This window comes from Salmo trutta, chromosome 15 (genome assembly GCF_901001165.1).
Source record: "Salmo trutta chromosome 15, fSalTru1.1, whole genome shotgun sequence".
NCBI classification, from domain to species: Eukaryota; Metazoa; Chordata; class Actinopteri; order Salmoniformes; family Salmonidae; genus Salmo; species Salmo trutta.
Window position 1 is genome coordinate 32,717,008 of NC_042971.1, and position 51,381 is coordinate 32,768,388.

Here is a 51,381-nt window from a genome sequence, read left to right on the forward strand (position 1 = left end):
ATTTTCTAATGTGTTATTGATGGTACGTTTGTTTATGTGTAACTCTGTGTTGTTGTTTTTGTCGCACTGCTTTGCTTTATCTTGGCTAGGTCGCAGTTGTTAATGAGAACTTGTTCTCCACTGGCCTATCTGGTTAAATAAAGGTGTAATTATAAAAATAAAAAAAAGAGAAACAGCAGTGGGTGCACACTCCTATCCACATCGAAGGGACAGCCGTGGAGAAGGTGGAAAGTTTTAAGTTCCTCAGCGTACACATCACAGACAAACTGAAATGGTCCACCCACACAGACAGTATGGTGAAGAAGGCGCAAAAGCGCCTCTTCAACCTCAGGAGGCTGAAGAAATTTGTCTTGTCACCCAAAACCCTGACAAATCTTTACAGATGCACAATCGAGAGCATCCTGTCGGGCTTTATCACAGCCTGGAAAGGCAACTGCACCGCCCTCAAATACAAGGCTCTCCAGAGGGTGGTGCAATCTGCACAATACATCATCGGGGGCAAACTACCTGCCCTCCATGACACCTACTGCACCCGATATCACAGGAAGGCCAAAAAGATCATTAAGGACGTCAACCAAACGAGCCACTGCCTGTTCACACTGCTACCATCCAGAAGGCGAGGTCAGTACAGGTGCATCAAAGCTGGGACCAAGAGACTGAAAAACAGCTTCTATCTCAAGACCATCACACTACTAAACAGCAATCATTAACTCAGAGAGGCTGCTGCCTACATTGAGACCCAATCACTGGCCACTTTAATAAATGGACCACTAGAACTTTATACAATGCCACTCTAAATAATGTCATTTTTATGTTTACATATCTTACATTACTCATATCACATGAACAGTTGAAGTCGGAAGTTTACATACATTTAGGTTGGGGTAATTAAAACTCATTTTTCAACCACTCCAAGAATTTCTTGTTAAAACAAACTATAGTTTTGGCAAGATGGTTAGGACATCTACTTTGTGCATTACACAAGTAATTTTTCCAACAATTGGTTACAGACAGATTATTTTACTTATAGTTCACTGTATCAATTCCAGTGGGTCAGAAGTTTACATATACTAAGTTGACAGTGCCTTTAAACAGCTTGGAAAATTCCAGAAAATGATGCATGGCTTTAGAAGCTTCTGACATCATTTGAGTCAATTGGAGGTGCACCTGTGGATGTATTTCAAGGCCTACCTTCAATCTCAGTGCCTCTTTGCTTGACATCATGGGAAAATCAAACGAAATCAGCCAAGACCTCAGAAAAAACATTGTAGACCTCCATAAGTCTGGTTCATCCTTGGCAGCAATTTCCAAACGCCTGAAGGTACCACGTTCATCTGTACAAACAATAGTACGCAAGTATAAACACCATGGTACCACACAGCCATCATACCACTCAAGAAGGAGACGTGTTCTGTCTCCTAGAGATGAACGTACTTTGGTGCGAAAAGTGCAAATCAATCCCAGAACAACAGCAAAGGCCCTTGTGAAGATGCTGAAGGAAACAGGTACAAAAGTATCTATATCCACAGTAAAACGAGTCCTATCTCGACATAACCTGAAAGGCCGCTCAGCAAGGAAGAAGCCACTGCTCCAAAACCACCATAAAAAAGCCAGACTACTGTTTGCAACTGCACATGGGGACAAAGATCGTACTTTTTGGAGAAATATCCTCTGGTCTGATGAAACTAAATTTAACTGTTTGGCCATAATGACCATCGTTATGTTTGGAGGAAAAAGGAACACCATCCCAACCGTGAAGCACGGGGGTGGCAGCATCATGTTGTGGGGGTGCTTTGGTGCAGGAGGGACTGGTGCAATTCACAAAATAGATGGCATCATGAGGCAGGAAAATTATGTGGATATATTGAAGCAACATCTCAAGACATCAGTCAGGAAGTTAAAGCTTGGTCGCAAATGGGTCTTCAAAATGGACCATGACCCCAAGCATACTTCCAAAGTTGTGGCAAAATGGCTTAAGGACCACAAAGTCAAGGGATTGGAGTGGCCACCACAAAGCCCTGACCTCAATCCTATAGAAAATTTGTGGGCAGAACTGAAAAAGCGTGTGCGAGCAAGAGTGCCTACAAACCTGACTCAGTTACACCAGCTCTGTCAGGAGGAATGGTCCCAAAAAAATTTGGGCCCATTCCATAAGCAAGAGTGCCCACTTATTGTGGGAAGCTTGTGGAAGGCTACCCGAAACATTTGTTTCCCAAGTTAAACAATTTAAAGGCAATGCTACCAAATACTAATTGAGTGTATGTAAACTTCTGACCAACTGGAAATGTGATGAAAGAAATAAAAGCTGAAATACATCATTCTCTCTATTATTATTCTGATATTTCACATTCTTAAAATAAAGTGATGCTAACTGACCTAAGACAGGAAATGTTTACTAGGATTAAATGTCAGGAATTGTGAAAAACTGAGTTTAAATGTATTTGGCTAAGGTATATGTAAACTTTCGACTTCAACTGTATATACTGTATTTTATACCATCTATTGCACCTTGCCTATGCTGAGCTGGTCCCCCTTTTACTGGGAAGGCTTTCCACTAGATGTTGGAACATTGCTGCGGGGACTTGCTTCAGTTCAGTCATATGAGCATTAGTGAGGTCAGGCACTGATGTTGGGCGATTAGGCCTGGCACGCAGTCGGTGTTCCAATTCATCCCAAAGGTGTTCAATGGGATTGAGGTCAGGGCTCTGTGCAGGCCAGTCATGTTCGTCCACACCGATCTCGACAAGCCATTTCAGTATGGACCTCGCATTGTGCATGGGGGCATTGTCATGCTGAGTTAGGAAACGGCCTTCCCCAAACTGTTGCCACAAAGTTGGAAGCACAGAAATGTCTAGAATGTCATTGTATGCTGTACGATTAATATTTTCCTTCACTGGAACTAAAGGGCCTAGCCCAAACCATGAAAAACAGCCCCAGACCATTATTCCTTCTCCACCAAACTTTACAGTTGGCACTGTGATTTGGGGCAGGTAGTGTACTCCTGGCACCCACCAAACCCAGATTTGTCTGTTGGACTGCCAGATGGTGAAGCGTGATTCATCACTCCAGGGAACGCATTTCCACTGCTCCAGAGTCCAATGGCGGCGCTAAAACCTCTCCAACCGAACCTTGGCATTGTGCATGGTTATCTTACACTTGAGTGCGGCTGCTTGGCCATGGAAACTTATTTCGTTAAGCTCCAGATGAACAGTTCTTGTGCTGACGTTGCTTCCAGAGGCAGTTTGGAAATCATAGTTAGTGTTTCATTCAGCACTCGGCGATCCTGTTCTGTGAGCTTGTGTGGCCTACCACTTTGACAATAACAGCACTTATAGTTGACTGGGGCAGCTCTAGCATTGCAGAAATTTTACGAACTGACTTGTTGGAAAGGTGGCATCCTATGACAGTGCCACATTGAAAGTCACTGAGCTCTTCAGTAAGGCCATTCTACTGCCGTTGTTTGTCTATAGAGATTGCATGGATGTTTGCTAAACTTTATTCACTCATTTCGAATTCACTCATTTCAAGGGGTGTTGTTATACTTTTGTATATATAGTTTATATTGTTTATTGGGTTATAATTGAAATACACTGTAACCTCTTCATTACGTTGTGTATTGCTACCTGACCAAAAAAGCGATCCCAAAAAAGTTAAAAACTGAACAACCCGACAAGACATGGAAAATGCAATGGGACAGAATTCTGCAGACCACAGATAAAGTGAATATGTTCGAAGAGTGATTGTCATACTGAATCCAGATTTCATATATACTATCTAATCGGACGCGTCCGGTATGGAACTTTACATTAGGATTTGGCCTATCATTTAAAAAAATAACCATTCTAGAATTATTTGTAACCAGATCATTTTTTTAGACTTGTGTGACAGATATGGTACAAAAATTACAAGATTCTGTTAAAATACTGTTTATGCATCGAATAGCTTTGATGAGTACTTTCTCATCTTTGTGAGTATGACTGAGTTGGGCCTCTGAGGCTTGGCGCTAGCAACTGATTTGTGATGGCTTGGTGATAAAACCTATAGCCTGCATTCCATAGAATGAGTTGGCCTGTGTGTGACCCGAGATAGAGATAGCCTGGAGGAACCCCTCTTTGTCTTTAATCATCTTTACATCTGAGAAACTAAGCCGGGGGTAAAACAACAACCAGTGCACATAACTCACAAGATGAACCCAAGATGATGCCCCGAGCTGCCGCGGAAGGGTGGAACCAGCCATGACTAAGCATTTTAGTGTTGGCAATATAAGACCCATGATTCCTCTGTAATGCTGGGCTCTCAAAGATCACCAATGGGTGGTCGTTGACCAGCTTCATCATTGCAATTTTTATCAATAATAAAGATTGATTGTTTGAAAAAATAAAAAAATAAAGAATTAATAATGAAGAATTTTCCATGACAAAGACCTATAAAAAAAGCTATCAGGGCAAGGGAGACATCTATTTTGGACACAGATAATCATGAGAAAAAAATGCTTCCACTAAAAAAATAAGTAATGGTAAAGAAGGCAGACAGACAGTGAAAGTAAGCACAAATGTTGGCTGTTTCTTGATATATACTGAATCACACCTGTTTTGTTCAATTGTGGTGGGGTCATTGAAAAAACAATACATGTTTTATTCTCACTTTTACTTAAATGTACAGTACCAGTCAAGAGTTTGGACACACCTACTCATTCCTGGGTTTTTCTTTATTTTTACTATTTCCAAAAAAGTGTTAGACACATCAAACTATATTTTATATTTGAGATTCTTCAACGTAGCCAACTTTTGCCTTGATGACAGCTTTGCACACTCTTGGCATTCTCACAAATACCTTATTGACATCTCGCGTCTTGTGACGGCCGGCCGCCCAACAACCTGCCCGCTTGACCCTATCCCCTCCTCTCTTCTCCAGACCATTTCCGGAGACCTTCTCCCTTACCTCACCTCGCTCATCAACTCATCCTTGACCGCTGGCTACGTCCCTTCCGTCTTCAAGAGAGCGAGAGTTGCACCCTTTTTGAAAAAACCTACACTCGATCCCTCCGATGTCAACAACTACAGACCAGTATCCCTTCTTTCTTTTCTCTCCAAAACTCTTGAACGTGCCGTCCTTGGCCAGCTCTCCTGCTATCTCTCTCAGAATGACCTTCTTGATCCAAATCAGTCAGGTTTCAAGACTGGTCATTCAACTGAGACTGCTCTTCTCTGTGTCACGGAGGCTCTCCGCACTGCTAAAGCTAACTCTCTCTCCTCTGCTCTCATCCTTCTAGACCTATCTGCTGCCTTTGATACTGTGAACCATCAGATCCTCCTCTCCACCCTCTCCGAGTTGGGCATCTCCGGTGCGGCCCACGCTTGGATTGCGTCCTACCTGACAGGTCGCTCCTACCAGGTGGCGTGGCGAGAATCTGTCTCCGCACCACGTGCTCTCACCACTGGTGTCCCCCAGGACTCTGTTCTAGGCCCTCTCCTATTCTCGCTATACACCAAGTCACTTGGCTCTGTCATATCCTCACATGGTCTCTCCTATCATTGCTATGCAGACAACACACAATTAATCTTCTCCTTTCCCCCTTCTGATAACCAGGTGGCGAATCACATCTCTGCATGTCTGGCAGACATATCAGTGTGGATGACGGATCACCACCTCAAGCTGAACCTCAGCAAGACGGAGCTGCTCTTCCTCCCGGGGAAGGACTGCCCGTTCCATGATCTCGCCATCACGGTTGACAACTCCATTGTGTTCTCCTCCCAGAGTGCTAAGAACCTTGGCGTGACCCTGGACAACACCCTGTCGTTCTCCACTAACATCAAGGCGGTGACCCGATCCTGTAGGTTCATGCTCTACAACATTCGCAGAGGACGACCCTGCCTCACACAGGAAGCGGCGCAGGTCCTAATCCAGGCACTTGTCATCTCCCATCTGGATTACTGCAACACGCTGTTGACTGGGCTCCCTGCCTGTGCGATTAAACCCCTACAACTCATCCAGAACGCCGCAGCCCGTCTGGTGTTCAACCTTCCCAAGTTCTCACACGTCACCCCGCTCCTCCGCTCTCTCCACTGGCTTCCAGTTGAAGCTCGCATCCGCTACAAGACCATGGTGCTTGCCTACGGAGCTGTGAGGGGAACGGCACCTCCGTACCTTCAGGCTCTGATCAGGCCCTACACCCAAACAAGGGCACTGCGTTCATCCACCTCTGGCCTGCTCGCCTCCCTACCTCTGAGGTAGCACAGTTCCCGCTCAGCCCAGTCAAAACTGTTCGCTGCTCTGGCACCCCAATGGTGGAACAAGCTCCCTCACGACACCAGGACAGCGGAGTCAATCACCACCTTCCGGAGACACCTGAAACCCCACCTCTTCAAGGAATACCTAGGATAGCATAAAGTAATCCTTCTAACCACCCCCCTCCCCTTAAAAGATTTAGATGCACTATTGTAAAGTGGATGTTCCACTGGATATCATAAGGTGAATGTACCAATTTGTAAGTCGCTCTGGATAAGAGCGTCTGCTAAATGACTTAAATGTAAATGTAAATGTATTGAAACCCTTTGCTTTGAGACTTGAAATTGAGCTCAGGTGCATACTGTTTCCATTGATCATCCTTGTGATGTTTCTACAACTTGATTGGAGTCCACCTCTGGTAAATTCAATTGATTGGACATGATTTGGAAAGGGACACACCTGTCTATATAAGGTCCCACAGTTGACAGTGCACGTCAGAGCAAAAACCAAGCCATGAGGTTGAAGGAATTATCCATAGAGCTCTGAAGGCACAGATCTGGGGAAGGGTATCAAAAAAATGTCTGCAGCATTGAAGGTCCCGAAGAACACAGTGGCCTCCATAATTCTTAAATGGAAGAAGTTTGGAACCACCGAGTCTCTTCCTAGAGCTGGCCGCCAGGTGAAACCGAACAATCAGGGGAGAAGGGCCTTGGTCAGGGAGGTGACCAAGAACCCGATGGTCACTCTGACAGAGCTCTTGAGTTCCTCTGTGGAGATGGTAGAACCTTCCAGAAGGACAACCATCTCTGCAGCACTCCACCAACCATGCCTTTATGGTAGAGTGGCCAGACGGAAGCCACTCCTCAGTAAAAGGCACATGACAGCCGCTTGGAGTTTGCCAAGAGGCACCTAAAGGAGTCTGAGCATGAGAAACAAGATTCTCTGTTCTGATGAAACCAAGATTGAACTCTTTGGCCTGAATGCCAAGCGTCATGTCTGGAGGAAACCTGGCACCTTCCCTACGGTGAAGCATGGTGGTGGCAGTATCACGCTGTGGGGATGTTTTTCAGCGGCAGAGACTGGGAGACTAGTCAGGATCGAGGGAAAGCTGAACGGAGCAAAGTACAGAGAGATCCTTGGTGAAAACCTGCTCCAGAGATCTCAGGACCTCAGACTGGGGTGAAAGTTCACCTTCCAACAGGATAATGACCCTAAGCACACAGCCAACACAATGCAGGTGTGGCTTCGGGACAAGTCTCTGAATGTCCTTGAGTGGCCCAGCCAGAGCCCGGACTTGAAACCGATCATACATCTCTGGAGAGACCTGAAAATGGCTGTGCAGCGACACTCCCTATCCAACCTGACAGAGCTTGAGAGGATCTACAGTAAGGAATGGGAAAAACTCCCCAAATACAGGTGTACCACGCTTGTAGTGTCAAATGCAAGAAGACTTGAGGCTGTAATTGCTGACAAAGGTGCTTCAATTAAGTACTGAGTAAAGGGTCTGAATACTTATGTAAATGTAATATTTCTAATAAATTAGCACAATTTTCTAAAAACCTCTAGGAAGAGTCTTAGTGGTTCCAAACCTCTTCCATTTAAGAATGATGGAGGCCACTGTGTTCTTGGGGACTTTCAATGCTGCAGAAATGTTTTGGTACTCTTCCCCAGATCTGTACCTCGACACAATCCTTTCTCAGAGCTCTACGGACCATTACTTCTACCTCATGGCTTGGTTTTTGCTCTGACATGCACTGCCAACTGTGGGACCTTATTTAGACAGGTGTGTGCCTTTCTAAATCGTGTCCAGTCAATTGAATTTACCACAGGTGGACTCCAATCTAGTTGTATAAACATCTCAAGGATGATCAATGGAAACAGGATTTCTCCTGAGCTCAATTTTGAGTCTCATAGCAAAGGGTCTGAATACTTATGTAAATAAGGTTTTTCTGTGTGGGCACCAAGGAACCTGTTTTCGCTTTGTCATTATGGGGTATTGTGTGTAGATTGCTAAGGATTTTTTTATACATTTAATCCATATAAGAATAAGGCTGTAATTGGGGCTCCCGAGTTGCGCAGTGGTCTAAGACTGCAATACCTGGTTCGAATCCAGGCTGCATCACATCCGGCTGTGATTGGGAGTCCCATAGGGTGGCGCACAATTGGCCCAGCGTCGTCCGGGTTTGGCCAGGTTAGGCCGTCATTGTAAATAAGAATTTGTTCTAAACTGACTTGCCTAGTTAAATAAAGGTTAAATTAAAATGTAGAAAAAGTCAAGGGGTCTGAATACTTTCGAAAGCACTGTATCTCACCGGAGAAAGCATCCGCACAAACGAAACGCGCACCTCTGTTTCAGTATGTGTAGCGTATCCATCTGATGCTGTCTGGTCAAAATGACATTGTTGCCACCCATAGCATTGAATGCAATGGAAGCCAGTGAGCATTTGGCCTCCCTTGACAATTTTTTAAATAAAATAATAGCCAATCAGCATTAAGCTGAACTGAGTGGGCGAAGCTGTAATTGATTCAGGCACACCAAGAAAAAGTGTCAAGGGCAGTCAGTTTGGATTTGGCTTCAGAACAATCGCATCACATCAGAAGCCAAACATCATCAAAAAAACTTGAATTGTTGCATCTTGTTGTGTCGTTGTCCTCCTGTGGCTAGCTAGGATAGAGATAGGGATTTGGACTGGTGGTTTTACTTAATTCTCCATACTGGCCAATGATTATATTGGTGATTCTGATCCAACCTTAAATTAATACATTGTGCCCCTGGCCTGAGCGGATGGAAGGTCAACATGTAGCTAGATGTAGTATGCTAATGTTAACTAGATGGCCTGGTGCATAGTTGCCCATGAAAGGAAGGCTGTTGAGCAAGCATTTTAGCCAGGTAGCCTAGGGCAACAACTAAAAGCGTGTACTGTAGGACATAAGTCACAGACCGTTTAGGCAACATGAAAGAGAAGGATGGCATTGGCGTTCCTCTACAAGTAGGTTGAGTCAAAATGTTTTTTCTACTTCCACACACGTGCACACACACACTCCACACACACAGGAATCAGTACCATGGACAGCCACATCATATTTAGCTTACATTGATTGCACTAAATTGTTTTTTGGTGTATTTTAGTTGTCACTGTATTAGACTAAGAACAGGTGATTTAGATGATGTTGAAATGTTAAAGTTGAGATGGTGCTGGAATAGTGGAGACAGCCCCTGTTTTCTTTGGGACTTGCAGTAACTCTCCATGGTTCTAAATCAATAGTTGTTTAGAAGTCAGAAAATGTCAGAAACATTACCTTCCTTGACCATACTGTAGGTCATGTTGTGACGGCCCTGAATGTTTCTGAACCGTCTCAGTGCTTCTCCTTCCAATAGAGCGCTTTTCCTTTAATTCCCAATTAATTAGTGCTTCTTCCAATAGAGCGCTTCCCCTTTAATTCCCAATTAAATAGCCAGCATCAGCTGCGCAAAAGAGGGGTTGTGATGGAAACATGAATGAGGATGTGTTCGACCCTCAGTTCTGAAGCGTCTCTCTTCCGTTTGTTGTGTTGCTGTAAAAGTGTGCTTTGTGTAGCCTAATAGAAAATCTACCCAGGATCGGATCCACTCTTTACCTCCGTTGGTTTTCGTGGCCTTTCTCCGCTGGAGATCTGTCGGCGGATTGGCTTCTCTGACTGACCGACTGACTACAAACTTTTTTGTATACGGTATTTCATTTGTTTTGGGTGTGATGTATACTGTGATGATTTATGTAGTTAGTTGTAGTTGAGGATTTATTGAAATGTGTGGTAAAATATTTTTTCTTTTCATTGTATGATTGACACTGGGTTTACGCTACACTGTATGACAGACAACCATTGCGTGACTAAGGTCAGTTGAGTTCCCTGAACTTGTTTACCGGGCTGGACTCTTTTTAGGCCCGAGGTACAGGACATTTCTGAAGGAACCAGAGCTGTTTAAAGCTCCTTATTGTTGTGTGTGTGTGTGTGTGTGATCATTTCTGTTAATACATCCACGCAAAAGAATACAGTTGTTTTGAAGTTATTTCCATTGTTTTAAGGGTTCATGAAAAGTGTATTTCCGTCCTGACATTTACATGAGTCCTTTGTATTGGTGTAGACTTGACGGACCAGATGGGACTCATACCCTATCAAACTAAAAGGAGAACCTAATATTTTCTCTGGTAGGCACAACCTACCTGGCACCCCTATAAATTATAACCTCAAGTCAAAACCGTTACAATGTAAACTGCTTGTTACATGCAATATGTTTTGTGCAGTGGTGTAAAGTACTTAAGTGTCACTCCCTGATCTGTTTCATCTGTCCTTGTGCTTGTTTCCACCCCCCTCCAGGTGTCGCCCATCTTCCCTATTATCCCCTGGGTACTTATACCTGTTCTCTGTTTGTCTGTTGCCAGTTCGTCTTGTTTAGCAAGTCAACCAGCATTTTGTCTCAGCTCCTGCTTTTCCCCAGTCTCTCTTTTTCTCACCCTCCTGGTTTTGACCCTTGCCTATCTTGACTCTAAGCCCGCCTGCCTGACCACTCTGCCTGCCCCTGCCCCTGAGCCTGCCTGCCGTCCTGTACGGTTGCCCACTACTCTGGATTATCGACCCCTGCTTACCTTGTCCTGTCGTTTGCATGCCACTGTTGCTGTAATAAACATTGTTACTTCAACACAGTCTGCATTTGGGTCTTACCTGATATTAAGTTAAAATACTTTAAAATACTACTTAAGTCGGGGTTTTTGGGCATCTGACTACTTTTACTTTTACTTCACTACATTCCTAAAGAAGCTAAGGTACTTTTTACTCCATACATTTTCCCTGACACCCAAAAGTACTCGTTACATTTGGAATGCTTAGCAGCACAGGAAAATGGTCCAATTCACACACTTATCAAGAGAACATCCATGGTCATCCCAACTGCCTCTGATTTGGCAGACTCACTAAACACACAATCTTTATTTGTAAATGATGTTGGTGTGGCCCTGGCTATCCATAAATAAATAAAAATTGTGCTGTCTGGTTGGCTTAATATAAGAAATTACTCATACATTTACTTTTGATACTTAACTATATTTAAAACCAAATACTTTTAGACTAACTCAAGTAGAATTTTACTGGGGGACTTTCACTTTTACTCGAGCCATTTTCTGTTAAGGTATCTCTGATTTTACTCAAGTATGACAATTGAGTACTTTTTCCACCACTGGCTTTGTGGACTTCACTGGACAGATGTTGCTCTCTGGTTTTGTAATGAAACATGTGTGGTTGAATTTATTCTGCCACTGACTTCTTATTGTCTCGGCCTTTGGCCTATATATCATGGTATCAAGGCATATGAACTAACAGGTTATAGACCAAACAACACAATTATCACAACATTTTTTTTTTTTTGGGGGGGGGGGGGCTTCTCTAGTGATTTTACCCACACACCACTACTGTTTTCTTCCCACTAAAGAAACATGTTTTTAAATTGTTGTACTTGACCCTATCAACCGCTTAATGATTTATATATAGACTAGATGGTTGATAGGGGACGCTGTGTTGAAGCCAATGTGCCTCCATCTTGGCACTCCACCACGTAAAAAAAATATATTTTGGAAGCTATAGAAATTAATTTATACATTCGTTTTTGCTAAATGTATTAGACACCTTAATGTATACTTTACAATTGTATTCTGTGAGATAAGCATAAATAACAAATGTACAAATATGCAAACATTTTCCTTAAAGTATCTTTTTTTTTTAGTAGTAATGTTACTGTCCCCACTACAACAATACTCATTAAATACAATTTTCTCCTTGAAATATTTTATTGAACTATTGTAGAATTCCATTAATTCCTATGGAGGACTGTTCCTACTGGGGAGTGCCAATATGGCCAGCTTGTGGCTTCCAAGCCTCTCACTGGCCAATACATAGCATCAGCAATCCAGGGTTTATATCAGTGGTGTAGTGCAATTTTTTTAAGTGCGGGAGTGCAAAAAAAAAGTACATTACATCATTTCTCAATCAAATGTCCAAACTGCATCTGCATCAGTGCTGGACTTGGACAGGAGCTCACTCTCTTTGAGTAGTAAACAGGGAAACAGCAACAAGCCCCAAACCCTGGCCTGACACATGGAGGTGCCTGGCCCAATCCCACCTGGCCCTCTCTACATGCCTGTTACTTTGAAGTCCATAATTAACCTATACAGCTCTAGGTCCATTGTCTTACGCACTAGTGAAACAAATTGTGTCAACTATTTGCCCTTTTATAGAATACCCTTTTTTACGAATGACTCAAAGGTGAGTGATCATTTACTTTGGCTGCATATCCATTGTCCTCCTTCCAGAGTCATTAGTAAACAAGGGTACTCTATAAAAAGGCATAGTTAACACAAGCTGTTGCAGTAGTAGGTAAGACAATGGACCCAGAGCTGTATAGGTTAATTATGGACTTTAAAGTAACAGGCAGGTAGAGGGGGACCAGGTGGAATTGGGCCAGGCACCTCCAGGTGTAAGGCCAGGGTGTCCTCAGTCGTGGTCCAAGAGCCTCAGGCCCTCAGGAAGGGGAGACAGAGAAAGAGAAAAGATGAGGCTTAGTGAGAACATGTCTAAGACCATAGTAAACCACATGCACTGGGGGTAGAGAATAATCAAGTGTTTCTGTGGACACTGGATAATCTGACAAACACCCCCACACACACACACACCTGTTTGACCTTGCAGTAGTCCTACTTATGTTACTTTTCTGGATCAATTCAGGTAGCATTCAATGTACTGTGTTTGTGTTAAACATGGCAGCCAGCACTGTAAATAAAGAGATGTGCAGAAAGATAATCAACCTCTGTCTGTGTATCCTTTCCACTTAATGTATTTTTCATGTCAGCCAGGCCCATCTTTTCAAAGAAACAGCATTTAATTAAATCTCTAGTTGAGTAAAATAAGGACTCTATTGGTTCAACCCTTGTTTTGTTTTCAGTTCTTGTTACCTGGTAAAAAAAAAACAACCATGGATAACCACAACGAGAATAAGATGAGAAAACAGTCCATGTCAACCAGGCCCATCTTTTTAAAGAAACACCATCTATTTCAATCTCTAGTTGGATATAATATGTAGTTTGTTCTGGTCCCAAGATAATCAAGAAAGTGTAGTAAACAGCGCCGCACTCAGGCAGAAAACTGAATGTTCTATTCTCAGCCAGGCCCATATTTTTAAAAAACACACAATTTAATGATATCTATTTGAGCAAAATAATAAATCCTAACAATTCACCCATGACTGCATGGCCAAGCACAACTCCAACACCATTAAGTTTGCCGACAACACTGGTAGGCCTGATCACCGACAATTATGAGACAGCCTATAGGGAGGACGTCAGCAGTGTGGTGCCATGATAACAACCTCTCCCTCAACATGATCAACACAAAGGAGATGATCGTGGACTACAGAAAAAGTAGGGCCGAGCACGCCCCCATTCTCATTGACAGGCCTGTAGTGGAGCAGGTTGAGAGCTTCAAGTTCTTTGTTGTCCACATCACCAATGAACTACCATGGTCCAAACACACCAAGACAGTCATGAAGAGGGCACGACAATGCCTATTCCCCCTCAGGAGACTGAAAATATTTGGCAGATCCTCAAAAGGTTATACAGCTGCACCATCGACAGCATTCTGACTGGTTGCATCACCGCCTGGTATGGCAACTGCTCGGCCTCCAACCGCAAGGCACTACAGAGGGTAGTGCGTGCGGCCCAGTACATCACTGGGGCCAAGCTTCCTGCCATCCAGGACCTCTATACCAGGCGGTGTCAGAGGAAGGCCCCTAAAACTTGCCAAAGACTCCCGCCACCCTAGTCAGACTGTTCTCTTTGCTACCCCATGGCAAGCGGTACCAGAGCGCTTCTACCCCCAAGCCATAAGACTCCTGAACAGCTAATCAAATGGCTACCCACACTATTTACATTGACCCCCCCACCCCCTGCTGTTACTCTCTGTTTATTATCTATGCATAGTCACTTTACCTCTACCTACAATTACCTTGACTAACCTGTGCCCCCGCACATTAAATCTGTACCGGTACCCCCTGCATATAGCCTTGCTACTGTTATATTATTGTTGCTCTTTAAGTATTAGTCATTTTTATTTTTTTATTATATATTATTTTTTTATTATTATTTTTTACTTCAGTGTATTTTAGTAAATACTTTAACACTTATTTTTCTTAACTGCATTGTTGGCTAGGGGGCAGTATTTTCACGGCCGGATGAAAAACGTACCCAATTTAAACAGGTTACTACTCTGGCCCAGAAAATAGAATATGCATATTATTAGTGGATTTGGATAGACAACACTCTGACGTTTCTAAAACAGGTTTGAATGGTGTCTGAGTATAACAGAACTCATATGGCAGGGAAAAACCTGAGAAAAATAGAACCAGGAAGTGGGAGATCTGAGAATTGTAGTTCTTTTGAATCCCTTGAGAAACTACAGTGACATAGGGGTCACATTGCACTTCCTAAGGCTTCCATTGGCTGTCAACAGTCTTTAGAAACTGGTTTCATCCTTTTCCTGTTACCGGGCAGAAAATAGCGGCTCAGTCAATCAGTGGCCTGTCTGAGGACAGGTGTCTCGTGATGCGCATGCCCGCTGTTCGTTCTTTTTCTTCTGGGATGAATATCTATTGTCCGGTTGGAAAATTATTGCAATTTTACGTAAAAAAATACCCTAAAGATTGATTGTAAACATCGCTTGACATGTTTCTACAAACTAATGGAACTTTTGAACTTTTCGTCTATGGATTTGCGCCCACGCCTCATGGCATTGTAATAGTGTTCTGGATGCGCGAAAAAAACAGAGGTATTTGGACATAAATGATGGAATTTGCAGAACAAATTCAAATTTCTTGTGGAAGTGGGAGTCCTTCCGAGTGCATTCCGCCGAAGATCAGCAAAGGTAAGAAAATATTTCGAACATATTTTAGAGATTTGTCGATGCCGTGGTTGTAGGCTAACTGTATAGCTTAGCATTGAAGGCTAAGTTCTGTACTCAGAATATTGAACAATGTGCTTTCTCCGTAAAGTTATTTTGAAATGTGACAAAGCGGTTGCGTAAAGGAGTAGATTATCTATAATTCTTTAAATAATTGTTATAAATTTTGTCAACGTTTATGACTATTTCTGTAAATTGATGTGCCCCTTCACCGGAAGTTATGGGGAGAATACATTTTCTGAACGTCACGCACCAATGTAAAATGGTTTTTTTGGATATAAATATGAACTTGATCGAACAAAAAATGCATGCATTGTCTAACATGATGTCCTAGGAGTGTCATCTGATGAAGATTGTCAAAGGTTAGTGCTTAATTTTAGCTGTATATCTGGTTTTGTGACGGTTATCCGTGCTTGGAAAATGGCAGAGTTTTTTTTTTTTGCTAAGGTACTATCCTAAAATAATCTAATGTTTTGCTTTCACCGTAAAGCCTTTTTGAAATCGGACAATGTGGTTGGATTAATGAGAAGATTATATTTAAAATGCCGTATAATACTTGAATTTTAATTTTGAGATTTCTGTGTTTTGAATTTCGCGCCGTGCTATTTCACTGGCTGTTGTCCAACCAATCCCGTTAATGGGATTTTATCTCGAAGGGGTCCTCAAGAGGTTATTAAGGGCTTGTAAGTAAGCATTTCACTGTAAGGTCTATGTCACAAGGGTCATATAAAGGGGACCAAGGCACAGCGTGTAAAGTGCTCATATTTCCTTTTAATGATAACACTTAGACAAAATAACAAAAATGACAGCCAACAGTTCCGTCAGGTACATAGACAAAACGGAAAACAAAAACATAGAAATCTAGAAACCCCCACATAGAAACAGAAAACCAAAACCCCCCACCTGTCATGCCCTGACCACTCTACTATGGAAAATTACCTCTTACAAGGGTCAGGATGTGACAGTCTACACCTGATTTGAAATAGCGCCACAGTCAGGCAGAAAAATCTGAGTGTTCTATCATAAAGTGAGAACAATTCGTTTCCCTGGCTGATATGGCAGCTATTTAGAAATACTATAACAGTAAACTAATAGATGACATTCACTGCTTTAAACCTGTCTCCAATATAATCGCACAGTTTACACAGAACAAGTGCCGTCTTTTGACAAATGCATCTGTGTGAAAAGGCGTCCCAAACTGAAACTGTGTGAAAAGGCGTCCCATCTCTGTGTGAAAAGGTGTTAAACTCTGCTCACTGGGGCATGGCATACGGAGCGCTCTTTGAAATAAGCGCTCATATCGCCTTATTCCAACCGATCGAGTTCTCACCACACCGGAACCTATTTCAGTCCAAGTCAAGCACTGGTCTGCATGCCAACCATTTGATCTCAATCAGTTTCATAGGAATATGCATTTAGATATTCTTCAATTACTGTTTCGTGAGCGAATTAGAGCAGATGGTGTTAAACTATGAGCCATCAGTTCAGCAAAACCTAGGGTATGGCAGTTTGGGGTGCTCATCTACTGTACTTCTACACAATTGTTAAACTCTAAAATGTTATTTGGAGAACAGCAAAAGCAAACAAATGTCCCTCAGACATTATCAACACAATATTAGGTTTACATTAGGTTTAAAGGTCTTTTTAATGGCGTGTACAATGTACTACTCAGAAAACTTGACCAAATCTACACATTAAGTGCACGCCTGTAATTCAGCACCGCTGAATGGACAGCACCTCCTTACACAATGTACATGTAGGCATAGGGGAGCTCCGTAGGGTGTGGCTGAATGGACAGCGTCTCTGCCTAGTAGCCAGCTAGAATTAGGCTATTCAGTTTGTGGGCAGTTAGACATTTTCTATGTTGCATACAATGCTTATATGAAAATCATAACTGGCACGCAGATCTTTAGAAATTGTAGGATCAATTGTAAATTGTCACTCACATGAAAAAGGTTGCAGACCCCTGCTGTAGGCTATATGAAGTCACCCTTGTGTAATGGTGCATACAGCGTACTATGACAGCGTAATTGTCTTGTCTTAATGCACAAATATGTAGGCTACTATGCCGTTACATTGCAGCGGCTCGCCATAAGGACGGATGGGAGGCGAAGGATACATTTCTTCCTTATGATTTCACAAATTGGTATTTTTGCAGTAGCCTCGCCTTGATTGTCAGGGAAATGTTTCGTTGAAATGTAGGCTACTTTGACTGGAAAATTAGCCTACGATACGAAAAATCTATTATTGAATAGGCCAAAAGTATAGCCTATCCATTTAGTGAAATGAATAATCTGTGCCACAGATGAGATGCAATAGCAAAATAGCTGGAAATTCGGGAAGCGTGGAATTCCACAAAACAGCTGCTGGTTGTCAAAGAAAGAGAAGGGCAGAGGAAAGGCTGTTTTAAGTTGTTCGATATCCACTTGTAGGCGTAGGCTACTTTTTATCCATCATATGGCGAGCCACTATGTGCCCCTGCAACGGCATAGTAGCCTACATAATTGGATAAATAAACGTAGTAAACCATAGCCTATGTAACGGGTGTCGTAAAGATCAGACCAAAACGCAGCGGGAACGTATATACTCATCTTTTTAATGTTGAAGGAAAACAAACAAATCACGCATACAAAATCAATAAACGTCCCTAAACAGTCCTGTCAGGTGTACAGACTAGAGGCCGACCGATTAATCGGAATGGCCGATTAATTACGGCCGATTTCAAGTTTTCATAACAATCGGTAATCGGTATTTTTGGGCACCGATTAATTTTTTAAATTATGAATTTTTTTAGACCTTTATGTAACTAGGCAAGTCAGTTAAGAACACATTCTTATTTTCAATGACGGCCTAGGAACGGTGGGTTAACTGCCTTGTTCAGGGGCAGAACGACAGATTTTGACCTTGTCAGCTTGGGGATGCAACCTTATGGTTAACCAGTCCAACGCTCAAACCACCTGCTTTACGTTGCACTCCACGAGGAGCCTGCCTGTTACGCGAATGCAGTTAGAAGCCAAGGTAAGTTGCTAGCTAGCATTAAACTTATCTTGTAAAAAACAATCAATCATAATCACTAGTTAACTACACATGGTTGATGATATTACTAGTTTACCTAGCCAGTCCTGCGTTGCATATAATCGATGTGGTGCGCATTCGCGAAAAAGGACTGTCTTTGCTCCGACGTGTACCTAACCATAAACATCAATGCCTTTCTTAAAATCAATACACAAGTATACATTTTTAAACCCTCATATTTAGTTAATATTGCCTGCTAACATGAATTTCTTTTAACTAGGGAAAATGTGTCACTTCTCTTGCAAACAGAGTCAGGGTATATGCAGCAGTTTGGGCCGCCTGGCTCGTTGCGAACTGTGAAGACTATTTCTTCCTAATAAAGACAGCCGACTTCGCCAAGCGGGGGATGATTTAACAAAAGCGCATTTGCGAAAAAAATGCACAATCATTGCAGGACTGTACCTAACCATAAACATCACTGCCTTTCTTAAAATCAATACACAGAAGTATATCTTTTTAAACCTGCATATTTAGCTAAAAGAAATCCAAGTTAGCAGGCAATATTAACCAGATTAAATTGTCAGTTCTCTTGCGTTCCTTGCACGCAGAATCGGGGTATATGCAACAGTTTGGGTCGCCTGGCTCGTTGCGAACTAATTTGCCAGAATTTTACGTAATTATGACATAACATTGGAGGTTGTGCAATGTAACAGGAACATTTAGACTTATGGATGCCACCCGTTAGGTAAAATACGGAACGGTTCCGTATTTCACTGAAAGAATAAACGTGATAGTTTCCGGATTCAACCATATTAATGACCTAAGGCTCGTGTTTCTGTGTGTTATTATGTTATAATTAAGTCTATGATTTGATAGCGCAGTCTGACTGAGCGGTGGTAGGCACCAGCAGGTTCGTAAGCGTTCATTCAAAACAGCACTTTCGTGTGTTTTGCCAGCAGCCCTTCGCAATGCATTGCGCTGTTTATGACTTCAAGCCTATCAACTCCCAAGATGAGGCTGGTGTAACCGATGCGAAATGGCTAGCTAGTTAGCCGGGTGCGCGCTAATAGCGTTTCAAACGTCACTCACTCTGAGACTTGGAGTAGTTGTTTCCCCTTGCTCTGCATGGGTAACGCTGCTTCGAGGGTGGCTGTTGTCGATGTGTTCCTGGTTTGAGCCCAGGTAGGAGCGAGGAGAGGGACGGAAGCTATACTGTTACACTGGCAATACTAAAGTGCCTATAAGAACATCCAATAGTCAAAGGTATATGAAATACAAATCGTATAGAGAGAAATAGTCCTATAATAACTACAACCTAAAAATTCTTAACTGGGAATATTGAAGAATCATGTTAAAAGGAACCACCAGCTTTCATATGTTCTGTGCAAGGAACTTAAACGTTAGCTTTCTTACATGGCACATAATGCACTTTTACTTTCTTCTCCAACACTTTGTTTTTGCATTATTTAAACATGTTTCATTATTTATTTGAGGCTAAATTGATATTATTGATGTATTATATTAAGTTAAAATAAGTGTTCATTCAGTATTGTTGTAATTGTCATTATTACAAATAAATAAAATCAATCGGCCGATTAATCAGCATCGGGGTTTTTGATCCTCCAATAATCGGTCGACCTCTAGTACAGACACAAAAAAGGATACAACTACCCACAAATCCCATAGAAAAAACACCCCTCTAAAGTAGGACCTTCAATTAGAAGCAACTAGAAGCAGCTGCTTCCAATTGAAGGTCAACCCCATTAACTAAACATAGAACTAGACATACTAGATAAACATAGAAATAAACTAACAAGAACATAGCCCAAAAACCCCAGAACACTCTAAACAAACACCCCTCTTACATAATAGCATAACCCAACAAACCCCAAACCACATAAAACAAACACCCCCTGCCACGTCCTGACCAAACTACAATAACAAATAACCCGTTTACTGGTCAGAACGTGACAGCCTAGCCTACCTTATTGCAAATGTGGTTTTCGAAGTGTGAAGAACTTTCCCCGGGATTGTCTGGAGAACACTGAAGGTGACAGTCCAGGAGAGACGACTGATCAGGGCCTAGTTTCCCTGTTGTGATGTAACTTACAGAGGCAATCAGAAGTTACAATATCCATTTTGGATTTATAAATGAATGATATGTACACATTGATTCTTAAAGAATATAACTTATAAATGCATCACGAGTACCCCATCAGAACCCAAAATATAAGCTTGTTTTTCTCCGTTTGTAAACAAACTACCTGTAACGCCCTGGCCATAGAGAGGGGTTTTTGTTCTTTATTTTGGTTAGGCCAGGGTGTTACATTGGGTGGGCGTTCTATGTGCATTTTTCTATGTTGGTTTGTTTAATTGATTTTGGCCGTGTGGCTTCCAATCAGGCACAGCTGTAGAGCGTTGTTGCTGATTGGGAGTCACATGTTTTTTTGATTGGGAGCATGTTTTTCCTTTGGGTTTTGTGGGTAATTGTTTCTGTTAGTGTTTTGCACCTGACAGGACTGTTTGGCTGTCGGTTTTCTTGTTTTGTTTTGTATAGTGTTCTTTCTGTAATTAAAATAATGATGAACACTAACTCCACTGCACCTTGGTCCCCTCTTCCAGACGATCGTTACACTACCCCATCAGAACACCAAATAGAAGCTTGTTTTACTCCATTTGTAAACAAACCATGTAAACAAACACTACATAGCTTTAAAACATGGCTAAAAACATAATTCTATGAATTTGAGAGTGGTATTGTTTCTCCAGCTCCATCCTTCAGCTTTTTACGGAACCAGGGGTGGGAGATCCACTTTGTTATTGTTTCTACTACTGATTGCTGCTTTAAGCATACATCATTATTTACTATCCAACTTTTTAAGTGTTTCCCAAACAAGCACATAGAGTGAACCTGTAAGAGCGACAGCTAAGAGCGTCGTTGGGGGCACGTTCGGTTTTTCACGATTCCGTTGGGGGAGCTATCCAGTTCCTTGCTGCTGAAATCGATGCTGCTTGCATCATAAGCAAACACAACTAATAGCCCACATTTCATGTGAAACGTGGGCTAGGCCTATACATTTTGCAGACCAGTTATTATGAATGAAAATAAATAACACCATCACCTATAAAAAATGTTGTCATGTAATGTTGATTGATTTTAAGATTTGAAACCCGGTTGTCTTCTTTCCTCCACAGTACTTTAGCACACTGCTCCACAATGTTTTGACTTCTGTGATATCCTGATCTCTGTTTTTCCACAGTACTTTAGCCACAGTACTTTAGCACACTGCTCCACAATGTTTTGACTTCTGTGATATCCTGATCTCTGTTTTTCCACAGTACTTTAGCCACAGTACTTTAGCACACTGCTCCACAATGTTTTGACTTCTGTGATATCCTGATCTCTGTTTTTCCACAGTACTTTAGCCACAGTACTTTAGCACACTGCTCCACAATGTTTTGACTTCTGTGATATCCTGATCTCTGTTTTTCCACAGTACTTTAGCCACAGTACTTTAGCACACTGCTCCACAATGTTTTGACTTCTGTGATATCCTGATCTCTGTTTTTCCACAGTACTTTAGCCACAGTACTTTAGCACACTGCTCCACAATGTTTTGACTTCTGTGATATCCTGATCTCTGTTTTTCCACAGTACTTTAGCCACAGTACTTTAGCACACTGCTCCACAATGTTTTGACTTCTGTGATATCCTGATCTCTGTTTTTCCACAGTACTTTAGCCACAGTACTTTAGCACACTGCTCCACAATGTTTTGACTTCTGTGATATCCTGATCTCTGTTTTTCCACAGTACTTTAGCCACAGTACTTTAGCACACTGCTCCACAATGTTTTGACTTCTGTGATATCCTGATCTCTGTTTTTCTTTAACTGTATGATGTATTTATGTTTTTCTGTTTTGTATATAATGTTTCCATGTCAAGATGTTCACCTTTGTCTAGATGTTTTACAGACTACAGATGAAAATAAGCATGTATATACACCAACAGACTGCGCAGCAGGTTATTTTGGAGAGCAACAATCTGCTGAATAGCAGCCATACAGTATACTGTATTATCGTTGTTCTGCTGACGTCTTACAATGGCTTGGCGCTTATAATGTTCCAGGTGTTTCCAATTTGTACTGGATAAGATTTAGCTTGGGATAAAAGTAATCTTGACAAAATGTTACATACACACATTTCAAATATTACACTGAACAAAATATAAACACAAAATGTAAAAGTGTTGGTCCCATGTTTCATGAGCTGAAATAAAAGATCCCAGAAATATCCATACATACAAAAAGCTTATTTCTCTCAAATTCTGTGCACAAATGTGTTTACTTCTCTGTTATTCAGTATTTGTCCTTTGCCAAGATAACCCATCCCCCTGACAGGTGTGGCATATCAAGAACCTGATTAAACAACTTGATCATTACACAGGTGCACCTTGTTCTTGGGACAATAAAATGTGCAGTTTTGTCACAACACAATTGTCACGTCCTGACCCTTGTAAGGGGTCATTTTCTATAGTAGAGTGGTAAGGGCGTGACAGGGGGTGTTTTGGATGGTTTTCTTGCTTTCTGTTTCTATGTGGGTTTTCTAGATTTCTATTTCTATGTTGGGGGTTATTGGGATGATCTCCAATTAGAGGCAGCCAGTTCTAGTTGTCTCTAATTAGAGATCATATTTATGTAGGGGGTTTTCCTTTTGTATTTTGTGGGTTGTTAATTTTTGAGTAGTGTTTGTCTGCTTTGCGTTACGGCTTTTATTGTTTTGTTATTTAAAGTGGTTGGTGTATTGCATTTAGTTTCACGATTAATAAATAAATGTGGAACTACGAACACGCTGCGTTTTGGTCCGATCCTTCAGAAAGACATGACAACAATGCCACAGATGTCTCGAGTTTTGAGGGAATGTGCAATTGGCATGCTGACTGCTGGACAGTCAACCAGAGCTGTTGCCAGATAATTTAATGTTATTTTCTCTACCACAATGTCGTTTTAGAGAATTTGGCAGTACGTCCAACCAGCCTCACAACCACAAACCACATGTAACCACGGCAGCCTAGGACCTCCACATCCGGCTTCTTCACCTGCGGGATCGTCTAAGACCAGCCACCCACAGCTGATGAAACTGTGCTTTGCACAACAGAAAGGTTTCTGCACAAACTATCAGAAACCGTCTCAGGGAAGCTCATCTGCGTGCTAGTCATCCTCACCAGGGCCTTGACCTGACTGCAGTTCAGAGATGGAACCAACTTCAGTGGGCAAATGCTGACCTTCGATGGCCACTGGCATGCTGGAGAAGTGTGCTCTTCAGATTAATCCCGGTTTCAACTGTTTTTCAATTGTTGCATGTTCTGTTTTATATATTTGTTCAGTGTAATTTAGATCCTATACATTACCCAAATTAAACATTTATCATTGTATGATCATTTCCATTTACACAAAACATTTATACATTGTTTTAGAATTATATATTGTGAGGTAAGGCAGAAAATAAGCCTAACGGTGCACTTTAGCGCTCTATGAGTGTTTTGGATCACTCGTAGATGTGCAAGGGTTTCAAGAGCCATGTTACTAAGGAAAGCTCTGGGAAATGCCTTTGCTGCTAAAGATACATCGTAAGATGGTTCAAACAAGGATTTTAACACTATACGAAGGCTCTGGGAAACGAGGCCCAATGCCCAGTTTACCAAAAGCATCTTAAGGCTAAGTTCGTTGTTAGAACCATAAAGATGAACTAAGATGATTTTGGGAAACCGGGCCCTGGTCTTTAAGCATCGTGCGCATCAAACCTATAGCATATGACACTTTCTTTGAAACTCCCCGTGACCTATAGCATATGATACGTTAATTGAAACTCTCCGATGCGGACGTTGAGAGCTATTTTTTAAATATTATATATACCTTATTATTGATGTAGCATATAGGCTCATCACAAATGGCCAGATCCTGACATAGGCAAAACTAAAACTGTTATCCATGGGTCATGACTACTATATAGATCATTGGTCATGATACGTGAATTTCACCAGACCGCGGCTGACTGCCCATGTGGTAATGTTTTCTAAGCTCTTAGGCACTGAAGCTTATGGTGATCGGTGGCATATTATAGAGCCTGTTCACAATTATGTAGGCTACTGGTTACTCCTTATTGTAGTAAACGTTGTGGAAGTGACTGTCTCACTGATCTATGCCAATTTGGACTCAGTACTGGTCACATGATTAGATTAGATTCAACTTTATTGTCATTGAGCAAGTACAGTACAACAAAATGCAGTTGGCATCTGACCAGAAGTGCAAATAAAAAAGTACAACAAATTTACAAGTGAAACAATTAAGTACAAAGTATGTTATTAAGTGGGATGTATAAATGTGCAATGAAAGCAAATGGCAAGTCTAAATGTGCAATGAAGGCAAATTGAAAGTGCAAGGAGGCATGCAACTAAAATGCAGGGATAGCAACAATGAGGTTACCAAGGTAGACATGTACATGTACAACTGTATAATATCCTTAATCAGACTTTGCAAAGCAATGTCAGAGTCCAGTAGTACTGTGAAGAGTGCAAAGAGAGTAGTGCAACAAGGTCCCTGAGAGGCAGTACTAAACGGTGGACAGGAGGATATGGCTAGTGCCGTGACACAGAGTTCAGCAGGGTTACAGTAGCTGGAAAGAAACGGTTCTTGAGCCTGCTAGTGCGGGAACGTAGAGACCTGTACCGCCTGCCTGATGGTAAGAGGGCAAATATGACCCACTACAGTGACTGTTAATCATCAAACCATTGGAATGAGAAACTTTTTTTTTAAATTACGTTTATTTGATTACATATGCAGATCTAAAACATAAAGACCCATTTATCATTTTCTATGTTGTCAGGTAGCCACGACTATTAATTGGCCAAAAGGTATGATGCACGGGTTGAACCAGAACCGATAATTAAAAACACAACCTTTGATTAATCAAATCATTATTCCGTTTCTCTTTATTTAATATTTCCTTTAGACAATTAAAACAAAGAACAAAAACCATTTATGTGTTTGATTTCAGAGTCAAATCAAATAAACGAGGAATGACCCTTTACTCTTTTTTATCTTGTCATGTAATAGGAAATATTAATTGAACAAAAAGCACATGGACCCTAGTGGCGAGAGCTGTTGAGTTTTGGCTGTATGAGAAAATAAATGCAACTATTCAGCTTCATTTAACCCTCCTAAAACCTCACTAGAATTGTTGTGTTTTTGGTGTAACAGTAGGCTAACATTATCAGGAAATTGATTCAGCTTCAGGATTTTTTCCCAGAAATATTCTCAAATTGCACAAAGAAACACATCCCTGATTTATATACTGTACATCATCCACAACCTCTGGTCTTCCTCCTCCATGTTCCTCTCTTTAGTAATGTTTTCCTTTCTCCTTCTATCCGTGGTCTTGTCTCGTTTTATTGTTAAAATGCATAATATTCAGGGACACAACTTTGGTTTTAGAAATAATTTTTTTCTCCAGTCAGATAAAAACTCCAAACAACCTACCCGACCGCTCAGATGTGTCCGCATGGTCCTAAAGCACACTGTTGCATCGTTTTGTATCACATTCCAATGATAAAACTGTGGTGAACAAAAATGCAATTTCAGAATGTGGGGGGGGACATTTCCCCCCTGTCCCCAGTGAAAGTTACGCCCCTGATCATATTTATATAAAAATATTATCTGATAGGACATACAGAATTAGCTAACCATATGAACTAAAAATAATGAATCAAATGATAAAAAATAGTTTGTTATACAAGCAAACTGATATAGTTTAACCCTTCTCAGGTTTCGTACTTTTTACGACAATTTGGTCAATCATACTGCTTTCTTACTGTTTATTAAGCAGAAGGAAAGCGGCACTTGAATTCGCTAGACATGAATGTGAAAAGATTTTGATTTATTGTATGTTCATCAAGATTCTGAATGTCAACCACTTTCATACTTCCACAAAAGTGGTGCATGCATGTACAATAATATATGCAATTTAGCAGACGCTTTTATCTAAAGAGACTTGGTCAAGCGTGCATACAATTTACAAATGGGTGGTCTGGGGAATCAAACCCACTACCTTGACATTACATGCACCATGCTCTACCAACTGAGCAACAATAATTGCTCATGCTGAGAAGTGTACTTTACAGAATCCATTCAAATGCATCCATCACACACTGCACATACCAGGGAAAATGACTTCTCAGGAAAGCATTCCAGATGGCTATGTATCTCAATCTCTCTCTCTCTTAGGTACAAATAATGCATGGTTGTGCTGATTGACATCAGTAAGAAGGGTGAGGTAGTGCATCATCTCCGTAGCCATGACGATGAGATCCACACCCTGGCCTGGGCCCCACTTTCCCAATGAAGAGGTGCTTTACAGCATGCCCAACAACAACACCGAGGTTAGAATGTACAGAATGTATTCAGTCAGTGACAAATGGCATGCTGAGAAGACTATCTACAGTATTTGTAGTCATCAGATCTGGTTAACAGAAGACATTTTACCCCTTTGATTGACAAATTATATTTCGAGAAACAACCAATGTGGTAACAGAGGGCACAGAGAAGGGGTGTTATCTTGCATCCAGGAGCAAGGACCAGACAAGGATAATCTGGAGCACGCTGAAGGGCAAAGGTGAGACAACAACCTAACTGAGTTATCAACCTGCATCCTCCATAGCTTTTTATGGTTATCATACAACTATTGAGAGTTGGTGCAGTCTGCTCTCTAAGACGGTCCCATCTCTTGGAGTTAAAGATGATTATGTCCCCCTCCTCTGTCAGGTGTGATGACCATGAAGCTGCCATTCCTGAAGAGAAGAGGGACAGAGGTGAATCCGGCGGTCAAGGAGAGAATCTGGCTCACTGTGCACTAGCCCAAGGGGAAGCCATCACAAGTCGTGTCAAGCTGCTTTGGGTATGAACTATGAAAACATAATTGAGGATAGTACCATTAATTATTATAAATATGATTTAGTCTGTAACTTGCCAATACTTAGTATTTTGAGCAGTCATTTTGTACTAACTTCCCCCTGTGTGTGTAGGGGTGAGCTGATCATGTGGGACCTCACCAGGGGAGGCAAACAGAAGTGGAGCCTGTTGGGAGCGTCCTCAGAGGGCCAGAACCACATTAGAATCGTGTTCAACATGAGCTCAGTGTGTGTTCAGGACAACAGAGAGCTCCTTCTAAATACCTACATGGATAGAGAGGTGAGAGAAGGTTAAACCCACTCGATGCAGCTTTAAAGCAATTTACTGAATGTCTCTTTTGACAACAGTGACACTTTGAGTATTGTGTGAGTTTTTGAGAAGTCAAAAGTGGTCAATCAAACATGCAGTCTATGAAAAGTACTTAGTGTCCCTTTATGCAGAAGTGACTACAGCATCCATGTTGTTAAGATCTCACTCAATTTGCTTCTCATCATTATTCCAGATAAAATGCTGGGACCTGTCGTCGTTGGACTTCTGCTGGACCCTGCCCACCCTTGTGTACCCCCTGATCTTCTCTCCTGTGGGGCTGCCTGGCCCTGGGGGTGGGAGACTGCATGATCTGTTTGTGGAGCAGCCTCTCCATCCAGAACAAGTATGACACCAAGACCTTCTGGCAGGGCTTCAAGTCCAAAGCCACAGCGGTAAGAGACTCTTAGGGCATATTGATATCAGTTATTGTCTACTGGTTTATGGTAAACGTGAAGATGGCTAGCGCATCTGTGTAAAATAGTAAACGTAAATCCGGGACAATGAAATTAGTGTATGTTACATTTTGTATGGTATGTATTAATTTGTGGATGTCAAACATCTGTACAATATGTTAAGAATTGCAATTCGTAGAATATCTTATGAATGAATTAAACATATGATATTTTACAAATTCCAATTTGTTGTGGATAATGTTAGTGAGGTGGCTAACACTAATGTTAGCGAGGTGGCTAATGCTAACGTTAGCTAGGTGGCTTACGTTAGCTAGGCTATGGGTTAGGCTTGGGGTGTATACCGTATATACCGTATACCGGGGTATTTGGAAATTGCTGCAGGGATGGTTCTTCAATACCGTTGAAACTATTTATTTTTTAAAAAATTATACATTTTAATATTTGTAGCTACTTTTTAAGTAAATACCTGTAATAAACTTGTACAATATGTTAGGAGATACAGAAGATTGTGTTCTTCATTTCACCTGTCAAGTTTTATTATTACATGGTGTTTGTTTACAAGCACACAACGATGAGAGATCAGAGCTTTGTGAGTCACTCACTGTTGTGCAGCCAGGTGATCTAGTTACGATATGGAATTCACAACAAAATGTTTGCCAGCTAGATATTTTATAACTATTAACTTAACTGTCTAAAATGTGCTAAATGCTCTGCAGTTGTGCATTTGGTTTGCTAATTTAGTAGCTAGTTAGCTCTCTAGCCAAGTGCTTAGCTTCTTGCAAAATCAAGCTTTGCTTGGTAACAGCAGAGACTTCCCTCCTGGATCAAGAGCTTTGCTGTCTAATATTTGTTTTGTGCGTGCAGCAAACTGTGAGTAGCATTTTTTTTGTTACTTGTATAGGTTTATGAGCTGGGATTTCTGTCCTGCAAATAGTTTAGGTCAGAGACTGTATAAAATTCTTGCAATACTCGTTAGCATTTACTTAGCATTCGATATGGGATTTTACATGTACTTGTTAGCATTGGTAACCTTCGAATCTCAGAGGCTCAGTGGGGTTTGAAAATAGCACCCCTTGTGTTCAGTGCCGGTATTAACGAATATCCCGGGATATACAAGGTTGGTATGAAAGCATTACAATCTGGATACCACCCAAGCCTACTAGGGGTTAAGGTTAGGGTTAGGAACTGTATTATAGGGGAAGGGTTAGCTAAGTAGCTAAAATGGAGTAAGTAGTTCTGTAAAAATGCTGTTTGTGATGATTTTTGAACACACAACCTTTGGGTTGCTAAACGTTTGCGTTATGCGTTATAGGCCCAACCATCCATCCATCCTTCTCAATCAACCACCCAACTTTAGTTTGAGCCTTTTTTTCCTTAAGAAACCTTCTGTCTTATGTAACCATACCAAACGTAACCTACCATACAAATTTGAGAGGTCCCGATTTTCATTTACTTTACGTTTACTATGTTACGTCTAGTCTATGAGACCGGCGGTTTAATCAAATTCAAACTGTTAGTGATTATCATCATTTCCCACCAAGATAATTACATTTCATATCTATTATGACATTAATGAATGGTCTTTATTGTGTTGTTCCCAGGCCTCCTCAGGTATCTAGCACTTATCACAAAAGGCTGTGTACACATTAGCCTGGGAACCCCCAGTCACCCCTCTGTCAATTGGTAAGCTCTTAAGTCTATCTAAGTGTGTGTACTGTATGCTGAGCACTCTCTGACCCAGCAACTTCTGCGAGTGGGCGTTGTGCCAAAGCCATGAGTCAGCAGAAAACATCTCTTGACGCTTTTGTAATATACTCCATAATTGAGTTGAGAAAACGCTTACCTCTCTCCCTGAGCCATTCACTGGGAAATCAAGATGGTGGAAAGTTAATTTTACCAGCTTCCGGCAGATGACATTTTGATTACCATATCCGTCATTCCGCCTTTTGAAACAGTAAACATAATTGCTGCTGTGTGAAGGATCTGCTGATGGTTTCTAAACCAACAAAGACCATGTTAATTTGTTTAGATACTTTTTGCTGGCGTGGCTCCTCCTCCTGCTGGTGGCCCAGAGTGGCATGTGGACATTGAGATTGAGATGTGACCTCTTGAGGGTTATCGTTGACTGATTAGTGTTGTGTCAGACTTTACCATAATATACGCTGGATGAGTATGATGGTCTGTATGACTTTGCAAGTGTGTGTATGTGTGTGTGTGCGTGTGTGCGTGAATAAGAGAGACAACAGGGTGCTAAAACATTGTGTAACAGTCAGTGTGTAATCTCCTGGCGGAGCTATACAGGCTGTCCTACAGCCTGTATAGCGGTGATGGAGAGGGCCTCATCCTACAGCATAACCCCTGGAAACTGACAGGAGAGGCCACAGACATTGACAGGGTCATCAAGTACACCAACAGCATCATGGTGAGACGGAGAGGCTCTCTACATTTATGTATTTATCTATTCCTTTTCAGCAGGACCCTCTACACAACTCCCTAAGTATTTTACCCAGTCACTGCATGTGGCGATGTGCAATTGAATATAATGGTGTTAATTTGAATACATTTTGAAGGTCATGTTCTATTTTATGCAGCACAAGCTGTCACCCCAAACAGATCTCAGCTGGAAACCAGATGGTAAAGTTGTGGCCATTGGCAATGAGGACGGGTGAGTCGTCATTCCCTTAAACTGTGTATAGGCCTGGAGAATTAACTAGAGGCAACTGTCATCTAAAATGATTGATGAGTGCCTGTCTAAAATGAGACTGTAGCTGTACTGAAGGTTTTACTGTAAAATGTATTATGAAGTTTAAATGCACTTTGGGAAAAAGTGATTTGAATGTGGTCATTTTATTTATGTATCCATTTTAACTAGGTCTCAAAGTGCTTAAGATTATATTGGGGCAACTATAATTCCTGTTTTTTTCTCTCTCAGGTCCATAGAGGTGTACCAGGTCCGATTCTCAAGCTGCTGTGTACCATCCAGCAGCACCATAAGATCATCAACGTGCTGCGCTGGCATCTTGACCACAGCTCCCTGCCCAAGCTGCAGTACCTCCTGGCCTCTGGATCCAGCAACGCCGTAGTCTAGGTCCACGACCTCCGCACTGTCATAGGTGAGGGGAGTTCCCCAGGTGTGTATGCTGGTGCCGAATCATATTTTAAGATCGGAGTGTTTGAATCTCCTGTTGATATGTTGTATGATCTGTGTTAAAGACAAGAGTGGACATCTCAAGGTATGATGCAGAGGGTAAATGGGGTGCAGAGGCAGCAGTGAGCCAGCAGAGGGCTCCATTTGGAAAGGTAGCAACGTAAAACTAATGGTCTTAGAAGAATCTGTTCCTAGGGCAAAAAGGGAGGGACACCTACTCATTCAAGGGTTTTTCTTTATTTTTACTATTCTACATTGTAGAATAATAGTGAAGACTTCAAAATATGAAACAACACATATGGAATCATGTAGAAACCAAAAAAGTGTTAAACAAATCAAAATATATTTTATATTTGAGATTCTTAGATTCAAAAGGCACTAGCACATCTGATCAATCTTGTTGCAGGTGCATGGCAACAGTTGAAACAGGATGAAGGAAAAAAGGAAACCGCACACTGCTCTTGATAGTATCCCTGATATTTAATAAGCTTATGTATCGGCAGAGCTTTTGTGAATCTACTGAAAACAGCACCTCTATGTAGACCTAGCCCCACCCACATCCGTTCCACGTATGGAAAGGAGTTGGAGGCAAAGGAAAAATAAATAAGTGCTACCAAACATAACAATATGCATTTCACAAATATTACAAAAGTGTATAGACAAGACACACCGAACACGTCCATAAAATCACAACGAGGACATAGCAAGTTTTCATTAATCATTGGGTACATCATACGAAAAAACAAAGTAATCTTAAATAGGGACATATTTTAAATTCACAACATAACATACATAGGCATTTCATCATTAAGTCCTTTAGGAAATAATGTCTGGAGGGTGAAAATCCAAAAACATTCTCTTTTGCTCAGAGTATTATTAATATCACCTCCCCTGTCTGATATCTTGACTTTCTCTATACCACAAAATATAAAGGTAGAAATGTCATGCTTTAGGTCATTAAAATGTACTGCCACTGGATAATCCCTGTCGTTTCTCCTGATTGAACTTTTATGTTCACTAATTCTCTGTTTGAGAGAGCGGGAGGTTTTACTGACATAGCAGAGCCCACATGAACATTTAATAATGTAAATATCATGGGTGGTGGTACACGTAATGATATCGTTAATTTGAAACCGTTTTCCTGTGTGGGGGTGGCAGAAATATTCACACTTCATCATATGCTAGAGCCATTGTCGAACTTTGTAGACGCTTTTATTAAAACTCATGTGCAAGCATTGCCATCATATGTAAAAGACTCTATAGACTTCATAAACAAGATCTCACTAATAACGGGTTTGAAAGAAGACTGTATTCTGGTCACATTAGATGTGGAGAGTCTATATACCAGCATTCCCCATGTGGGGGGGCTGGCAGCACTAGCACACTATTTGGGAGACAGAGATACTAATGAATATCCACCAACAAACTTTATTCTAGAGCTGACAGAATATGTTTTGAAGTATAACTATTTTAGGTTTGATGATGAATACTACCTCCAAACAAATGGAACGTCGATGGGCTCCACATTCGCTCCGAGCTATGCTAACCTTTATGTGGGTCTATTTGAAGAACGTTTTGTCAATAACAAAAACGAAAATCAATTTTTGAATAAAATCCTGAAGTGGTATCGATATATTGACGACATTTTTTGCATATGGAAAGGAACTGAACAAGAGCTGTCAGATTTTATGGCACTACTCAATGACATGGATCCCAATCTCAAATGTACTATTGAAAGTGACACTCAACGCGTTCATTACCTAGATATGTGGATTGAGAAATCAAATGGAACCCTGTTTACAACTCTGTATAGAAAAGAAACAGACAGAAATACTCTATTACAGGGGGACAGCTTCCATCCTGAGCCATTAAAAAGAGGACTTCCTAGAAGCCAGTTTTTCAGACTGCGCCGTATATGCCACTCCAATGATGATTATCTAGAAAAAGCAGCGGAGATGCGCACTAGGTTTCTAAGAAGAGGCGATTCGCCACAATGTGTGGATGAAGCTCTTCATTTGGCATTGGGTAAAACACGAGATGAATTGTTACAAAAAAGACCCGCTAAAGCAAAATAACACTCCGTAATGTTCACAACCACATATACTTTGAATTCGCGAAAAGTGGGAGGTGTGGTCAAGAAACACTGGCATATTTTATCATCGGACCCAGCTTTGCCGGCTGAATTTAAGAATCCACCACTCATTGTGTATAGGAGAGGTCGCAATTTACGCGATAAATTGGTTCATGCCAACTACCAGCCACGAAAGAAAATCAGCCAGGCTCTTTTACGCCCTCTACCTGGTAGCTATAAATGTAGAGGATGCGCACAGTGCAACAATATGATGAAGTGTGAATATTTCTGCCACCCCCACACAGGAAAACGGTTTCAAATTAACGATATCATTACGTGTACCACCACCCATGATATTTACATTAAATGTCCATGTGGGCTCTGCTATGTCGATAAAACCTCCCGCTCTCTCAAACAGAGAATTAGTGAACATAGAAGTTCAATCAGGAGAAACGACAGGGATTATCCAGTTATTACTTTGTTTTTTCGTATGATGTACCCAATGATTAATGAAAACTTGCTATGTCCTCGTTGTGATTTTATGGACGTTTTCGGTGTGTCTTGTCTATACACTTTTGTAATATTTGTGAAATGCATATTGTTATGTTTGGTAGCACTTATTTATTTTTCCTTTGCCTCCAACTCCTTTCCATACGTGGAACGGATGTGGGTGGGGCTAGGTCTACATAGAGGTGCTGTTTTCAGTAGATTCACAAAAGCTCTGAAGAAGGCCGTTAGGCCGATACTTAAGCTTATTAAATATCAGTGATACTATCAAGAGCAGTGTGCGGTTTCCTTTTTTCCTTTATCATATTTGAGATTCTTCAAAGTAGCCACCCTTTGCCTTGATGACAGCTTTGCACAATCTTGACATTCTCTCAACCAGCTTCAGGAGGTAGTCGCATGGAATGCAGTTCAATTAAAAGGTGTACCTTGTTAAATGTTCATTTGTGGAATTTATTTTCTTCTTAAAGTGTTTGAGCCAATCAGCTGTGTCGTGACAAGAAAGGGGTGGTATACAGAAGACAGCCCTATTTGGTTAAAGACCAAGTCCATATTATGTCAAGAACAGCTCAAATAAGCAAAGAGAAACGACAGTCCATCATTACATTAAGACATGAAGGTCAGTCAATGCGCTCAGTGCGGACAATTTCAAGAAGTTTCTTCAATTGCAGTCGCAAAAAAACATGAAGTGCTATGATGAAACTGGCTCTCATGAGGACCGCCATAGGAAATGGACCCAGAATTACCTCTGCTGCAGAGGATAAGTTCATTATAAATCTACTAACCTCAGAAATTTCAGCCCAAATCAATGCTTCACAGAGTCCAAGTAACAGACACATCTCAACATCAACTGTGAGGAAACTGCGTGAATCAGGCCATGGTCAAATTACTGAAAAGTAACTACTACTAAAGGACATCAACATTAAGAATAGACCTACTTGGGCCAAGAAACAAGAGCAATGGACATTAGACCGGTGAAAATCTATCCTATGTTCTGATGAGTCCAAATGTATGATTTTTGGTTCCAACTGCCATGTCTTTGTAAGAAGCAGAGTAGGTGAACGGATGATCTCCGCATGTGCTTTGCTGCTGACACTGTCTGTGATTTATTTAGAATTCAAGGCACACTTAACCAGCATGGCTACCACAGCACTCGCAGCAATACGTCATCCCATCTGGTTTGCCCTTAGTGGGACTATCATTTGTTTTTCAACAGGACAGTGACCCAACACACCTCCAGGCTGTGTAAGGGCTATTTGACCAAGAAGGAGAGTGATGGAGTGCTGCATCAGATGACCTGGCCCCCAGAATCACACTACCTCAACCCATTTGAGATTATTTGGAATGAGTTGGACCGCAGAGTGAAGGAAAAGCAGCAAACAAGTTCTCAGTATATGTGGAAACTCCTTCAAGATTGTTGGAAAAGCATTCCAGGTGAATCTGGTTGAGAGAATGCCAAGAGGGTCTAATGCTGTCATCAAGGCAAAGGGTGGCTACTTTGAAAAATCTCAAATATAAAATATATTTTGATTTGTTTAACACTTTTTAATTACTTCATGATTCCATATTTGTTAATTCATTGTTTTGATGTCTTCACTATTATTCTACAATCAGAGCAGTGTGCAGTGGGATGGCGATTGCGTCGTCTGTGGACATATTGGGGCGATAAGCAAATTGGAGTGGGTCTAGGGTATCAGGTAGGGTGGAGGTGATATGATCCTTGGCTAGTCTCTCAAAGCACTTCATGATGACAGGAGTGCTACGGGGCAATAGTCATTTAGTTCAGTTACCTTAGCTTTCTTGGGAACATTAACAATGGTGGCCATCTTGAAGCATGTGGGCACGGCAGACTGGGATAGGGATTGATTGAATATGTCCGTAAACACACCAGCCAGCTGGTCTGCGCATGCTCTGAGGACGTGGCTTGGGATACCATCTGGGCCGGCAGCCTTGCGAGGGTTAACATGTTTAAATGTTTTACTCACGTTGGCCACGGTGAAGGAGAGACCACGGGCTTTGGAAGCGGGCCGTGTCAGTGTATTGTCCTCAAAGCGAGCGAAGCAGTTGTTTCATTTGTCTGGGAGCAAGACGTTGATGTCCGCGACGGGGCTGGTTTTCTTTTTGTAATCCGTGGTTGACTGTAGACCCTGCCACATACGTCTCGTGTTTGAGCCGTTGAATTGTGACTTTACTTTGTCTCTACAGTCGTGGCCAAAAGTTTTGAGAATGACACAAATACAGTGGGGCAAAAAAGTATTTAGTCAGCCAACAATTGTGCAAGTTCTCCCACTTAAAAAGATGAGAGAGGCCTGTAATTTTCATCATAGGTACACGTCAACTATGAAAGACAAAATGAGAAAAAAAATCCAGAAAAATCACATTGTAGGATTTTTAATGAATTTATTTGCAAATTATGGTGGAAAATAAGTATTTGGTCACCTACAAACAAGCAAGATTTCTGGCTCTCACAGACCTGTAACTTCTTCTTTAAGAGGCTCCTCTGTCCTCCACTCGTTACCTGTATTAATGGCACCTGTTTGAACTTGTTATCAGTATAAAAGACACCTGTCCACAACCTCAAACAGTCACACTCCAAACTCCACTATGGCCAAGACCAAAGAGCTGTCAAAGGACACCAGAAACAAAATTGTAGACCTGCACCAGGCTGGGAAGACTGAATCTGCAATAGGTAAGCAGCTTGGTTTGAAGAAATCAACTGTGGGAGCAATTATTAGGAAATGGAAGACATACAAGACCACTGATAATCTCCCTAGATCTGGGGCTCCACGCAAGATCTCACCCCGTGGGGTCAAAATGATCACAAGAACGGTGAGCAAAAATCCCAGAAGCACACGGGGGGACCTAGTGAATGACCTGCAGAGCTGGGACCAAAGTAACAAAGCCTACCATCAGTAACCCACTACGCCACCAGGGACTCAAATCCTGCAGTGCCAGACGTGTCCCCCTGCTTAAGCCAGTACATGTCCAGGCCCGTCTGAAGTTTGCTAGAGAGCATTTGGATGATCCAGAAGAGGATTGGGAGAATGTCATATGGTCAGATGAAACCAAAATAGAACTTTTTGGTAAAAACTCAACTCGTTGTGTTTGGAGGACAAAGAATGCTGAGTTGCATCCAAAGAACACCATACCTACTGTGAAGCATGGGGGTGGAAACATCATGCTTTGGGGCTGTTTTTCTGCAAAGGGACCAGGACGACTGATCCGTGTAAAGGAAAGAATGAATGGGGCCATGTATCGTGAGATTTTGAGTGAAAACCTCCTTCCATCAGCAAGGGCATTGAAGATGAAACGTGGCTGGGTCTTTCAGTATGACAATGATCCCAAACACACCACCCGGGCAACGAAGGAGTGGCTTCGTAAGAAGCATTTCAAGGTCCTGGAGTGGCCTAGCCAGTCTCCAGATCTCAACCCCATAGAAAATCTTTGGAGGGAGTTGAAAGTCCGTGTTGCCCAGCGACAGCCCCAAAACATCACTGCTCTAGAGGAGATCTGCATGGAGGCATGGGCCAAAATACCAGCAACAGTGTGTGAAAACGTTGTGAAGACTTACAGAAAACGTTTGACCTGTGTCATTGCCAACAAAGGGTATATTACAAAGTATTGAGATAAACTTTTGTTATTGAACAAATACTTATTTTCCACCATAATTTGCAAATAAATTCATGAAAAATCCTACAATGTGATTTTCTGGATTTTTTCTCATTTTGTCTGTCATAGTTGAAATGTACGTATGATGAAAATTACAGGCCGCTCTCATCTTTTTAAGTGGGAGAACTTGCACAATTGTTGGCTGACTAAATACTTTTTTGCCCAACTGTATTAATTTCCACAAAGTTTGCTGCTTCAGTGTCTTTATATATTTTTGTCAGATGTTACTATGGAATACTGAAGTATAATTATAAGTGTCAAAGGCTTTAATTGACAATTACATGAAGTTGATGGAAAGAGTCAATATTTGCAGTGTTGACCCTTCTTTTTCAAGACCTCTGCAATCCGCCCTAGCATGCTGTCAATTAACTTCTGGGACACATCCTGACTGATGGCAGCCCATTCTTGCATAATCAATGCTTGGGGTTTGTCAGAATTTGTGGGTTTTTGTTTGTCTACCCGCCTCTTGAGGATTGACCACAAGTTCTCAATAGGATTAAGGTCTGGGGAGTTTCCTGGCCATGGACCCAAATATCTATGTTTTGTTCCCCGAGCCACTTACTTATCACTTTTGCCTTATGGTAAGGTGCTCCATCATGCTGGAAAAGGCATTGTTCATCACCAAACTGTTCCTGGATGGTTGGGAGAAGTTGCTCGCGGAGGATGTGTTGGTACCATTCTTTATTCATGGCTGTGTTCTTAGGCAAAATTGTGAGTGAGCCCACTCCCTTGGCTGAGAAGCAACCCCACACATGAATTGTCTCAGGATGCTTTACTGTTGGCATGACTCAGGACTGATGGTAGCGCTCACCTTGTCTTCTCCGGACAAGCTTTTTTCCAGATGCCCCAAACAATCGGAAAGGGGATTCATCGGAGAAAATGACTTTACCCCAGTCCTCAGCAGTCCAATCCCTGTACCTTTTGCAGAATATCAGTCTGTCCCTGATATTTTTCCTAGAGAGAAGTGGCTTCTTTGCTTCCCTTCTTGACACCAGGCCATCCTCCAAAAGTCCTTGCCTCACTGTGCGTGCAGATGCACTCACACCTGCCTGCTGCCATTCCCGAGCAAGCTCTGTACTGGTGGTGCCCCGATCCCACAGCTGAATCAACTTTAGGAGACGGTCCTGGCGCTTGCTAGACTTTCTTGGGCGCCCTGAAGCCTTCTTCACAACAATTGAACCGCTCTCCTTGAAGTTCTTGATGATCCGATAAATGGTTGATTTAGGTGCAATCTTACAGGCAGCAATATCCTTGCCTGTAAGCCCTTTTTGTGCAAAGCAATGATGACGGCACGTGTTTTCTTGCAGGTAACCCTGGCTGACAGAGGAAGAACAATGATTCCAAGCACCACCCTCCTTTTGAAGCTTCCAGTCTGTTATTCGAACTCAATCAGCATGACAGAGTGATCTCCAGCTTTGTCCTTGTCAACACTCACACCTGTGTTAATGAGAGAATCACTGACATTATGTCAGCTGGTCCTTTGTGGCAGGGCTGAAATGCAGTGGAAATGTTTTTGGGGGGTTCAGTTCATTTGCATGGCAAAGAGGGACTTTGCAATTAATTGCAATTCATCTGATCACTCATCATAACATTCTGGAGTATATGGAAATTGCCATCATACAAACTGAGGCAGCAGACTTTGTGAAAATTAATATTTGTGTCATTCTCAAAACCTTTGGCCACGACTGTATACTGATGCTTTGCTTGTTTGATTGCCTTGCGGAGGGAATAGCTGCACTGTTTGTATTCAGTCATGTTTCCAGTCACCTTGCCATGATTAAAAGTGGTGGTTCGCTCTTTCAGTTTCGCTCGAATGCTGCCATCAATCCACGGTTTCTGGTTCGGGAAGGTTTTAATCGTCACAGTGGGTACAACATCACCGATGCACTTGCAAATAAACTTGCTCACAGAGTCAGCGTATACGTCAATGTTGTTGTTCTTAGACCTTTAGTTTTACATCTACCATATACAGTGCATTCAGAAAGTATTCAGACCCCTTGACTTTTTCCACATTTTGTTATGTTACAGCTGTATTCTAATATAGATTAAATTGTATTCCCCCTCATCAATCTACACACAATATCCCATAATGAGAAAGCAAATGTATAAAAAATACAAACCTGAAATATCACATTTACATAAGTATTCAGACCCTTTACTCAGTACTTTGTTGAAGCACCTTTGGCAACGATTACAGTCTTGAGTTTTTGTGGTATTGTCACATTGTATAAATGATTGGAGAAAGGCACAGGAATACGTAATAGGGGGTTTTAATACTCTACCCAAAAATACAACAAGCCTTGAAAGGCACGGGGACGAAGCCCAAAACAAACATGTATACAAAACACAGGGATGTAAACCCAAACAAAACAGCGAGGTTAAACCTCTAATAAATACACGGGACGAGACCCGTAATAATAATGCACAGGACGAGACCTGTAAACAATGCACGGGAGGAGACCCGCAATAACAATTGCACAATACTACACGGGACGAGACCCGTAATAAAGAGTACACAATACACGCAGCACGAAAGCCAAAACAACAAAGCACAGGTACTCACAAGACCAACGGACATGGGATCAAAAACCGACCAAACAATGGTGAACAGAGGGCACATATATACAATTACTAATCAGGGAGAACGGGAACCATGTGTCAGTAATAAAACAGTTCAGTGACACCTAGAGGCCGGTGACGTAGACTCCGGAGCTGGTGCCCGGAATGAGCAACAGTACCGGAGGAATCCGTGACAGGTATGACGCTTAAAGCTTGGCACACCTGTATTTGGGGAGTTCCTCCCATTATTCTCTGCAGATCCTCTCAAGCTCTGTCAGGTTGGATGGGGAGTGTCGCTGCACAGCTATTTCCAGGTCTCTCCAGAGACGTTAGATCAGGTTCAAGTCCGGGCTCTGGCTGGGCCACTCAAGGACATTCAGAGACTTATCCCGAAGCCACTCCTGCGTTCTCTTAGCTGTGTGCTTAGGGTCGTTGTCCTGTTGGAAGGTGAACCTTCAACCCAGTCTGAAGTCCTGAGCGCTCTGGTGCAGGTTTTCATCAAGGATCTCTCTGTACTTTGCTTCATTAATCTTTCCCTCGATCCTGACTAGTCTCCCAGTCCTTACCGCTGGAAAACGTTCCCACAGCATGATGCTGCCACCCCCATGCTTCACCATAGGGATGGTGCCAGGTTTCCTCCAGACGTGACGCTTGGCATTCAGGCCAAAGGGTTCAATCTTGGTTTCATCAAACCAGAGGATCTGGTTTCTTATGGTCTGAGGCTCCTAAGATGCCGTTTGGCAAACTCCAAGCGGGATTTCATGTGCCTTTTACTGAGGAGTGGCTTCCGTCTGGCCACTCTACCACAAAGGCCTTATTGGTGGAGTGCTGCAGAGATGGTTGTCCTTCTGGAACTTTCTACCATCTCCACAGAGGAACTCTAGAGCACTGTCAAGTGATCATTGGGTTCTTGGTCACCTCCCTGACCAAGTCCCTTCTCCCCGATTGCTCAGTTTGGCCAGGCGGCCAGCTCTAGGAAGAGTCTTGGTGGTTCCAAACTTCTTCCATTTAAGAATGATGTAGGCCACTGTGTTCTTGGGGACCTTCAATGCCTCAGAAATGTTTTAGTACCCTTCCCCAGATCTGTGCCTTGACACAATCCTGTCTCGGAGCTCTACGGACAATTCCTTTCAACCTCATGTCCTGGTTTCTGCTCTGACATCCATTGTCAAATGTGGGACCTTATATGGACAGGTGTGTGCCTTTCCAAATCATGTCCAATCAATTGAATTTACCACATTAAGTTGTAGAAACATCTCAAGAAACATCTCAAGGATGATCAATGGAAACAGGATGCACCTGAGCTCAATTTTGAGTCTTAAAGCAAAGGGTCTGAATACTTATGTAGATAAGGTATCTGTTTAAGTTTTATAATGTAAAAAAACATGTTTTCACTTTGTCATTATGGGGTATTGTGTGTAGATTGATGATAACATGTTTTATTTAGTCAATTTTAGAATAAGGCTGTAACTTACCAAAATGTGGAAAAAGTCAAGAGGTCTGAATACTTTCTGAATGCACTGTATACACTGTGTATCCCATTTGTGTCCCGTGTGTATATGATATATATGCTGTTTTACATTTTTGGTATGAGTTAACAATTTCTGGTTAATTTCACAGTATTTTAATTTCTAAAGTGCTCTTTTTTTTCTTGTCTGTGTTCAGAGACTCCCCTAGAGAATCCCGTTGTGTTGACCGAGGTGTATTGGAGCCTAGCGGTTCACACTGCCAAGATGACCGGCCTGGCTGGAGGCCCCATCACGACAGGCGACTGGTCACGTCTGTTATGATGGTACAGCACAAGTCAGTCCCAATGCATAAACATAACTGTATACACTGTAGATGGGAATAGGGTTTTGCTGCTACAAATTCCAATCAGCCGCTATTGAGTTGCAATGTATTATATTATTTTTATATTCTATTAAAACTACTGTTCTATATGTGATCCTCAGTTGTGGGATGTGCAGAAGGAGTAGGGGATTTGTAACTACAGGGCTCACAGGGGCCGGCTGCAGTGTGTCCAGTGGTCTCCTGTGGACCTGGACCAGGTCTGGACAGGAGCAAATTACTTCACTGTGCAGGAGTGGGCCGTGTCCAAGCAGGAGTTCCCAAGCCCCCCAAAGGTAACAAACACAGAGCATCACTGTGGAGTTGACCACTAGTATCTCCTCTGTGACAGGTAGCACTGTAGCCATGTCCAGTCCACCATTACATTCAGGCTGTCTCAATCCAGTCATCTTCAATTGCATCTTTAATTGCTGCCGTACAAGTTAAGAATTATCACATCATACATACTACTCATTTCCTTTCAGTTTCTTCATCCAGTAATTAAATGGACAGACCAGTGGTGGAGAAAGTACAACACTTAGGGAAATCCTTATTAACTGTAAAGAAAGAAATGAAAAAGTGGAGAAACCAACAAGAACATTATTGTTCATAGAGCCCTGAGTTTTTCCTGACCACGTGACATGACCAGGAAAACCTCAGCACCCTATGTCAACTAACACACAGTTACAAGTCCTATTCATTTACTTATCATGACAAGTATAAGTCTGGATGATCAGTCTCCATCCACTGCAACCCCCTTTAGTGTTTGCTGTCTTTTCTTCTTGAGGTGTCTCTAAAGAAGAGGAAGCCTAGCTCCATGCTGCCCCTCAGTATGTCCATGGACCACCGGCCCAGGGAAGACCTCCAGCAGGACTGTCTCAACCTGGCCACAGTCAGGAACTCTGAGGGACTCTATCAGGATTATACCACAAGATTAGACATGTAGCCCAGTCGTTACACCTTTGAGGACCTATACAATCAACTAAGTACTCAACTATTGTTTACTGGCAACATTTTCATATGTTGGCGCCAGTATAGAAAAAAATAACAAGGAGTTGTCTTTAGTTAAGTCTGCGTCATAAGATTCATGAGACAGATAAATAAGGTAGGTCATCATTTTATGTCCTCAAAGAGCAGTGTATGACCTCTGACCCTGTCTTTGTCCCCCCTTTCTGTCTTCAGCCCCTCCAGCCCACTATGTCCCAGGCCTGGGAGATCACATCCAATTGGGGCTGTTCACAGACAGAGTTGTTCTCTATAGGGTGTTACAGGAGGAAGGGTGAGGATGCCATGTTATGTTGTATTATATAATTGTTATCGCACGTTCATAATGATAACACACTTGTTAAAACTGAGACTGTGGAAAGGTAACATCGCAGGTGCTCTGCAGGTGGCCACTGGGAAAGGAGACCTGAGTGATCACCTGCTCTCTGTTACACGTATGGGTAAAGAGCACTAATTTAAAGTCTAAATGTTTTCCTATTTATTCCAGTTTAGAATGCATATTTACAATATTAAGCTCTTCCAATTCAGCAACCAACTAGGCAATTAGTATAATTCGTTGTTATCTTGCTCCTTGACAAAGTAATGTGTTTCTCTGTGGTACAGTGCTGTACAGTATGTATGCATGCAGGTGTAATAGTATTTGTGAAACCCTCAGCTTGCTACCAGGTGTGGCTGAGTACAGTGGATGCCTATTTGAAGCAGCTGTGTCTTCAGAAGCAGTTACTCAAGGCTGCCTCGAATCTCCTGTCCATCAACAAGGTCTACGAGGCCATAGACCTCAAGTCCCACCAGCTCTACAGGTCATTTAGCTCTACAGATTATTTTACACCTAAATTATTATATAAAGAATATCAAAGTTAGTGTTGTATAAAGATTCAATAGAGTAATTCCCTTCTTCTTAGTGGTAGGATTTTAGATTATCTGTGACTGACCTATCAATGGGAATGATCATTGGAATCTCTGAGCTGTGAATGGCATGTTTGTCTGCTGTCTCATGGGGGGCCATTGCCCTGGCCATGGCTAGGCAGCAGCCAGGTGACCCTGTGCTCAAGGGGCTCTACACCACCTGGGCAACCGTGCTGGAGAAAGACGGCCACTTGACTACTGCTACTAAATAGTAAATGACAGACTAACATTTACCCATCTTCATTAATAAAACTGCATGTCGGTGTAAAAGTGCACTGTGTAACGCAGGTAGAGAAAAAGATGGTTCCTCTGAATAGCTGACTTGATGCTAATGGAACAAGCTGTGTATTTATCAAATCAAATGTATCACACTGTTATCTTGCCGTGGACTCCACCTTCGACGCTGCCAAGGTAATCACAAAGAAAAACGATCCAGTCTCACTGAAGACGCCCGCCAGTCTGGAGAAGATCTCTGGTGAAAGCGACCTGTCCCATTCACTCTACCTTAGAGGTGCCAAAGACCTCTACCTTAGATGTGGAGTCCTCACAGGATTGGCTGAGAGCACAGCAACTCCTCATCACACAGGAGAGCATATTGGTTAGTTGCCCTGAACTGGCCAATGAGATATGTGTGTTGATTTTCATGCTTGATCTCTACTGTCCCCCTCTGCTATAGGCCCACCTGTTCCTCCAGCCATCCCTGGTTTGCTTCCATCCCTGGTCTGCTTCCGGTCGCCAGGAAGCCAAGATGGCTTCCTGGCTACCCTGAGGGCTGTGTGGGAGAGGGAGTTTGGTGTCTCTCCCAGCAAGCCAGTGAAACTCAAATCTCTACACCAACAACTGAAAGCAATAGACAATCCACAGATGACACCTAACGTTCCTATGAGACAGGTATGTCGTCAGTGGACAGAGACTTGACTGGTGCACGGCCCAGTACATCACTAGGGCTAAGCTGCCTGCCATCCAGGACCTCTACACCAGGCGGTGTCAGAGGAAGGCCCTAAAAATTATCAAAGACCCCAGCCACCCCAGTCATAGACTGTTCTCTCTACTACCGTATGGCAAGTGGTACCGGAGTGCCAAATCTAGGACAAAAAGGCTTCTCAACAGTTTTTACACCCAAGCCATAAGACTCCTGAACAGGTAATCAAATGGCTACCCGGACTATTTGCATTGTGTCCCCCCACCAACCCCTCTTTTACGCTACTGCTACTCTCTGTTTATCATATATGCATAGTCGCTTTAACTACTCTGGACCCTGATCTCTCTTTTGACGAACATATCAAGACTGTTTCAAGGACAGCTTTTTTCCATCTACGTAACATTGCAAAAATCAGAAATGTTCTGTCCAAAAATGATGCAGAAAAATGTATCCATGCTTTTGTCACTTCTAGGTTAGACTACTGCAATGCTCTACTTTCCGGCTACCCGGATAAAGCACTAAATAAACTTCAGTTAGTGCTAAATATTGCTGCTAGAATCCTGACTAGAACCAAAAAATGTGATCATATTACTCCAGTGCTAGCTTAAGGCAAGGGCTGATTTCAAGGTTTTACTGCTAACCTACAGAGCATTACATGGGCTTGCTCCTACCTATCTTTCCGATTTGGTCCTGCCGTACATACCTAAACGTACGCTAAGGTCACAAGACGCAGGCCTCCTAATTGTCCCTAGAATTTCTAAGCAAACGGCTGGAGGCAGGGCTTTCTCCTGTAGAGCTCCATTTTTATGGAATGGTCTGCCTACCCATGTGAGAGACGCAGACTCGGTCTCAACCTTGAAGTCTTTATTGAAGACTCATCTCTTCAGTAGGTCCTATGATTGAGTGTAGTCTGGCCCAGGAGTGTGAAGGTGAACGGAAAGGCACTGGAGCAATGAACCGCCCTTGCTGTCTCTGCCTGGCCGGTTCCAATCTCTCCACTGGGATTCTCTGCCTCTAACCCTATTACAGGGGCTGAGTCACTGGCTTACTGGTGCTCTTCCATGCCGTCCCTAGGAGGGGTGTGTCACTTGAGTGGGTTGAGTCACTGATGTGGTCTTCCTGTCTGGGTTGGCGCCCCCCCTTGGGTTGTGCCGTGGCAGAGATCTTTGTGGGCTATACTCGGCCTTGTCTCAGGATGGTAAGTTGGTGATTGAAGATATCCCACTAGTGGTGTGGGGGCTGTGCGTTGGCAAAGTGGGTGGGGTTATATCCTGCCTGTTTGGCCCTGTCCGGGGATATCATCGGATGGGGCCAAAGTGTCTCCTGACCCCTCCTGTCTCAGCCTCCAGTATTTATGCTGCAGTAGTTTATGTGTCAGGGGGCTAGGGTCAGTCTGTTATATCTGGAGTATTTCTCCTGTCTTATCTGGTGTCCTGTGTGAATTTAAGTATGCTCTCTCTAATTCTCTCTTTCTTTCTTTCTTTCACTTGGAGGACCTGAGCCCTAGCACCATGCCTCAGGACTACCTGGCATGTTGACTCCTTGCTGTCCCCAGTCCACCTGGCCGTGCTGCTGCTCCAGTTTCAACTGTTTTGCCTGCGGCTATGGAACCCTGACCTGTTCACCGGACGTGTTCCTTTTTCAGTACATTTTTCAGTCGACACAGAAAATAGACTTATCTTCCCTGTCTCTCCTTCTCCTGCGTGGGCAGCAATACCTCACTTACTCATGCTTCAAAACCAGCTGGTGAAGGGAGAGATGTGGATGATGTGTTCATCTGATGTCAAGGATAGACACATCTTCCTTGTCTCTCCTTCCAACAGTTTGGAAAATATACACTAACACTATCAACACCAGGTAGAATTCTCAGGTTTTGACCTCCTGTTGTTTAATTACGGTTTCCCCTTCTTACTTACAGTGGGCTCACCAGAGGAGGCTGGTGGGAGGCGCTATAGAAGGATGGGCTCATTGTAATGGCTGGAATGGAATCAAATGTTCATATTATCCAGAGCGTTGGTGACTATAACTGTAATGCTGGCAACAATTTAATTACACTCTTTTTGCCGACGTTTACTGTCACCGGCCATATACAATGGGTGTTGAGCGTTCGGAAATTCATCAGTTATTCTACGCTCTGGCACACTCAGACGAGAGCGCTCTAAAATCGGAATATATAGCCAGAGTGAATTTACTAACGCGCCCTAAGTCTTTCGTTCTAAATCTATGGACTCGATCCAGTCATTCGATCTAAATGTTCTTTTGCCATGTTGGCTGGCAACGTTCTTATCCCTTGCTTGCTAGCTGGCCAACTTTGTCTAACACTGTCACGTCAAACAGTGCAGTCAGAATAACAGCAACGTAGCTGCTTTTGCGTTTGTTTAAGCTGTTTTCTAGTGATTTTTGTGGGATACATCCATTACAATGAGCTAATGATGTGAAATTTCGTCTGGCATAGAACATTTGCTCTCTCACCAGGCCACTGTTCCAGAAGAGATAGCCAACTACACAGCTAACACAATCACTTCAAAATGAAGCTGCAATTTCTGTTTTTCTATTGACATTTCTTTGTGTATATCCATAAAATGATCCTGACTCATGATTTCGACTGGCTGAGAAAAGCTGCCAGCCTGTCTGTCTCGTCCCGACCCCGGACACATTCATTCCACTGGAGATCGAAGTTCAGTATTGAAACAATGTTGCAAATGTCGGAGAGACAGACAACAAGGTTATTACAAATTGGCCTTGTTGGCATGGTTGAGCTTATGGCTTCCCTTTGTGACAAGTGTGATGGTGTCAACCGTCACCGCCATCGGGACGTGCCTGGGATACCCATGCGCTCGGGGCGCCAGAGGAGAGGCGGGCCCCGGCAGGACCCCTGACACACCCTTCCCCGGCCTCTGCGCTTCTCCTGGTCTCAAAGGGCAAAGTGGGAGGAGGGTGTGGAGTCCCCCTTGGTGTTGTCCACAATGCTCGAGGTGTACCGACTCCAATTCCGGTGCCAGCCTCCATCCTTCAGGGACCTTCGTGTCACCACAGTGGCCGACCCCCTGAAGAAAACCCTGCGGCTGGAGATCTCCTCACTCCTGGACAAGGGTGCCATCCGCAGGATCGAGACATCAGAACGACCTAGGTAGGTTCTACTCCACTTATTTTGGGGTTCCAAAAAAACATGGAGGGTTTTGACCGATTCTGGACCTCCGCAACCTCAATGGGTACTTGAAGGTACTGAGGTTCCACATGCTGTCCCCTTCTCGTGTTGCAGGCCATGTCCAGGGACCAGTGGTTTGTGGTGCTGGACCTGAGGGATGCGTACTTCCATGTTCCTGTTCACCCAGCTCATTGGCAGTACCTCCGTTTCACTTTCGAAGGGACGGCTTACGAATTCATGGTTCTTCCCATCGGCCTCCCCTTGGCACCCTGCACTTTCACAAAGTGCATGGCTGCTGTCCTGGCACCTCTCATGTCCCGAGGATTGTTGATTCTCAATTAACTGGACGATTGGCTGATTTGTGCCCTAACCAGGACCCAGGTCCTGTCAGACAGAGACATGCTCCTGACCCATATCGGCGGGCTGGGCATTACTGTAAATGACAAGAAGAGTCATCTGATGCCCACCAAGAGGATGGCCTTCATTGGCATGGAACTGGATTCAGTCCTCATGAGAGCACGCCTGCCCACCAGAAGGGTTCAGGCGATCCATCTTACCTCGACCTCTTTCGGCAGGGGCGGGTGGTATCCGCCCTGACCTGCCAACGCCTGTTGGGCTTGCTGACGGTGGCCTCGTTGCTGATTCCCCTGGGCCTGTTCCATCTCATGCCTCTTCAACGGTGGTTCAACTCCCACGGGCTGCACCCGCACAGGGCCTCAGGGCATTGTTGAGGTGGCGCTGTCGCTCCTTTCTCTCAGGTGGGGTGGAGATTTGAGGATGTGCCGCCGGGAGCTGGTCAGCACAGACGCCTCCCAGATCGCCTGGGGGAGTGTGACCAAGGGCAGGTCGGCCAGTGGCTGTTGGCTACCCCCTTGGAGCGGCAGGCACATCAATACACTAGACCTCTGAGCTGTACTGCTGGCCCTGCGGTCTTACCTTCCACATCTGAAAGGGAGACGTGCTGGTGAGAACGGACAACACCACAGTGGTGGCTTACATCAACCATCAGGGTGGACTGAGGTCCCACCACCTCAATCTTATAGCACGGGAGCTCCTTTTCTGGGCTCAGGGCTGTCTAGCGTCTCTACACGCAGCGCACGTACCTAACATCCTGAGTGTGGCAGTGGATATGCTCTCGGGGGAGGGTCCGCCACCTTGGAACTGGAGCCTACATCCCCAGGTGGTGCAGGTCCTGTGGGACAAGTTTGGGAGGGCGCAGGTGGACCTGTTTGCCTCCCTGGACAATGCACAATGCCACCTGTGGTACTCCATGTCGGAGCCACCAGGGCTTCTGGGCTCACGATTGGCCAGGGCTGGAGCTTTACACATTCCCCCCTTTTGCCCTGATCCAGGCTATGCTGGACAGGACCAGGATGGCAGAGCATTGTCTGCTTCTGGTGGCCCCATACTGGCCCAGACGACACTGGTCCAGCCTTTTCCTGTCCCTGTTGTCTGGGACATCTTGGCAACTTCCCCTGAGACCAGACTTGCTGTCTCAGGCCAGGGGAACTCTGTGGCATCCGAGGCCGCACCGCATCAGTCTGTGGGCTTGGCCACTGAACGGTACCAATGATCCATGTTTGGACTACAGGAGGGTGTAATGAACACCATGCAGAGCACAAGGGTGCCGGCTAAAACCGCTGCATACCAATTATGCTGGTGGTTGTTCTGTTCTTGGTGCACTGGTATTGAGGTTGTGCCCGAGTCATGCGGGGTGCAGTATGTCCTCCAATACCTGCAGTCTCGCTTGGATGAGGGCTTGGCAGCCTCTACACTGAGGGAGTATTTGGCCACGATATCTGCCTGCCATGTGGGTTGGATGGACCGGCCAGTGAGGCGCCTTCCCTTGGTCTCCAGGTTTATGAAGGGGGTTCGTCGCCTGCGTCCTGCAAGGACCAGCTCAATGGCGAGCTGGGATCTGGATGTGGTCTTGGCAGCTTTGGCAAAGCCGCTTTTCGTTGGAGTCTGCCTCCCTGAAACACCTCTCTATGAAGGTGGCTTTCTTGAAGAGGGTGAGTGAGCTCCATGCTCTTTCGGTAAGTTCTGAGTGCTACCGGATGGACCCCAGGGGGAGGAGTATATCTCTCCGCCCCAACCTGTCATTCTTCTCGAAGGTTCTGTCAGACAGGCATGTGAACATCCCTTTTATCCTGTCTGCTTATGACCCCCCCGGCAATTGCGAGGGAGTCTGGGCCTCCCTCTGGCATGCTGTGCCCTGTGAGGGCACTAGCTGCCTATTTGGAGTGGACACGGTCAGTGAGAACGACAGACCAGCTCTTTGGTCTGGACCTCCTTCCACATTGACGGCCCCTGCGTTTCAATCCCACGCTGGGACTTCGCCTCTGGCTGGCCAGGTCCCTCTAGCACTGACTAATCTGGTACGTGTATACCAATATATTGGAGTGATCCAGTATAGTGAAACATAACGAAGGTTACGTATGTAACCATGGTTATGTGAGCTATATGGATCACTCCAATCCTCTACGGAGCTAGAGACACCTCAAAAATTATGTAGAGAATGAGTCACAGCCATGGGGTCTATATATTGGGGCGGACTCCAGCCGTGACACGGGTGTACATGGGAGTAAATCTGTAAATCCTCACCTCGGATGTATCCCTCTGCCACGGAGCGATACCAATATATTGGAGTGATCCATATAGCTCACATAACCGTGGTTACATATGTAACCTTCGTTTTGAACGGTCATCCAACTCAAAATTACAAATCGGAAACTCGGGCATCTTTCTAGAGCTCCGACTTTTCGACCTGAAGATCATTGACGTCGTGATTTGACCTCGTTGACCATCAGATGTAGGTACCATCAGTCCAGTAAAATAAAAAATATAATTATTTATTTAGGTTTCCCTCTTAAAATGTGGTGATGGAGGCCAGGTTCCAGAGGGGAGTTGTTGGAAATGTGCCACACTGACATGTCCTCTGGCATGATGTCGTAATACCCAGGGTTCTTGAAGTTGTTGGTGGTTGTGCCCTCTGCTGTTCCAAAAGTGGCCCTGTAGGCCCAGTTCCCCTCTCTATCTGGCCAGTTGGGGTTACTTTCCTGCTGGCTGGACCAGCGGTCGCCCACTGTGCACTTCCCGTAAATGTTGTTCTTCTGCACGCTCGCCACCAGTGGTCATGTCACAGAAGGTCTGATTGACCACCCCACTGGCTGTGGTCAGGTAGTATAGCCCATCTTCATGTTGGTTATATCTGTCCCTTATTTCTTTACAGCTTCTGGCAATGTAACGGGTTCTATTTCTCAGCCTCTACGAATATTAAAGTCACTTCTGGCCCTTGCATGCCTGCCCGCTTGTACTGCTGGCACTGCTTGTTCAAATTGAGGCAGTGAAGTTGATTTAGTTGTAGGTCTACTTGATATATGTTGCACCAACAGTAGAGGGATCATCCACAGGAGATCATGTCTGCAGTAGATGTGGTGAGGTCTCAGTAAAGTGTCTGAGTCTGACTTCGGGAGATTCTGTTTGTGTTCAAGTCTTGATAATACTTCCATTTATAACCATAGCAGCTCTGATTGATCTGTCTTATCCACATGTGCACAGACAGGTGACAACAGGGCGATCTGTGCATACTGAATTTATTTCAATGGAAGTATGGACATTCACTCTAAATGGTTTTAATCTTCCAACTTTATGAAGGCGTTGCATCCTTTGAACCCAATGTGAAATGATCTCATTAATTCCACTCTTTCTCT

The 51,381-nt window shown here is 43.1% G+C and overlaps 1 pseudogene; it reads left to right on the forward strand.

The window, feature by feature from the left end:
• Positions 1-26,516: 26,516 nt before the first annotated feature.
• On the forward strand, positions 26,517-47,399 carry LOC115148276 (gem-associated protein 5-like; annotated as a pseudogene).
• The last annotated feature ends 3,982 nt before the right edge of the window (positions 47,400-51,381 follow it).